The sequence below is a fragment of the Eptesicus fuscus genome, chromosome 6 (assembly GCF_027574615.1).
Source record: "Eptesicus fuscus isolate TK198812 chromosome 6, DD_ASM_mEF_20220401, whole genome shotgun sequence".
Taxonomy (NCBI): domain Eukaryota; kingdom Metazoa; phylum Chordata; class Mammalia; order Chiroptera; family Vespertilionidae; genus Eptesicus; species Eptesicus fuscus.
The window spans coordinates 41,864,284-41,922,231 of NC_072478.1; the positions used below are offsets into that span (position 1 = coordinate 41,864,284).

At 38.0% G+C, this 57,948-nt stretch overlaps 1 protein-coding gene across 1 annotated transcript; it reads right to left on the minus strand.

Annotated features, from left to right (window-relative positions):
- Positions 1 to 1,264: 1,264 nt before the first annotated feature.
- ASIC5 (acid sensing ion channel subunit family member 5) lies at positions 1,265 to 29,415 on the minus strand. Its single transcript, XM_008144584.2, has 10 exons — positions 29,358 to 29,415; positions 26,783 to 27,089; positions 19,602 to 19,839; positions 17,880 to 18,005; positions 14,930 to 15,079; positions 13,789 to 13,936; positions 11,277 to 11,333; positions 8,944 to 9,112; positions 2,918 to 3,009; positions 1,265 to 1,455 (listed from the first exon to the last, which is right to left on the minus strand). The coding sequence occupies exons 1-10, from the start codon at positions 29,395 to 29,397 to the stop codon at positions 1,265 to 1,267; spliced, it is 1,518 nt and encodes a 505-aa protein (XP_008142806.2). The 5' UTR covers positions 29,398 to 29,415.
- Between the last annotated feature and the right edge of the window lie 28,533 nt (positions 29,416 to 57,948).

Consider the following 57,948-nt stretch of genomic DNA (forward strand, 5'->3'; position numbering starts at 1 on the left):
ACTCATTTGTGGAATATAATGAACAACATAAACTGATGAACAAGAACAGATCCAGAGACAGAGAAACATCAATCAGAACGTCAAACATCAGGGAAGGTAGGGGACAGTGGGGGTAAGTGGGAGAGATCAACCAAAGGACTTATATGCATGCATATAAGCCTAATCAATGGACACAGACAACAGGGGGGTGGGGGCATGAATGGGAGGTGGGGGGGTAATGGGGGAAGAAGGACACATATGTAATACTTTAATCAATAAAGAAATAAAAAGAAGAAAAAAGAAAAAAAAGAAAAGGTGTTTCCTCTGTAGTTCACACCGATCGCCTCCAATCATGGGCTCCGCCCCTGCCAAGGTCTAAAGCCTCAGGACCTGGGCAGGGGCCCCCCAGCTCCCTCTGATCACCAGCTCCGCTCCTGCCCAGGCCCACCAGCTCCCTCCGATTGCCGGCTCCACACCTGCCCAGGCCCAAAGCCTCTGGCCGAAGCTTGGGGCCTGGGCAGGGGACTCCCAGCTCCCTCCCATCCCTGGCTTCGCCCCTGCCCAGGAGCGCCCTGGCTCAGGCCCTTCCCAGGTTGCTTAGGACCCATGCGGGGCCTACCTCGGAGTGACCTGGGTGCCGAGAAAGTTCCCGGGACCCAGGCTACTGGGCGCCTACATATGCAAATTAACCGCCATCTTTGTTGGGTTAATTTGCATACTCACTCTGATTGGCTGTGGGTGTAGTGGAGGTACAGTCAATTTACATGTTTATCTATTATGAGGTATTACTAGAGGTCCAGCACGCAATTGAAATCGCATAAGGAGGTGCCCCGCCTCCAGCCATGCAAAGAGGCACCCAGCAGGCCACCACAGGAGTCAGGCTTGACTGGCACTGCGGGCGGCCGGGACCCACCCCAGGCCCTCCCTGCCACCCTGCCTGTGTCCACTCCAGGCTGCCAGAGCCACCACGCTGGCTTGGGCAGGGCCCCCCGACACCCCGTCTCTGTCTCCGTTGCTGCTCCTGGCCTTACCTGTGCGCATAACCTCCTCCTGTCTGGTTGTGACCCGTTACGGCATCCCAGCCTAATTTACATATTACCTCTTTATATATATAGATATACATACATACATACAGAGATAAAAATATGTGTAAAGAGATAGACATTTACAATGAGTTTTATTTAGTCCACAAAACTATAATAAGGTTACATAACAATGAGTTAGTCATGCATAAATCTGAAAATATTACGAAGAAGAAAGCAAAAGTTTTTGTCCTAAGTGAACATCAGCATTCTTCTATGTTATTTTTATTCCCCAGGTGATTCTGAGGTGGATGAGGCCCTGGGGTCATTTCAGGTATCTTCAGCAAAAACAAAAGGCATATCCAGTAGAAATTGGTGAATATATATTCAATAATTTCTATAATTGTAATCATACTGGCCCCACAAAATAGGCCCAGTTGGCCACCAACATCTGCTGTAATAAAACCAATAAATTGAACCAGTCATGTTTTATTTTTAATAAAAATGAAATTAAGCATCATTAGAATTTAAATTTTTGAGGCTAATAAATTAATCATAATTATTATTGATATATGAAGATGAGTTAATTGTATTATTTTAAGTTTTGGTATAAATAAAGTCATAGCAATTAATAGTTTAGAGATTTGAATAAAATAATATTCATATAAATCTTTTCAAAAAGGAGAGAGGAAAAGCAAACATAAACCCTGTATCCAAAATATAACTCAAAGACTTTGAAGGATATTAATACAAACATAAAATATTCTCAACAATTACAAATTTATCTCCATGTGTTGAATGAAAAGCAGAAATGAGACATTCAGATGGCATTATTGGGCAATGATGTTTTCCATCAACATAAATTTCTACACAATTTGTGACTTCAAATATCCAAATTATTTTTAAGCATTAATGATATTTATTTACACTAAAATATATTAACACAGCACTGCCATTTTATTAAAAATATTATAAATCCATGTTTGTCTTTATTCTATGTGCTTTTTTTATTGTGATAAAACCTACATTTTAATAGCACAAATTTTACTATTTTAACCATTTTTAAGTGTACAGTTCTGTGGCATTAAGTACATTCACATTGTGCCACCATCATCACCATCCATCTCCAGAACTCTTCCATCTGCTCAACTGAAACTCTGTACCGCTTAAACAATAAACTCTTCATCCCAATTTTGTCTCTATGAATTTGACTTCTCTTTCCTTTTCAAATAAATTACGCCATTCATCTTTTCCTCATGGCCTGGGCCATTCTTAGGCTCATGCAATGTTTGTAAAGTGTGATAATGAAGTAAGCGTAGGCTCGCCCAGGAGCTTTGAGGGATTTCCTCCCTATTCAGGGGCTCTGCTGCCAGTGACTGACTGCTGTCATTTGACCTGACTCCCATAGCCTCTTTTTTCTCGTACTGACTTCCCTCTAATAGGCAGCAAGATCTAGGAAATCAGCAATTCCGTTTGTTAAGGACTGTATGATGAAGCAGAGTGAGCAGACAGTGGTGGCAACTTAAATGTTAAATTTTGCTAGCGCGGGATCTTTTCAACTCACTCTGGGTAGGGTTCTCTATGGAGGTGTGAGCTGCCTGACATTCTACCCTGATATTGGATGCTGGACACTCTACACTAGTCACTTGCTGAGGAGAGGGTGGGAGGTCTGAAGGGAAAGAAAGATGCTGTGTGTGACTATGGGGTAATGAACACCAGCCTTTTCTCTGTGAAAGCCCGGGTGAGGTTTGCAGGAGGTGTGTCCTGGGAGTGGAAAAGTGTCGGGTTTAAATGGTAGATGAATGACAAGCACTACGGGTTTTTCTCCCATTGATAAGCTAAACCTTAAATACAAAAGAAAAAAATACTGATTAAAAAATTTTTTTTTAATTGAGGAGCAATTAAATAACACTTACCAAGTAATTCAGATACACTCACTGCTTTTTGTTGCTGGGTTATCTTATAATTTAGGTCACTATAGTTTATTTCAATGTTGACAAGATTCTCCCTGGGGATACAAACAGAGTTAAGCTAGCTCAAGATTGTCAACATTTATGTTAATTCCTATTTGACAAAAGGAATAACCTTTTTGGTTCAGATGCTATTTAATGTGGAATTAGACACACCATCATGGCATTTAATACTAATCATAAGACCTTCATTTGGAGACCACTCTTGTCAAGCTTGGTACTTAGGGGAAGCATTTTCCCCCAGACCCAATAGTTTTTTATGCTTCATTCCTGAGAAATTGGAAAAATACATTAAATGTAAATATTTACCAACATTTAAGTGTGTGTCTAATTTTAATTCAAATTTTGGTTCTGTCCTATGTTACTTATGTGATTCTAGAGAAACTGCATGGTTTTCCTGAGTCTTGGCTTCCTCATCTGTAGCCAAGATTTTAGGGTCAGGATTTTAGCATTATGGAGAAGTGCAATTAAACACTGTAATGTAGTAAAGAATTGACATACAGTATATTGGGTATATAGTGAATGGTAGTCATTTATCTCATTAATATGTTAGGGCAGAGACTGTAGGTTTTTGCTTTTTTTTTCTCTGTGTGTCATGGATGGACACTAAATCGAAATAAATTAGTAGGAGATAGACAAATACCCATATGATCACACTCATATGTGGAAACTAAAGAACAGTATAAATGAACAAACAAGGCAAGAACAGACTCATAGACACAGAGAACAGACTGATAGTTGCCAGAGGGTAGAGGGGTTAGGGGACCAGATGAAAAAGATGAAAGAATTAAGAAGTACATATTTAGTTACAAAATAGTCACTGGGATATAAAGTACAGCATAGGGAATACAGTCAATAACATTCTAATAGCAATGTATGATGCCAGGTAGTTACTGGAAATATCAGGGGAAACACTTTGCAAGTATAAAATTGTCTAACCACTATGCTGTACACCTGAAACTAATACAAAATAACATTGAATATAAACTGTAATTAAAAAATAAAAAAATTTATATGTGACCAGACTATCTGAACACTATTTTAAAATATCACTTTATGTAATCTTAGATACTGTCACACTCTCAATCTCCAGACAAGACTTCTATTTTGAACTTCAATATGTCCAACTGCCTCTTAGTATTTCTATGTGGATGTTCAACTGGTGTTTTATGTTCAACATATTCCAAGTCAAACCCTTGATTTTTCCCTATTTATAATTTAATAACACTGAAAACCAATCCAACAGTGAATTTGTTTTACCTTTAACATATATTGAGAATACAATCACCTCTTACTCTGCTTCCTGCCATACCAACCTCCATTCTATTCTCTCCATACACAAGCATGCTGTTGGCTTAGAATTTTTTCCTTTGCATTTGGTTTTCCCTTCTTCCAGAATGTTCTTCTTTCATAGAATATCAATACTAGCTCACCCTGGCAGGTGTGGCTCAGTTGGTTAGGCATTACCCCAGCTCTGAAAGGTCAAAGGTTTAATTCCTGGTCAGGTTGTGGGCTTGATCCCCAATAGGGGGCATGTAGAAGGCAGCCAATCAATGTTGTGACCTCACATCAATGTTTCTGTATCTCTCTAAAAATCAATAAAAATTAAAAAAAAAATAAGACTAGCTTTTGTATCTCCTTGAGGTCAGCAGTTTTCAAAGTGTGGTCACAGACCCATAGGGGTCCCCAATATCTTTTTTGGAGCTTCATGAGGCCAAAATTATTTTCATAGTATGTTAACATATTATTTGACATTTTCACTCTGTTATTTCAAGAGAACTACAGTAGCCAGTTTATACATGAAACATCATTTTTATTTTAAAAAATTACTGATACACTATTCAGACTATGATATTTCACAGGCATTTTCACAAAAATGAACAAAATGAGCCTTTCTCTTCAGGAAAAATAATTTAAGAAGATCTGCAGGCAATAATACATTTTAAGCTTTACTTTTATGCTAAAGTTAAAATTTTGAAAAAATTATGTCTGCTATGATGAGCTTGTCAACTTCATTTTTTAAAGATTTTTCTGATGAGATAAGTAATAACATTAAAATTAAATGTATATTATATAATAAAATAAATCAATATTTGGAAGATCTGCATAACTCAGAGAATTTTCCTAATGACCAATAAGTGATGTTCAAAATCATGCATGGGTAAAAATATCAGTTCAAATCATAGGTATACAGTTGATAGATAGTAATATAATTGAGTATGAAAAATTCATTGACATGTTTTGATGTTGCACTGCTGATAGCTTTCAAATGTCACCATTCCCTCTTCTTGTCCCAGGAGAGCTAAGCTAATTAATTAGAAAGCCCATGCATTCCTTCCAATGGCACCTGGGAAGGTTAAACCACGTGAACCCTGGCCCACTTTTGGGATCTCATCCTAGTCCTACCTCCTAACCACAATGAAAGGCAAAGTCAGTTCTTTTTATAAGCGCAAACAGACTTGAGACCAAGAAGTTTGAGAAGCACTGCTTTGCTCAACTTTCACTTTCCCAGGAAGATCTTATTTGATCACAGTCCTCAACCCTAAGAACAATCTTTCCTGACTCTGGCTTTCCAAGCCCCCTTTGCTGCTTCCTTTTCCTCCACAGCACAGCATCATCTGAGATGAATATTTGTATTTATTGTCCATCTCCACCTCAATGGAAATAAATGCACCAATGCGGGGATTTTGTCTTTTGTACATAGGGTATCCCTAATATCTAGAACACCCCTGACACTCTATAGGTGTTCATTAAATGGACAAATAAGGAGACAAATTAAAAAAGAAACCAATGAATGGATAAATATTAACCTGTCTGTCTTATAAGATAAGGTGGAAACCAACCACCTGGTGATTATCAGTTGGCAATAATAATTGTCATTAGGAATGGATTCTATTAGCGTTGCTTCCTGGGATTATATGGTGTTCTTTAATATATCTAAGAAAGATAACTATAAATTACTCTCCCTATTGTGTACAGTTTTAGAAATCAATGTTCACAAATATACTTAATTCAAAATATATCACTAATATGTTTACTTAATTTCCATTGGTTTAGCCCTGGGTAACTGGACAATGCACTATGTTTAAATCAATAATCAGGGATATTGTAATATTTACAAATAATAAAATAATTTTCAAATTGAAGGAAATAGTAAAGTTGTCTTGGAAGTCTAGAAATTTTAGTAATATTGCAATTGTTTTGTCCTCTATTGTGCTCCTAATTTGCATGTACACTGATAATAATGTTTAATTTCCCAAGCACAAGACTTGTAACCATTTCCAAACATTATTCATTCTGTGCTTTGAGAGAAGATAAATTCATTCCCTTGAAAAATATTGTGATATTTACTCAACTTCACTCAGGTAGGTGAGTTGCCCAGTAATTTGATTCTCTTTGAACTTATGTCACATGATGATCATAAAATTGTTTGGGATTTAAGTCTAGGAATATTTGTTTATGTCACTAGATGCATGATTATAAAACAAAATCTGGATTTTAATAAGAATGAGGAAATCAAGAAAATTTGAGGATTTCTATTTAAAAAGCACTAAAGAATGCTTCCAGGTACTTAAGTATGAGTACTGTAGTAAGGGGAATAAAATGGTTTTGAACAAAGCAAACTATTTTATACAATATTTCCTTAAAAAGCTGTTAAACTAAAAAGTTAAATTACAAAGTTCACTTGTTTTACTAACAGAATTGGCCTAAATTCAGCCATAATATACCCTTATATTCACGTCCACATTTCAGTCAGGATCAGCTTTTTATTATCTTCTCAATAGGGTTCATCAACTGCCACAGGAGGCCCATGGATGGGTCCGAGGCTGGGATTGGGTTTTGCCCCAAGCGGAAGCATTTACAGGGTTCATGATTAAGTCAGGGCTTGCTATTTTCTTCTCCTTCTCTTCCTCCTCCTCCTCCTCCTCCTCCTCCTCCTCCTCCTCCTCCTCCTTCTCCTCCTCCTCTTCCTCCTCCTCCTCCTCCTCCTCATCCTCCCCTTCCTCCTCCTCTTCCTCCTTCTCCTCCTCCTCCTCCTCCTCCTCTCTTTCTCCTTCTTCTCTCTCTTTTTTTAAAAATATTGCTGCTAAGGTTTCACATCTGCTCTCCTAACAAACTGCATTTCTGTATTCTGATGTATTACTCTTTGATTTCTGGTACCTGTTCACAAACCAATTTCTTTTATATGTGACTTCTAACCACCAACTCTAGAATTTGGATACCCAAGTTCAGCTGCATTTGTTCAGCTACTTGCCTTAGTCTTCGTGGTAATGGCCTCCGATATTGACAACAATGTAAGGTCCTTACATGTCAATTATGTGATCAGATTAATTGTAGAACTACTTGTAATGAAGGGGAGCAGAACATGCCCCCCAAATATGCCATTTCAGCATATTGATTACTTTGAATTAAAGTTACTAAAGAAGGAGCCAGTGCAGGAGAACAGTCTGACCTTTATTTGACCCCTTGAAAGCAAAAAATAAACGTTTCCTATGAAAGGTACCCTCCCTGTAACAGGAGGGTAAAAGGCCTCCTTATCAGAGATAGGGAATTTAGGGTAAGAAGATGGTATAAACAAACCTTATTACTTCTTCACTACTACTACTCCAAGCTCAAATCCCCTTGTCTTGTCAATTTTCACAAATGTATTATTTCTTTATCTAAAAGGTATAGAAGCTGCCTGCATTGGTCACTTCTTTGAGTCTTATATTTTCATGGGCCCCCAAGTGTATAAAATTGAATTATTTTTCTTCTTTTAATCTGTGTTATATCAATTTAAAGTTAGACTAGCCAAATAACCTAGAAGGGAAGAAGGGGAACGTTTTTTTTTTTTTTTTTCCCGCCTACAACAATAATGTAATATATAATGTGATAATTTAGACAAAACAAAACATGCCCTGTAGGATCATCTTGTTGATCCATGGGCTTCTTTTCTGATTCACCAATGTGTCTCCAAAGTCATGCCTACATTCTCTGTATATTAAATAATTTTGAAACTCAGATCTCTATCAGCCCAAAGTGCTCCTTTCAGTCATGTTTAAGTATACAAGAGGAATAATACTGAGTAAGTCAGTTTCCCATATTAAAATGGCATAGAGACATCTTTAGGAGACAGAAGTGCTAAAAATATAGTTGCAAATTTCTAGCTTTTCATTTATTTCTCTGCTAAATGTTTGAAGTCATACCTTGCCAACCCTGTCTTGATGAAAATACTACTTCTGCCTGATTTGCAAAGATCACTTGATTATCTAGGCATTTACATGGGTAGAGCTTTTCTTATTATTCAAGCTAAAACTAGAATTTAAGAATGCTTTCAAAGTTTGGTACTTGGCTGTGCAAGAGTAAATCAACTTTTAAGTAGTTAATATGTTTTTATTATAAAAATGTAAATATAAATACCAATGAACTATATTGCCATTTCAGGTCATCTGTTTATAAATATAAACAAAAGCAAAGACAAATGGAATGCTATATCTCTGTGGAAAAATATATAGAGACCAAAACCATAGGTCTTCGGCGTAATTCCTTTCTGTACCATTGAAAGAAATTTCTTTCAGAGGACAGTTACCTGAAATACAGTGCTTCAGTTTCCTCATTGATAAGATAAGAATAATGACTTGTGCTCCATATACTTTATATAGTTATTAGAAGAATCAAACTATTTAATATACAGGTAAAGGATTTCTATATCTTAAAGCATTAACTGATATGATTAACGGATATGAAAGCATTATTATTTTTCCAAGTTGGGCCAATAACAGTAAGGTCATGAGCAGATTAGTTAAGCAGGCCAAATTTTACTTTTCGTACAATTAAATGAAGGAATTTAAATTCTAGTGTGTCATGGTTAATTCAGTGATGGAAGCCATTACCTCCGATTGATCAGAATTTCACTTCCAGAGTCTTTGAAAGTTATGAGAAAAGAAAATATTCATGTTAATAACAAATCCTTTATAAGACTAAAATATTACCTGATATATTTTTGGCTTTGGTTCAACTTCTTGGAAAGATGTTTCAAAGCTTTTCGACTTGGAAAAGTGGAATAAGAAATAGTAGCAGGGTATTCTGTTTCTTCACAAGGAACAGGGCAGCTAGAATTATGTGTCCCCATTGTACATAATCCCTTCACTTCGATGTGGTCTGAAACAAAAATCAGGACAGGGCATTCAGAAAAGAGGACAGAGCTTTAAAAAAATTATCATTTTACTTTTAATGCTTAAAAAAATGGTTTACAAGTCCTATCACTACTTTCTTTTTTGTTGTTAATCCTTACCAGAGGATATTTTTCCATTGATTTTTAGGAGGGGGAGCGACAAAGAGAGAGAAACATTGATGTGAGAAAGACACATCGATTGGTTGCCCTCTGCACCCCTGACCAGGACCAGGGATCAAGCCTGCAACCTAGGTACGTGCCCTTGACCTGAATCAAACTCAGGACACTTAAGTCTGTGGGCCAATGCCCTATCCACTGAGCCAAACTGGCTAGGGCTATCTACTTTCTTAACAAAGCTATTTATATTTTATTTATTTTTTTTCGTATAAATAAAGCAAAGGACACAAGATATAAAACATAGAAGTTGTTACCCTTGAGTTAATTGAATAACTAAATTCAGATATGTTTTAGGAAAAAAATAACTTATTTCCAGAAAGTCTCTGGGCTTTTTTTAATAAAATATCAGACATCTGGACAGGAGAAAAATAGAAAAGGTGTTACTGTCACCTTGTGTCACTATTAGAGGAACTTTCCAATGTAATCCTAAAAATCTGGTTAACTCTAAAATTATCCTTGGGCTTGTCGCAGCTTTGTGAAATATGCTGCCAGGTATTGAGACTCTTATGTCCGTGGACCCAGTGAGTTCTGAATTAGCCACTGAGCTCCTCTGCCTTCTGCCCCAATAGAGCATCTGGTCTCCAGGCATGTGTGCTGGACAAAGCCCCGCAGGAAGTGGTGGGTACCTCTCTTCAGTTTTCTTTTGGACAACCTCCCAGTGCCCAGTCTCACTGCTACTCACTCTTGGTAGATATTCCAGTTGTTGTTTTTCCTGTGGTTTTGTTATTGAAACTCTCTCTCCCGTTTATTTTTATTTTTAGGAATGCTTTGTTCCCAAGACCTCTTGATTAATGACCAACTTTTGGCTTGTTTTCCAGACTCTAACTTTGATACTCCTTTATGGTATGATTTCATTTGCATCGTCTATTTTTTTAAAGAATACTAGCAATAACCACCATTTTTTCTCTATAGTCACCCAAATACATGCAGCCTCCCCACCCCAACCCCTCTCGATATTATCCCACAACACTCCCACAACTTATTAGCCCACAGAACTGCATGTACAATTTGTTGCCCCAAGCTTTCCCTCCAGCTTTTACTAGGGTCAGGATGTCACAAGAAATTAGGCAACTTAACTTCAACTCCATTGGTCCCTTCTACCCATACCCATTCCATGAAATATTTTACAACCATTAAAAAGAACATGCTAATCTATTCCTGTTGTTCTGGATATGTTTTTCCACAATGGATTAGAAAAGCAAGTTACATAAACAGAAGGGTATGTAATGTGATTTCACTTATTAATAAAACAATCAATGACTTAAAGACATTAATATGAAGCTATATATGTGAAGAAAATTATGGTGGAATATACTAGAGTGTTAACATTGGTTGGGGGTTAAGATAAGAAATATGTAAGCAAAAGTTTTGCTGTTTAATGAGAAATTGTCCTCAATAAATATCACATGTATGGTTGTGATTACATTTAGATAGAAATTTAACCCATGCATTTATATATAATGAAGTTAATAAATGAAAGGATGGTCACCTGCATTATGATGATGATTTTCAGAGTGCTGCAACTTCTACTAATATTGACATGGTTTTTTTTTTCCTATTCTATAATGTTTGAACGAGTCCAAACAAGTATGCTTTCTTTATGTAATGAGAAAAAAACAAATTTATTTTGATTATAAGGAAATATAAAATTTAAAAACATGCAAATTTAGGAATAACAATCAGAATCCTCTTACTGTTATTTTGTCACTGCATCTGTAATTCAGATGTATCTTGAAATCAGAGGATTTTTTGTTTTGTTTTACTATGTCTGTGTAAGCTAGTAATGTTCATTTTAAGAACATTAAGAGTTCCCTTTTATAGTCTCTCTTGTTTCACTTATGGACTATTAATAGTATAATTTAAAGTTTGTGTTACTTTATGTACAACTTTTATATATATTTAAAGTTTTGTGTTACTTTTATGTACAACTTTTATATAAATCATGAAAATGAGAGAATATATTAAGCCACTTACCAAGTGTAGGAGAAACACAATTGTAAAACTTTTGTAGGTCACACTCTATCCCTTTTCCTTAAAAAGAATAAATATAAATATAGAGACTTTATATTTTATACAATAAATGACATAACAAAACTATCTTTTTTCCATCTATCCATCAAACAATTTATCCATCTGTCTATACCATTATAAAATTAGTTAAATGAATAATAATTTTAAAATTGCTATCACATTTATTGTTTCATTTGTTCCAACTCTCCTCCCGTGGGGTGGGAATCATCATTTTACCAATGAAGATATTAAGGTTCAGAATGTATCTTTCGCAAGCAGTTGGTGGGCAGGTCATGACTGGTTCTCTTTACCTTCTGTCCTGCTCTCTTTATCCACTGATTTATATGTGTGTTGTGTGTGTGTGTGTGTGGGGGGGGGTTATGTGTGTGTGATCAAACCAAATATATATGTATATACACAGAGACACACAAACAAATGCCTTACGCTGTCTTTTAAGTATTAGGATGGGACAGATGAGTACCAATATTTGTTAAGTATGTGCTATGGACCTTGAAACAAATGGTGAAATTAGTATGTATCAGAGCTGGGTGTAATCTCAGGCTGATTCTCAAACCTTAATCTTTGCACCTTAGTACAATACTAGAGGCCCAGTGCACAAAATTTGTGCACTCGAGGGGGTCCCTCAGCCTGTCCGGTACCTTCTCACAGTCCAGGAGCTCTCGGGGGATGTCTGACTGACAGCGTAGGCCCGCTATCCATGGGCCTAACATCCTTAGCACTGCTGTGGAGGTGGGAAAGGCTCCCACCACCACTGCTGTCCTTGCCAGCTGTGAGCCTGGCTTCTGGCTGAGCGGCATTCCCCCGTGGGAGCGCACTGACCACCAGGTGGGCAGCTCCTGCGTTGAGCATCTGCCCCCGGTGGTCAGTGTGTGTCATAGCGACCAGTCATTCTGCGGTTCGGTTGATTTGCATATTAGCCTTTTAATTATATAGGATAGGATTTTTCTATTTGCTAAAACTCATGTGGTCTCTAAGGTTCGCTTTAATGTTTAGTCAGTAGTCCTGAAAATAACCAAAAGAGATTGTACAACTACAATTTGTGGATAAGTTCAGGGCTAACCAAAGTATGCTTTCTGAAGAAACTAAAATAATTTTAAAAAGCTACCTCCAACATTAAGTAAAACACCACTTTCAAAGTATCTTACTTCTTGCAATACTCACATTACAAAGAACAATGAAATTTTAGAAACAACCAATATCTGAAAAGCAGATTTTGAGGACTGTCTGGAAGTACTTTAGCTTATTTCATTTAATGTCTATATATTTTTCCTCATCTATATGTAGACGTGGAGCCTATGTGAAGATCAAACCAAATACAAACATTATCCCCAAAGCACTTGGTATATCCTAAAGTTTGTGCAGATTCATGCTCTGTGTTTTATATTTCACCTTGCCTAGTTTCTGGCTCATATTAGTTATTCAGTTTGTAAGAAGTAATACATTTTAAAATTACAAATATTATTTTTCATTTATCAATTCAGACATTTTCCAGTAACTCTGAAAAGATAATTAGTAATGATAAATCAGAGCCAGAGCTAGAAGTTTTGTAGAACTATTTTTGGAGGGGTCAGAGGCCAGTAATCAGAATTCTAGAAAGAAGGAAGTGATTATTCTCAAAATTACTAAGAAGTAGTTTGCCAAGTAAAGACAATTGTTATAAGAGCAGAGATATATCTCTGTGTGAGAAGTAGAGTGTGTGTGTTTGTGTGCGTGTGTGTGTGCGTGTGATGAGCCATAGTGGCAAACTTATAGAGCTGAAATGGTTTTGCCTTTAATACACCTGACATTTCTTTAAAATATGCTTGGAGAAGGGGGATGAAGGACATCTGAATGAAAATAGCCAACACTTATATAGAATGTATTCGGTGCCACCGACATACTTGTTTCATCCTATTACAAACCTAGAAGGTAGGACACTATTATTCTCAGAAAGGTTAAGTCCAAGGTCACATCGATGAGAGGTTGTGGAGCTGAGAGGAGCAGCCTGGGTCAGAGTCCTGCTCTTATCCACCCTGCTCCTCTCCCTCGTTCAGTGCTTGCCTCAGATATCCATGGCTCTGGAAATGTTTCCAATCGTGTGCAAAGGGAGCATGGAGTTTCCTTTCTAGCTACAAAGGTTTCCCTAGAGTGAAATATTCAGTGTCAGTATATAAATGATCTATTTTTTCTTTGAAATTGAGAAAACTGTAATGAGCAATTTTAGATACATGAGAGAACCCAATTTTATATTTTGAAAATAAGAATTGGTCACTGTCCCTGATAACGCATTTTTTTTTCTTTTTTCCAGAAAACTCTGCTGTGATTCCTTGAGTTAAAATCTGTTCTTTGAGGTTGTATTTGTCAAGTGGATGACTTTCCAGCACAGCATTTTACAAGAATGGAAAGCAATTTTATGACATGTTGATTTCTCATGTTTCAAATTAAGTAAATAAAATCAAATAAGGGAAAATTTTACCGGGAAGAAGAAAAGGTAAACATCCACATTGCTTTTCTATGTGCCGTGCTTTGCATTCCTTTAAGCAACCAGAAGTGCTGTAGGTACTAAAAGTCTGCAGCTTGATGTTAGGGTTGCATTCTCCCCATGGGTATTCTTGGTGAACTGTCTTGAGATAAAATAAATACCTGGTTCAGGAGATTTTCCTGAGCCAGTCCACCCCTTTCTACCCCAACAAGAGAGACTGATATACATTTTTTTACTTTTTACCTTGTTATTGCATTTATTGGGGGTGACACTGGCTAACAAAATCTTTTATTTTTCTTTCATATCTATTTGATTTTTTTAGTTGACTACATTAGCCAATTTTGCCTATTCTATTAACCTGAAAAAATATCTGAAGGTAAGTATAATAGTGGTCCTTTAACAGTATCCCAAATGCTCTGTACCTATGGTGAATTAATAAAATCAGATTCGGACAGTCTGATTGCTCTAAACATTGAGTCACATAAAAATATTATCATTTATGGAAATATATGTTAGCATATTAATCAGCTCACTCACAAAACAGCAACCAAAATCACACCCCAAAAATCTTTTATTGAGCACCGATTATGTACCAGGCAATATGGTAAGTGCTTACTTTAAGTGATTCCACTTAAACTTCATAATAACTGTGAAAAGGAAATGTTATTCACACACATTCCCCCAGTGTACAGAGAGGAGAGGGAAATTCAAGGAGTTGATTAAAGAAGCTACAGAGTAAGTATCTGGCAAGTGGAAACCTGGCAGACATGTCTGACTCCAACATTTTGCTTTGCCCACTTATTTTTCTCCTTCACAGAACGTCCCATTGAGAAAGTGTACAGTTCAGTAACTTAGGTGTCTCCTCATCCTTACTGAGCCTTCCATCTCTAATGAGATTGAAAGTTACCTTGCATTTGCTAGGCTTGCTAGATTTCACTTACATTGTAAATATGAATCCACTGTTTTTCCTATGTGTGTCTACTAGTAAAGGAAAGTATTTGAAATGAAACTGGAATTTACAGGGGTGTTCTAATGTCATGGAAGAAAGGGGTTTTTAGTGAAAAATGTTGTTTATGCATATGTGAATTCACTACCCCCCTGATTCCCTCATGTTACACGTTTTGCCAATATTTACCTTCACTTGGCGGATGGTTACCCGGGCGTGCATTCCCACGGGTGATGACAAGCCTAAACCATCAAACTGTGGCACCTTCTTGGGTGAATGGATGACAAAGATGATTCCAGCATCAGCAAAACCAAGAGTGGGGTCATCAGTGAATTCCTCCTGAAACAAAAATATACCCTCTTCCCAATTACAAATTGATATCAATTCTACATAAGTTTGAGATTTAGTTTTAACATGACAGAATTTGATTTACTTAAAATAAAATATTTCTGAGAAACTCAATATAGACTGATTCATTTGCCTCTCAGCATAACCATTATTGCTTGTCTCATTTTCGGTTCCTATAAGTGTATTCCTAGTATCACATGAGCTCACTGATCTAGGGGAAAAGATGAACAACATAGACTGAAGAACAAGAACAGCATTGATCAGACCGTCAGACCTCAGAGGGAAGGTAGGGGAGGGTGGGGACAAGGGAGATAGATCAACCAAAGGACTTGTGTGCTTGCATATGAGCCTAACCAGTGATCACGGACAACAGGAGGAGGGGGGCATGCGTGTGGGGGGGTTTGGGAAGGGAACGGGGGGAGGGGGTTGATGACAAATATGTGATACCTTAATCAATAAAGTAATTAAAAAATAAATAAAAAGGTGATGGGAAAATAAAATTTAAAAAATAAAATAAATATTAATAGAAAAAAATATTTCTGATCAGTCTTTATTTGTAAGTTATGAAAATTAAACACCTAACACATCCTTTCTAGAGTGGAATCGCATTTCAAGGCTTTGATAGTTTTGTGTGGATCACTTTTCCCTAGGATGAAGGCTATAGACATATTTGAATCATCTAATTTCTGGCTCCCTCTTCACCCAGTGGCCTTTTAGTTGCTTTGTCTTTGGCTGTTCTCTTTGTTTCATTTGTTTTAGAAAATTATTTGGCATTCTTCTTCTTTTTGTAAATAAAATGTCTGGCTTTATTTAAAATTCAAATTCATTTTCCTGTAAGAGTGAAGGCATACTCTTTCTCTAACCCCAGGGCTCTTTTTTTATCAACCTTTATCAGATAAATAAATTTAAGACTACATTTCTGGGAACTTGGCTATTAGTTTCAGGCTACAGGGAGAAGGGATGGACTTGGGAATATAATGATTTTTCTTGTGAATGGGTCAACTATATTATGGAATTACATTTAATAAACATGCTTAATATTTCATTTATAACTCAGAACCCCATTTCTCTGTGGCCTGTTATAACACTGTATGAAACACTTAACTGGCTCATATGAAGAAGTATTTCAGTGTCATTTACTTATGGAATATATATATATATTTTATTTCTTTATTGATTAAGGTGTTACATATGTGTCATATTCCCCCGTCCCCCCCTCCCCCCGCACACACACACACTCATTCCCTCACTCCCCTGTTGTCTATGTCCATTGGTTAGGCTTATATGCATGCATACAAGTCCTTTGGTTGATCTCTCCTCCTTACCCCCACCTTCCCCTACCTTCCCTCTGAGGTTTGATGGTCTGATCTATGTTTCTCTGTCTCTGTTTTGTATTGAATATTCAGATTTTAATTGCATTTTAAAGTAGTTAGGCAATTCTAGCTTGTAAAATTTGTAATACAGAGTTTGAAATGACCATATGGTTTACATTTGAATGACTTGAAAGTATTAATCAGATAGATATACAAGCATGGGTTCATGCATTGAACTGTACAGTACTGTGTTTAAACATAAAAAAATGGGATACAAGAGGAAGTTATTCTATATAATAAAAGGCTAATATGCAAATTGACTGAACAGCAGAATGACTAGTTGCTATGATGTGTACTGACCACCAGGGGGCAGAAGCTCAACGCAGGAGCTGCTCCCTGGTGGTCAGTGTGCTCCACAGGGGGAGTGCCACTCAGTCAGAAGCCCTGAGCCAGGCTCATGGCTAGTAAGAGCAGCGGCAGTAGCGAGAGCCTCTCCCGCCTCCGCGGCAGCACTAAGGATGTCTGGCAGTTGGATATCCCTCTCACAGTCTGGGACCCCTCGCTCCTTACTGCCTGCCTGCTCGCTGCTCCTTACCACTTGGCTCGCTGCTCCTTAGCACTGCCATGGAGGTGGGAGAGGCTCCTGCCACCACTGCTGCGCTCACCAGCAGTGAGCCCAGCTTCTGGCTGAGCGGTGCTCCCCCTGTGGGAGTGCACTGACCACCAGGGGGCAGCTCCTGCATTGAGCGTCTGCTTCCTGGTGGTCAGTGCACATCATAATGACCGGTCATTCTGGTCGTTCTGCTGTAATGGTTGCTTAGGCTTTTATTATATAGATTAGTTGAGCAAGATGGCAGGTGAAGGAATTAACCTTGGGTGAGAGCTCTATCCAGAACTCTCGAAGGTAGCACTACTGCATTTCTAAAGTGATTGGACATTAAAACCTAAATAATTAGAACTGTTTAGACAATTTACACATTTATGGAAATTAGGCTTAGTCAAAGTCCACTTATACAATTTTCTGTATATAGAAATTATTTTTATCACCTTTATAGATCATAGATGCAATGCTTTGTGAAATATCTATATATGGCTTCTTTCTAAAACACATTGCCTTATTTACATGTAAATCTAAAATTTATTTTTTAAATGCTCAGCATCATCTTAAATTGACCATACATCATGAGTTAGAATTGTTTGGTTTTTTTACTTTGTGGCACAACAATTTTCTGGAGTCACAGTAATGGTAGTCAGTGATATAGCTACAAATGTCCAGGTTATTGCCTCTAAAGTTTGTCTTTTAATCTCCAACTCAGTAGTTGCATTCATAGGACTCTAAACTAAATTAACAAAAAATAAAATAATATTCAACTTGTAGGAAGAGTTTGACAGAGCAAAACATTTTGATCAGATCTTATAAAACCCATGCTTATTATTATTAGTCTTAAGCTCTGGCTCAGTTTAAGAAAATGCAATACCTGATTGACATTGAAGAGCAAGCTTAAGCCTCTTCCAGAGACACTCACTTTTTCCCTTGCTTCGATATTTTCACCATGATTAAAAGTAAAACAATTTCCGTATTCAGTGAAGACATGTGCGAAATCCTCCAATATGAAAATGAACAAAAGAAAACAAAATCAGTTGGGTATGTTGGTCATTTCTAAAATTCAAATTGCTATAACATTTTTATCTTAAAATGCAGGTGTCTAAATGAGTATACAGAAAGAATAGACAGTCTAATAATTTATACTTATATTCAATGAGAGTTTTCATTTTTTGGATATGTACTAATCAATGTGTATGTGATTCATTGAGACATTTTCATATGTAATTTAGCATAGTTTAAAAAACATTTAAAAAGTCATTTGTTTTATATTTGCTAAGGATTCATGGATACATATATTTTACTTATGGAGAACTCCCTCAGCATCCTTTTTAAAGAGACAACCCGCCCCCATTGTGCAGGGTCCCAGTGGGGCAGCCATCACACTTGGCTCCTTTGCTCTTCCTCCTCCAACCACCTTTTCTATGGAGATGCATGTGATACTGGCAGGGCCAATCTTAATACCCCACTGGTTTGTATTAGAGATTGTTTCAATAATGGACATGTGTCCTAAGTAGAGCTAATTAGCATCTTCCATAGGATTAGTAAGTGGATATAAGAGTGGATAACAGAGGCAACTATTTTAATATGATGCTAGAGTTGTCAGCAGCCTTCTTGGCTCTGTGTGAGGAGGACTGTTGTAGAAAGAAGCCAACTGGAGTCGTGAGGTGGAAATTGAAACAAAATGTTAATGATGCTCTCAGAGTCCTTTGGCTGAGCTCCCACTTAATTCACTCAATTCATTCCTTTTACTCTTAAGCTTATCAGAGTTGGGTTCTTGTAATTTGTACCTGAAAATGTCTACTACAAAATTCCTTGGTGATAATTTTAAATACGTTTGTAAATAAAAAGCAACATAGAAGAGCTTCTTCTCTAAATTAAGAGTTTAGAGCAGGGCTTCCTCTCTGTCAGATGTCTCTCAGGCACTTCTTTTCTGTTTACTGTGGGCTAAGGAAGGCTACTGAAAAGGTTAGAAATTGTGTCCTAGGATCATGAATTTGTGAATCATCTAGCAACACATGTTACAGAATGGCTGATACAGGAACTAAGGGGTCAAATTGCCTGTATATACTTTTGCTAGCAGATTCCAGATATGTCAACAATTTGATCTTAAATGTAAGTTAATCATATAAATAAAAACAAGATGTTATGAGTGATTAGAAAAATATAAATAATTTTATAGTCAAATGCTGGGCCCTTCTCATTTTCTATAACCTCTGATATAATACCACATGCATAAAAACAGCATAATCTTGCTTAATGATAATAAGATGCTGCATTAGAACATATTATTCACTGATGAGTGGGAAAATTAAAATACCATCTTGTGTTAAATTTGTGTTTCTTTTGGAAGGACTATTATCCTTCAAGAAAGGTAACCAAAGATTTATGTTTTCTACCTTTTCTTATCTAATTACTTGAAAAAGGAAAAATTTCTCTTACGTAACTATACCCTCTGACATCATAAGGCTGAGCTAATGAAACATAATCATTAAGCAAATTTACATTGCCCATGGGAATAAACTTTATCTCAGTGTGAAACAGTATGATAAAGTAGCTTATTATATTGATGATATTCAAAGAAACAAATCATTACCTGTGAGCCACATGGCTTTCCAAAAAAGTCACATTTCAACAAAGTGCTGTTGTTGAGATAAAAGCCATTTTTCTTAACAAACTCTGCAATGCTGAAGTTTTGTTGACTTTCAAGAAAATCAATAGCCTCTTTAAAACCAGTAGAATTGGCACTGATTTCCTGGAGATGGAGGACTTTGGATACAATATTCCATAAGAAAAAAATAACACCAAATTTGGCTACAGCTTCAGTTTGGAACCTATCAGTAGGAATACAGGCATTATTTAGAATAAGGAAACCTTGTTTTCATTTAGAGGACAGAGCCCAAATATCTAGATCATACCAGATTCTCCTGCTTCTCTCCTACACTCCCCCTCATTCATAATACATTCAAGCAAAACTGGACTCCTAAGAGGTCTTTATCACATCCTGCAATTTACCTCGTGTTTGTACATATAGTTTAATTTACCTAGAATACCTTCCAGACCTTGATATGGATACACCCTGGTGGATCTTTCAAGACTCAACATAAAGGGAGAGGTGGAAATGTTTAGCTGTTAGAAATATAGGCTTTGGAGCCAGATTTCCTTTGCCATTGTGGTGGCTTTGTACTGTGTTGGCATGGCTATATTGAAACTGTATTTTTCAACACCCCCTTCCTTCTACGTATCTGGTTACAACCTGAAGCTCATTGTTGGGCAAAAGCTATGGTTACGCACTGTCATTGGGTTCATGACCTGACTCCACTTGTGGTATGGGACAGTAGCCAGGATGACACTTCCTCCAAGTCCTGGCCAATCTCCTCTTTCAGTTTCTTCAAATCCTGGGTCAGTGAGAATACAATCTGGAAAATGTGCCAACTTATGCTGCAGGTCACCATGAAGATGGGTGGTAGTGAAAAAGAGTCACACACCTCCAGCTTGTGTCCATGCCCTTTACTTCATATTGATCTGTCTTTCTGGCTACTGACCTTGCTGCCTTCAGCCCCAGCCCCTGAGATTCAGAGGGAGCTCTATCCCTCTAACATATCCCTTATTTTATATCACTCATGCTGGTTCTGGTTCTGTCATGGACCATGATCGTTACAGCCACGTAAGAGTATGATTTAGCAAATTTCATCTCACTGTGACTGTTTTCTCACTTCTAAAGTTGGTATGTTAATATCACCTATCCCAGACTGTTATTTCTGTGATTGAATTATCTTTTCTAAACCATTGAGAAGAATGCATGAAATGTAGTGAATGCTAGGTAAATATTCATTAAATAAATATTTCATATTACAAAGTGTTTTCCTGGCAATCAAAGCAGAAGTAACCTATTTGATCTCACTACTATAAGTGATTTGCAATTCTCTTATTTTGTTGAGCAATTTCTACCTTGCATTATGTATTGTTCTTTATTTGCATACCTTACATTCCTTTCAAATGTGATTAGTATTTCGATACTATAAATCTTGAAACTGAACCAACTTTCGTTAAATTGACTGCTAGAAAGCATGGAATAAAATGTGTGATCCACTCTTGATATGTGTAAGGGACCATGTGACTTGCGTATAACCTCACTCCTGGGCTTTCTTTATGTCCTAGGTTTTATATTTTATTTTCACTTCCCTTTATATTATTTTTACATATTTTTTTTCTTTCTCACAAGCCACATTAAACCCTTTCTCAGTTAGAATAGGGCATATACAAAACAAAAATTGGGGAAAAAAATCTCAGACGAATATCATATAGTCTTTTAGAGATAAGAAACTGCTTTTATGAGCAGTCTCTAATATAACACCTTACTTAACCAGCTTTGAGTTTTGCAAGGACTATCTTAAAACCAGCAGCCTAAGCCTTGGCCGGTGTGGCTCAGTTGGTTGCACCTTGGTCCATGCATTGAAAGGCCACGAGTTTGATTCCTGGGAGGGCACATACCCGGGATTTTGGGCTCTATTCCCAGTAGAGGGTGTGCAGGAGACAGACAATTGGTGTTTTGCTCTCACATCAATGTTTCTCTCTCCCTCTCCCTTCGTCTCTCTCTCTCTCTCTCTAAAATCAATTTTAAAAATCCCTCACATATTTATTTTACAAACCCCCAACAAAAAACCCAGCAGCCCAGATTCCAAAACCTTATACCTATCCTCTTCTGACTTTGTCTTTTTTTGAATTATGTTTTTATTGATTTCAGAGAGATAGGGAAAGGGAGAGAGAGAATGAATCATTGATCGGCTGCCTCCTTTAGGCTCCACACTGGGGATCAAGCCTGCAATCTGGGCATGTGCCCAACCGGGAATCAAACCTTGACCTCCTGGTTCATAGGTCAATGCTCAACTATTGAGCATAATAGCTGGGCTGACTCTGCCTTTCTTTAGAGACACTCTCAAGCCTCCATCTTAGGGATAGTCTAACTACTGAATATCTAACAACCTTGCTTTTCTTTTCAGAAGTGTTTCTACTCACCCTTTGAGGCATTAAGTCTATATTAGCAACAGATTTGGGGTTGAAGAACAGTGTGAGCCCTAAATTGAGTGATGGGCCTTTAATTTGCTTCAGCTTTCTAACTTTGAATGACTCACAGGATCTGCTCCAAAGTCCTGTGACTTTGGAGTCCCACACAGGCTGAGTCAATACTGCCTCACACAATGTTCACTGAATTCTTTTTAGAATAATTAGGCAGAGAAATGAAGGAATTTCCACACATGTAGGAGGTATGACTACATTAGATTAAAAGGTTAAAGGGGAGGGGGTGCATTTAAAAATATTTTAAAATGTTTTTTTATTATACTAATAATAGTTGAGATCCAGAGGGTAATTTAGGTAGATGAATTAACCTTAATGAATAAAATCTAACCATATTTGGAACAAAGGAAGTAAAAAGCTTTGTAAGGCGTATTCTTCAGCATAAAACCAAAATGTGCTGCTGAATTTATTTTCAACTTCATTTCAAACTTCAAAATTCTTTCAAAAGTATTCTTTTAAAAACCTTGCTTAGTTATAGATTACCTGACTCTTTTATTTAACATACTGGTAAGAAGCTAGTAATGGAAAATAATAATAAAAGTACATTGATTTGTTTGAACAATTTAATAACTGACAACCAATTACTAAAGAAGTCCGTCTTGTGTATATTAATATCTCTAACTACACTTCCCCAAATTATATGACCCAAATGAATGTTTCATCTGGTGTCCAAGTTGATACCTAATTCAGTCCTTCATTGAGCCTCCCTAAAACAAATCTAAATCTACCATGTATTAGCAGGAAGTTAATATTTTATAAGTCATTTTGTGGAGATGAAAAATGTACAAGAATGTCTTCTTTTTGAGCTCTCCTATTAATTAAGTTTAACACGTTAGAGTTCTCTCACTAATTAATAAAATCTTTGACATGTGTTCATTTCATATTTGTATGAAAGTCATGATATTGGTTTTTATGTAAAATGCTTTAACACAATTTTTTGCATTTAAACCTAGATTTGGAATAAAGAAGTACAGTGATTATTGTAAAGATGAAGAAACAGAACTTGAGTTACTTGTTTAAAAACAATGGACAAAATAACTTCACTATTTACTACATCTAGTCATTTTCTCTGATAAAAGAAAATGAGTTTCAGAAGTTATTTTTAGCAAATATAATGGAAATGTATGATACATTTTATGGTCAAGATATTTTAGTGAAAAATTTTAACACAGAAACATTTGAAAATCACTCCACGTGCTAAATGTTTCTTTTCTTTCAATTTTATTTTGAATTGGTAATTTTGCATTACATTTATTAATTTTAACATTTTATTGGCATTAAAACATTAGTTCATTATTATCATTTGTTTATTTTCATGATTGTTACTGGAAAGGATTTTGTTGTATAGAGTAGGGGACTATTAAAACCAATCCACTCTGAGCTGGATAGGTCCCTGGTCCCATGGCAAAAGGTAAACCTTCCTAATATTCAGAAGTCCCTTGGCAAAGTTCCCTCACCTGGGGGATATATTCCTACTGTCAGGCTATATCAGCACAAGTGTTTGATTAGGGATTTGTCAACAGATCTTTTCCAATTTCTGGAATGGTCTTCAAATTGGGATGGGCATGTGCTCAAGGGTACTCATGAATAAATTTCTAGATCCTGTACTCTTAAAAAAGAGCCTGCATTCACAATATTTATTCTGCCATACATGAAAGAAGTTTTACCCTTCAACTATCACAAATCTCAGCATATAATGCCTACTGGTATTTAACAGTCTTAGGGCTCTTAACAGAGGCATAATTAAATTGTAGCTTACTTCAGGGGAACCTTGATTAGTTCTTAGAATTAATTCTAAGGCTCCTTCAACTTTTTCTTAGCCTGTCATGCACATATTTCTGATTCGGGTAAAAGTTAAGGTTAAACACTGGGTATTTGGGCCTTTACTGGGACCCTGTAAATTGAGAAAAGCTTAAGTAGTACAATAAAATTTGTTATTGTAAATATAATTTGGTTATTTTGTTAGTCTTCCAGATTATTGTGATATTTAATTAAAATCTAGATAAAATATACATAATTCATATCAATGTACTTTATTTAATAAAGTAGGTAAAGTTTTATGGACTCATGAAATACAGGGTGTCCCCCAAAAATGTATACACACTTTGAATAATTATTAATTCAAATGAGTTAAATCTGTAAAGAAACATCAATTGAACTACCAGCTGTTAAAGTGTGTATACATTTTTGGGGGGACACCCTGTATTTATTCTCATTACAGTTAATCCTTATCCTATTTTATATCACAAAGTTTATAATATTTTTGTAATCTTAAACTTAAGACATAAACATTTAAACTTTGTGGTTAAAATCAATTTCCAATATGCACATCAAATATATAGTTATTCTAAGTTCCTTTATATGACACATGAGCTAAAAAGTTTGAAGATCATTTGCTTTGAGAACCAGACAGTAGGCAGCTTGAGTTCTTTACCTGATCTGTTAATAATTGGCCAAACAATGTTGTATAAAATCCTCATGAATGAGTATCGGAAGAATCTGTCAAATTAACCTTTGGGAGCTGAGGATGTCTCTTATCCCTATAGTATTGATGATGTCTTAGTTCTTTGCCATCTAAGGAAGAATAAGTCTCCTATAATTAAGAATTTGCCTATTTCACAATTATAGTGCCTAGAATATTGAATCTATTTTTTTCTTTGACTTCCAATATTTCCACAATGATGTTCCTGACTGTCAATCTCTTTGTATTTATTCTATTGAAGTTCATTGAACTTTTTGGCTGTGTAGATTAATGCTTTTCTGCGAACTTGGGGAGTTTGGGGCTCAAGTTTTCTGCTAACTTCTGGCGTTTGGGACTCAATGTTTGAAAAATATTTTTCTACTCTGTTCACTCGCTTTTTCTTCTTTACTCCCATTTTGCATGTGTTTTTATATTTAATACTAGAGGCCTGGTGCATGAAATTCCTGCACGGGGACCTGGGGGTGGGGGGGTTCCCTCAGCCCGGCCTATACCCTCTTGCAATCTGCGACTGCTGGCTCTAATCTACTTGCCTGTCTAATCACCCCTAACCACTCATCTGCCTGCCTGATCTTCCTTAATCACTCTCCTGCCTGCCTGATCACCCCTAATCACTCTCCTGCCTGCCTGATTGCCCCTAACCAGGCGAGTGGTTAGGCCCAGTCCGCAATGACATCAGGAAGGTCATTTGTCCAGTCTAATTAGCCTATTATGCTTTTATTATTATAGATTGTTCTTCATTTTTCTGAGATTCTGTTACTTTTTATTCATTAGTTTTTCTCTTTGTTCTTTGGATTGCATGCTCTATCAGTCTATCTTCAAGTTTACTGAATTTTTCCTTTGGCCAGTTCAAGTCCATCCTGGAACCTCTTTAATGAATCTAGTAAATTTTCCATCTCAGTAATTGTACATATATGTTCATTCCAAGAGATGTGAATTGATATCTTATTGGGTATTAATTTGCCTTCCCTTGATAACATATCATGTAGAGCAGTTTTTCACATATTTATTTGCCATCTGTATATTTTCTTTGGTGAGAGTGTTTAAGGTTTTTGGCTCTTTTTTTAACCAGGTTGTTTAGTTCCTAATTTTTAAGTTTTAATAGTTCTTTGTATATCTGGGTAACAATCTTGTATCAGATATCTCTTTTGCCTTGTCTTTTCATTTTCTTAAGCTCTATTGTTTTTAATAATACACCAAGGTAGCCCTAGCCAGTTTTGCTCAATGGTTAGATCATTGGCCTGAGGTCTGAAGGGTCCTGGGTTTGATTCCGGTCAAGGGCATGTACTCAATTGCAGGCTCCATTCCAGCCTGGTCAGGATACGTGTGGGAGGCAACCAATTGATGTGTCTCTCACATAGAAGTTTATCTTTCCCTGTCTCTTCCCCACCCTACCACTCTCTAAAAATCAATGGGGAAAAAAAATCCTTGAATGAGGATTAACAACAACAACAATAACAAAATAATAATACACCAGGGTACAAATTGCTCCACAGTCTGACCCAATTAAATCTGGCCACTTAAGAATTAATTTTGAGGTCAGTAGAGAGTACTTCTGACCCCAGGACTCTTCTTGTGTTTGTCTCTCTCCTGGATTTTCATTAGAAAAGTAGCTGGCCTACCAGATCTACTAGCCTTGTATTAACTGTCTTAATTGCTTATCACCAAAATCTGTTTTGTTTCTGAAAGTTGCTTTAGTCTTCAACTTCACCACACAATTATAAGCAGAGTTCCCTTGGGGAGAGTTTCAGAGTCTTGTCCTCAGTGCCTGCCTCTTCCACCGGGCAAAGTCTTTACAAGCAGGGTTCTGGGCAGGCAGTGGTTTCTAGTCTTCTGACCTTGTCTCAATGTGGAACCTCCACCCTATGAGCAGCTGGGGTGAGGGTGGTTGAGTATCGCAGTCTAATATGCCTGGGGTAGAGCTTTCTCTCTTTGTAACTTTGAAAGTGCAAGGATCAAGACTTTTACACCCGTTTTATGACAGGGTTGGGTGCAATGCCTTACAAATAATTACAGAAGGTAGAAAGGAAAAAAGAAAAATAAGTGAGAGAAGAAATCAATAAGCTTTTTTGCTCCCTAAATGAGTGTGTGTAAGTACAACTGAAGAACTTAGGTTGTTTCCCATGAGTTAAATAATGCATAATAAAACTCGATTTCAGTCATCCAAGCAAGGTTATGCTACCAACGTTACAGAGACCTATTAAGAGAGTAATCGTTACCTGTTCAAATTACAAAACGTCACCGCCGGGAACTCTATCTTTTCCACATACTGAACCTCAACAGACGTTGTGGTCGGCCATGTGAAGTAGTTGACCAAGCGACTGTAGATCTGCCATGCCACCAGTGAGACTGAGCCCAAGACCACCACCAACCAGATCACCTTGCGGATTTTGCTCCGGTTCCGAACAATGTTATGTAGCCCGTGAAAGGAAGTGGAGATGGCAAAGTCATGGTCAAACTTCTTTCGGTCAGTGGGAGAGGGCAGTGGTTTCTTTGAGAGCCAGAGCTTTATCTTTTCCAAGAGTCCTGAAGGTTTTGCCCATGCAATGATTAACAAAAAATAAAAAAAAAGGAATGAGGTGGGAAACCTTGATGTTATCTGTAAAAAATACAACTTACATAAATGTAAACAGGTTACTCTTACGATGTGTGATACATACAATTTCTTCTTGAATTGCATGGTCCATTCAGAAATCAAGAAGTAGCAGTGTTGGCTACATGTGTCTAAGGAGAATATGCTAAAGCAATTCCTAGAATGCTTCTTGTGAAAGCAAACGCTCACGTGCCATTTATATGTGGTTGCTTCCAATTTCAAAATCAACTCACTTTGACTAGGTTGCTTACAACACATAATCTTTAACAACGTGTCACTAATTTTTAAAATACTTCGCTGAAGAATCACAAAGTCTCTTAGATGCCATAAACAAAATCAGGCTGATTCTTCTGCGAGTCGTAAGTGTGGCTCTGCTGGGGTATTGTAGGTTCATAGGCTCTGATACACCACTACTTTATTTCAGTTGGTTACTTAGTTAAAATGTGCAATGTTGCCTTGTTGGTTAATATATTTTCTACCTCCTTAGAAAGGGAATTCATGTTTTTAAGATGATCAATAATCAATCAAATCATGTTTATTGATATTGATTACTAAGGACCCAGTAAAGGTGGCCCTAAAATATTTATGGTAACATATAACACATTCAAAATTCCCCTTTGGTTTAATTTGTTTTTAACTTTCTGTAAAAGATGTAGAGACTTCTTTTGCTGAGAGAAAGCTTCCATATAATTAGGAGGATGAGATGGCCTTTGGAATGGAAAGATCTGGTTTCTGGGCCAGATCTCACTCTCTTCATCTGTGCGACTTTGGCCAAATTTCTTAATCTGATACTTTGTTCCTGGGCTGTCACGTGGGAGCAACAGTCTCTGCCACATGAGTTCGTTGTGAGTATTAAATAAGAACAGCTTGACACATGACCTGGACCATGATAATGTTAGCTATTTTTGTTATTCTGTAAATTTAGTGGTGCTGTGGTAAATGAGAACATTTTCATTTAAGAAAGGACTTCTTAATGGTCATAAATGCTTATAAGTAGGTCGACTTAATTTTTATATGTTTTGCTTTAATTGAGGAAGTATTTTTTTGTAAACTGATTAGCATTCATATACTTCTAAAGGTTTTAAGTGTTAAAATTAAATTATTATATAATACTTCATAACTCTCCAATCAATTACCTAAGATTAAGTCATGAATATATGATAATACATAGCTGAACATTTTCTAAGGGACTCAAATTGATTGCAAAATGTTAGGACACATTACAAAATATATTATGATTATTTTACAGAGACCATACACTGAGCAGCTTGAATTTTGACTAAAACTTAGAAGTAGCCTCACTTACTGTTCTTAATATCAAATTAGGTTATATATGTATGTATTAATTGGCACAGTCGCAAGGAAAAATCAGAAATATGAGAAAACTATTATTATTATTCATTAGCAGAATAAATTGAATAATGCCTTTTGGTGTATTATTTAGCCACTAGTTACAAACACATATGAAGAATCAACTCTGATAGAAGGACAACTATCTCTGGGCACCTAGTCTTCCTACCGCAGGGACCAAAGCTGTTAAAAGGGAAGATTAAGTATCGCTGGGTGCAAGCATTATCTTAAAAAATATGTTTTAACTTTATCTGTCAAAAATTAGCTCATTTACTATAGATCTACTATTGGACATTGGCTTTGGCTATACTGGAGTATTCTGTTCTTTGCTAGGGTTTTAAATGAGCTTTTAAAAGTATTATTTGAGATGAAGAGTGAAGAAACAAGATGATGTGTCACTGTGAGGAAAATCAGAATTGGTTTAGTAAACGGCCCATTAGCCTACAAAGCAGGAACCAGCCTATTTTCCTGACTGAAATACACACTCCGTAATTATGGCGAATGGCCCGTGCAGTGAATACTGTTCTTATGGAAACATTTTGAGGACCATCAAATAAAAATATTTTAAAACTGGTAGACACTTGATAAGTAGAGAAAACAAAACAACAAAAACCAACAAAATAAAACAACAATAAAGGTTCTTTCTAGTATATAATAATATTTTAAAACTATTTTTGACTTCCTCATTCAAAGTATCCCTAAATAGCCCAAACTGTATTGCTTGGATTATATTCAAGTAAATATTGGAAAGCAAATTTCCTAAATGAAAAAAAAAAATTCCCTTTTCCCTTTGCTAATTTCTAGCCTTAAAATGAAAATTAACTTTTCTCACGATTTTACTCTTTACCCACCTTTCTCAGCATAGACTTTTGATTTCTCCGTCTGCTCCATTTCTCATCTCAGTAAGCAGGAATCCGTGGGGTATAGCCAGTTTTCATTAATAACCATGTTCCTTTTGTGGGCTTTATATTAAATACAGCAGTTGAGGTTGTAAAAACCGTGGGAGCAATTTAAATGTTTGTGTTGCTATGTTTTGCCTCAGAAAGCATATAATTTGCAAACCAAAAAATGCTGGCAGAAGCAGCTATGTGCATTTATGGACTGATGAGAAGCTGTCATAGAGTGAAACAAACAAACGAAAAGAATTAGGGAACGAATTTTCCCGTAATTGGAGACAATCTTTACAAACACCTGTGGTTTTAAAATATCCCTGACCGGGCAGCCCCCTTAGCCTTTAGTTCCACCTCTCTGTGTATACGAGTTTGAATCAAAATGCAGTTGGAATTGAAATCTTGGGGGTACAGATGTCTTGGTGAAAGTTTTCTCAGTATCAGATCAAGCAGTTTCAAAACAGAAATAGTAATCAATAAAAATGACAAAATAAAATACCAGAAAACATCTCCACAAGAAGAAATGATTGCTAAAAGCATATAAATTCAATAAAGCACAAAGGCCAATTAGGTGTTCATATTAACACTTTTTAGAAATTATGATAATTTTTATGTTAAATTATCAACTGGAAAATATGCATTATTGTGTATTAACAACTCCATCTCCTGGCCAAACTGAGGAATTGCATGCATTTCTATTTCAGCCTCTTAGAGTTAACCATGGTAGTATTTTATCCACTAACCAGTCATATGACTACCTATAGTTTATGTACATTTCCTTGGAAATTCAGTATTATAAGTTGAAACCAATATTGTAGAGAGGAAAATTAAGGAATTTCAAGGGGTCTAAATGAAAGAATAGCTGAATCCAAACTGTGTTCCTGGCAGATGGAATAAATTAAGGTTACCTGCTTAGGTGGCTTCAGCCTTTTCTTATTAATATTTATAGAGAAGACAATATTATGGAAAGTATGCCTAGTTTGGGGTAAGAGTGCTTCTATAGTTGTTTGTACTTACAACACAGCAACTTGCTTCTATAGTTGTTTGTACTTACAACACAGCAACTTGTTTTAGTCTTAGGAGTTGAGGATAGTAAAGATAGGAGGGCTTTGAATGGCTCTGACAGCTGCATTTCTGGTTTTGCAAAGATTTGAAACATAGGACATAACTCTGAATTCCTCAAATGATATCATACGCTGACCTACCTGTTCAGCTACTTTTATCCCTAATTTGCTTCTTTCCCTCTAGGTACATAGTTTTATTTTAGGTCCCTCTTATTTTCTTATTTTTTTAATAGCTGTTTGCTACAAATCTTTCAATGAAGATATAAAAAATGTATGTTCTTCAGAATATCTAACTGATATTGTTAAAAGAGTGGATATATATGCCTTCTATTTTACAATATTAGGTATGGAGTGTTCCACAGCGAGGCCATTTGCTTCATAGAAAGCCTGTTCAAAGTACACCAATTTGCCGATGAACTTTTACCTTCATTCCAGCAACTCTTCCATTCCTATCTACAGTCTCTGATAGGAATTTATCAACAGGTTTTGGTTTTACAATTTTGGGTAGAAGAATTGTTCTAGGTCCAACATAATATCCATTCTCATAAAACATTCAGGTACACGTAACATAGCCTCTTTACATGAAGCTTGTTCCATATTTGTATCAATCCTTATATGTTTACATATATTTTTCAAGATTGTATCAATCCTTACATATATATATATATTTATATATATATAAATATATATATATATAAAATCTAATTGTCAGGTCTTCACCAATGGGTTTTAGTACCACAGTTCATGGAATTCCCATATCAAAAAGTTCTGGACACTTCTCTTTTTCTATTCGCAGACCCTTTTGCCCCCTCGTGCAAAACAAACACACGAACGAAAAAAGGGGTTTGGCTCTCCAGTGAGGGTTCATCCAGGGACCCAAGCTCTTTGTTAACCTTTAACTTCATAAACTGGCCTGCCCTAAGAGTTTGCTGATCAGGTTTCTCATTGGAATCCCTGCTTTTCAATTTCTCCAGACCAGCCTACGTAGAACAGACTTGTCTGGAACCCTTTAAGGCTGGGGGATCAACAGAGGGTCATTTTGGCCCATCCAGCCTTTGCTAGTGCTATTAAAACGTTTGTTTTAACTGCATCAATGACTGATTTATTTACCACCACCACCCCTTTTTTTAAATAACCATCTAAGGATTTTGACTCTGCTGGGACTTTTCTTTCTGCTTCCTCTTGGTTTCATCCTGTTTAAAAATAAGTATCTGATTCTATTTATTTAATTTGGAAAAACCTTGCTTTTGAGTGAACTTTTATTATATTTTTGTTGTTGCTAATCCTCACCCGAGGATATATTTTTTTATTGCTTTTCAGAGAGAGTGGAAGGGAAGGAGGGAGGGGGAGAGAGACAGAGAAAGAGAGAAACATTGATGACAGATTGATTGCGGGGGAGGGGCAGAAGGAGGTGGGTACAGGAACGAACCCAGGTATGTGCCCTTGACCAGGAATCGAACTACAGATCCTTCAGGTGTTCAGGACGATGCTCTAACTACTGAGAATCACTAGCCAGGGCTTGAGTACACTTTAAATGATTGAATCCTCATAATAGCCATTGTAATGTTAGATTATAATTTCCTTGATGGCTGGCCACATTTTGGTAGGACTTCAGCAGTAAATGGAGTTTAGCCCACATTTCTGTCTGGCGGTATTTTGGAGCGTCCAACCTGATGGTTACCAAGTTGAGTGCTTAGGCGTAACACTTTTAGATTGTCTTTTAGGAAGATTTCACCATTCTTTTTCTTTTTCTCTTTACTTGCAAGACAATTGTACTTCTGATGTCCTGATCTTTTACAAAATCTGCCAATGTTTGAAGAAAAATAAGAAGAAGTCTGAGTGGACTTAGATTTTTGTTCTAATTACTGTCTTTCCACCTTACTAAGGTAATCTAAATGACTAGCCATTATAACAATACCAGTAACCTGGTGCACGGATTCATGCACATTGAAAGGAAATTAATTAGAAGAAAGATTTGTGCAATAATTACGTTATTGCAAAAAATTACATGTCAAAATAGTATATATAATACCTATATATATAAAAGGCCAAGTGACTGACTGTACATCCATCTGACCATCTGACTGACTGACCGGCCGGTACATATGACGCGCACTGGAATTATAAAAAATAGATGTTGACTCGTGCATGCGTGATACATATAAAGCTCTCACTGGCTCCAATTGCAAGCATGTTTTAATTTTATAATACTATATTATATCTCTCATCATTGATGTTTCTATCTCTCTCTCCCCTCTCCCTTCCTCTCTGAAAAAAAAAGAAAGAATGTATTGTCTCTCTTTAATAAGTGACTCAACCCAATAAGCCTTTTTATGACTTAACTTTGGAAGCCAGAGGCATCCCCAAAGGATAGTGCTCAAAGATACAACCTTCACAAGATAAAATTTACTCTGATTTAGAAATTACCAGTGAAAAACATAGGAAAATCACGTGTCCCGCCCTGCCCCCTTTTGAATGGGCTATTTAGATTCCCTAACCTCAAATTTACAACTTATTGGATGCCTACAAGATGCATATGCATCCTCTGACTGGCAGAAAACAAGAATGAGGGTCCTGTTTTTGCCATCTCCAGGAGGAAATGGATAGATACTGAAAACTCCCTTGAGAGTTTGGCACAGGCAGACAGAGACCAAGGTGCCCTGTAAGTGCCCCCTGTGGCTGGTGAAGGCCAGAGAGAAAATATTCTCACTGGTCATGAGGCTAAATTCTTAGGACATATCCTATAAAATAAAAGGCTAATATGCAAATAGACTGAACAGCAGAACAACTGGTCACTATGATGCGCACTGACCACCAGGGGGAAGATGCTCAATGCAGGAGCTGCCCCCTGGTGGTCAGTGCACACCCACAGGGGGAGCGCCGCTCAGCCAGAAGCCAGGCTCACGGCTGGCAAGCACAGCGGCAGTGGTGGGAGCCTCTCTCGCCTCTGCGGCAGCGCTAAGCCGGCAGTCGTACATCCCCCGAAGGCTCCTAGACTGCAAGAGGGTGCAGGCTGGGTTGAGGGACCCCCACCCTGAGTGCACTAATTTTGTGCACCAGACCTCTAGTAACAAGATAAAAGGAGAGACACCAGCAAATAACCCAAAGTTGCTAAGCTCAAGAACATCATTTCATAAATATTTTATTCTTTTAATCTAAATTAAGGAAGAGGGCAGGGGGAAGACTCTCAACACTGTGCTTCCACCAAATTCTGCAGGTAGAGATCTGGGAGTCTGGCTTGGCAAGAATTCTTGCTTTTGCCACCTCATGCTAGAGGTCTCAGGGTCTTTCTACTGTAGCAGCTTTGAGGTGAGCAGTGCCTGGCTGGTAAGATATCCTCCTCACAACAACAACTGTAGGAGTGGAAGACATTCCTCTACCCTCAAGGTTGTCTCAGTTGATCTAATAGTCAAATAGACATGAAACAGATTAACAAGAGAAAATTATCAAATTCAATTACATGCATATGTATGGGAACCCCATATACATGTGATAGTCAGAGTTCCCACATGCATAAGAGATCCAGAGACAGAAAAGGAAAATGAGGTATTGATGACATTCTGAGCTAAGGATGAGGTAAGATGCCTTGGGGCTTCACAGCGGAGGAAGGTCATTTCAAGATAAGGGCAAGGCCCCTAATTTAAATTCTTTAAGGGAGAGGTAGAAGTTTCTCACAAACCCAGGGTATGGATTCCCTCCAGCTCAAAATAATTCACATGCCAAAGTGACACACCGTCTGAACCCCTGTACAGGAAAATGCTGCATATCTGTGACATCATCATTAAGAAATGTTTATTCAATATACATGAATATATCCTAATTACTTGTGTATTCTGAAAAACCATCCCCGGCTCGTGTGCTTTGGACAATCTGCTAATGAGGTTTTTACTCCAATTCTCTGCCACGATCTGTGACTGGCTCAGTCTGTGGGAGGTTTCTGTTTGTCACTCAGCTCCAGTCATGTCATCAGCAAAACACAGTATCGAAACTGTTCCTGACATTGGTAAAGGTAGGGGGAAGGGCTCCACTAATGCTTAACTTGGAGGCACGGAAGGTTACAAAATTATGTGCCCATATAGCACATGACATCATGAGTCAAGGTTACCTGGGCAGGAACACATTATCCAAACATTCCATTTGCAATTTTATGACTGTGTCTGTGTTCTCAACTCAGATCTCTTATCTCTTAGTGCAATAGATCATTTGTGAGAAATTTACCCGCCTTCCAATTACTAAGAACAAAAATATCGATTTGCTATTATCTTCATACATTTGGGGATATTCTATAGGAAGGCTATAACTTAGGTGCTTAGTGCCTCTTACAATAAAGAAAGCAAAAGAAATAAGCAAACAAACAACTCAAAGATAGCAAAATTTCTCTTTAAAAATATTTATAAGATAAATATCCTCTGACTGATAAATATATCTTTTTTTAAAAAATATATTTTTATTTATTTCAGAGAGAGGAAGGGAGAGAGAGAAAGATAGAAACATCAATGATGAGAGAGAATCATTGATTGGGTGCCTCCTGCATGCCCCTTTACTGGGATCAAGTCCGAAACCCAGACATGTGCCCTGACTGAAAATTGAACGGTGACCTCCAGGTTCATAGGTTGATGCTCAACTGCGGAGCCAGGCCATCTAGGCAAAGACAGCAAAATTTCAAATGTGAACATTCGAGACACAAATCATGAGGGGTAATACAATATAATTTATTTTAAAAATTTTCATGTGGATTTTAGACTCTTCAGGGGGATAAAAAGTGTTCTCCAAAATTCATGTCCACTCAGAACCTAAATGTTACCTTATTTAAAAATAGAGTCTTTGGAGGTGTAATTATTTGAGAATCTCAAAATGAAATCAGTCTGGATTTATAAAGACTGCTGTCCTTCTAGAGAAAAGAAAAGGAGATTTGGACACAGACACATTCAGAGAGGAAAGCTGAGTACAGAAGGAGGCAGAGATTGGAGTTACATGTCTACAAACCAAGAAACAGGCACCACCAGAAGCGAGTAGAAGCAAAGAAGAATTCCTCCCTAGAACATTCGGTGGATATGGTCCTGGTAGCACCTTGATTTAAGACTCCTGGAGCACTGTGAGAGAATAAATTTCCGTTGTTTTAAGCCAGCACACTTGCGGTAAGTTGTGATAGCAGTCCTAGGAACCTAGTACACACACTGAAGAAAAACTAGAAGGATTTTAACCGAGGATTCCTAACAAGTTCTGGGGTTCATTGGCAGGTACAACACTTTAAGCCTGGTGATATAGCCCAGCTTTTCTGTGTTTCAAAGGTGACCACTGAGGTTATATGTGAGGTGAAACTCTTTTGCAGCTCTATGGAAAAGCAAATGGAGCAATCCGGATGAATGCCAGGAATATGTAGAATATTTTAAATAAGCATGATTACAATGGCTAGAAATAATTCATCAGCATCTATGTCACAGCACAAGGTCAACATCTTTGTAATGTGTTCAATAAATAAAAACCAACAGGGAATATTTTTTACATTGTACTTGAGTTTTGCATTAAATTGCCAGAAATAATTATTTTTATTCAAAGAAGATAGAATACCTAATGCTGTCCAAATGCTGCTTCCAAATGTGTAAAATGCATCGAGTAAAACAAAGATCCCTATTTTCATGAAACTTCTATTTAGTAGGAGATGACAGTAAACCTAATCAATAAATTACCTAATTCATTAGGAAATAAACTGTGCCAGGGAAAACAAAGGAGTAAAACATGGCAAGAGAGATCAATGATCCTCATTTTGAAGAGATGGCGGGGATTAGGGTAATCAATGGGGTAATCAGTGTAGGCATACTTGGAAAGGTGAAATTTGAGCAACTTTTAAAAAATATATATTTATTTATTTCAGAGAGGAAGGGAGAGGGAGAGAGAGAAACATCACTGATGAGAGAGAATCATGGATTGGCTGCCTCCTGCACATCCCCTATTGGGGATCGAGCCCGCAAACCTGGACATGTGCCCTTGACCGGAATCGAACCTGGGACCCTTCAGTCCGCATGTCAACGCTCTATCCACTGAGCAAAACTGGCTAGGGCATGAGCAAATTTTTGAAAGCAGTGAAGAAATTACTCAAGAGTAATCCTAGGCACTCTGCATAGCTAGAGCCACGGTCCTGAGTGGAAGCCACTTGCTTTGGAGGAGGAACAAAGAATCCAGTGTAGTTGCATTGTAGTAATAGAGAGAGAGTAGAAAAGATCAGAAGGATCATTGGACTTATAATACTGGGCTTTGTAGACCATTGCAAGGATTTTGTCTTTTATCTTAATTAAGTGGACATTTTTTGCATCTTTGTTTAAGAGGAAATGACATGATCTAATTTACTCTTGCTTAAGGTATTGAAAATAATATATGTGTGAGTGTGTGTATGTTTTGGAGGGGATGAGTGGGTGGTGGGAAAGATTGCAAGAAGTTGTTGGATTCTTCTTACATTTTAAAGGCAGATTTCCAAGTGGGTTACATATGGGTTGTGAGAAAGAAAGCAGTCAAGAAAGATTCTAGGAATTTTTACCTGAGCAACCAGATGGATGGAATTGCTATCAAATGAGGTAAAGATGGCTTTCTGTAAAGTAGTAGATTTTGTGGAGGGGGAAAGATTAGCTCAGGTCTACACCTGTCACCTGTCAAGTTTACAATGTTTATTAGCCATCAGATGGAGTTGTTGAGTAGACACCTGGAGATATGAGTCTGGAGTTCAGGAAGGAGGTCTGGGCTGGAGATGAGCATTTGGGAAATAGTGGTAAATTGATTGCATTTAAGACAATTAGAATTATTCAATAAGACATGGAGCATAGCTAGAGAAGATGACAAAAGATTGACCCCTGAATCTTTAATTTTAAAAGCTGTGGTAAAAAATAAAAACGTATGGAATGACCAATAAAAGTGAGATAGAAAAATCAAGAGAGTGAGATATTCTTGACTATAAATGAAGAAAATTAATTATAGAGGAAAAGTGATAAACTGTTAAATATTGCTGAGAAAGAGTGGCGTTCAAGGTTCTCAGAGGAGGAGAGTTCAAAAAATTGAGTAACCAAGTTGTTATTATAATTACATATACATATATTGAAAATTCTAAGAACTAACAAAAGATAAATTCTGAAGAGAATGACAGCAAGCAGGTAGGTACAATTATTTAGGAATATGGGCGGAAAAAGCAAGAATCAGTAGATAACCACAACGAGGATTAATGTTTTTAGGGAAAAAGAAAAAAAAGAATAGTCTAAAAACAAAATTAAGAAGTGAGTAGAATGTCTAACCATACTCATGGTATAAGGGCTGAGGAGGAAAAAGACAACAGTCACTGGAGAGGTCTTTTTTAGGAATCAGCGTCTTTAAAGAAGGCTTTTCTTTCTTTCTTTCTTTCTTTCTTCCTTTCTTTCTTTCTTTCTTTCTTTCTTTCTTTCTTTCTTTCTTTCTTTCTTTCTTTCTTTCTTTCTTTCTTTCTTTCTTTCTTTCTTCTTTCGATCTTTATTGTTGAAAGTATTACTTACATATGTCCCTTTTTTTCTCCCATTGACCCATTACAGCCTGACCCCACCCCAAGCCTTCACCACCTATTGTCTGTGTCCATGGCTTATGCATATACCCATACAAGTTCTTTGGTTGACCTTTTCCCACCCACTAGAGAAGGTTTTCAGTAGAGAAATAATAACTGGCATATGGATTTGCTTACAACTCTTCAGATGAGAATGTCTATGCTGAGGTTGAAGAATTACATAATAAGGATGGTCAAATACATACATATTTACCCTATTCAACATAAGTAAAGAAAACTTTGCCTAAAATTATAATATTAAAACAACTTTTTTTCTAGACATGGGAGATTTTGGGGAGCATATGATTTAAATTAGTGATTTAAAATTTCTGGGAGGTGGAACCCTGGCAACTTTCATTTTTGACTTGGTGTATTTTGTATTGACATTTTGTTATAATATGTATACTTTTGTTTGAATAAAGAAAAATTCTTCACAAATTTATCGATTCTTGGTCAAAAATGTATTGAGGCTTCCTGCTCTGGTCACTTCAGGTCTTCATGTTCTTGTGAAGTCCTTCTCTGTACAGCTACAAATTTAATAAAACTTGTATGCTTTCTCCTGTTCATCTGTCTTTGTCAATTTAATCTTCAGACACAGCCAAGGACCCTAAATGGGTCAAATTAAACATTTTTTTTCTCTTCTACGCTAATAATTCTGACTATTTACTATATACACAGCAAACACCAAACTTCTCCAGGAAAAACAGTTTTTAGACATCAAGGCAGATGGCTGAAGGAAATCTGGGATTCATTGGTGTAAGCATATTTGTAGAGCTGATGCGAAATTGCTATTGATGTGTGAGGTGGATTTAACAATCAATGAGACGCCAATAGTTCTTTCCCTTCTGTAAAATGATATCTGCTGCTTGGTTGGTGACAGCAGGTTTTTTAAAGTCAAAATTGTTTTTAAAAACAGGTTAACATTATAATTCACTTCCAATATCTGAAATGGGATGGATAATTTAAAAAGGAATTGAAAAATGGCATCATTATTCTTCTGCCTTTTACATTCTTCTGAAAATAGCATGTTAAAGGGTTGGAAAAATACCTATTAAAATACATTTTTTTATTCCCATTCAACAGGAATATTTTTGCATTATTTTGTTTTGCAAGTTTCGCTGACTGCATTGCATATACTCATGGCAAGTGTGTTCAACCATTCCTCCCAGTCTTGAGGATGTTTTCTACCAGCCAGAGGAAAGCTCTGGTTGTATTTAATCAGTAACACAAGGAGCTATGTTTATATTAATGTCATAACTCAAAACTTCTGCAACTGTCTCAGGCAAATGGGACAAGAATACAGTTGAGCTTAATAGGTATATGGGTGTTCACACTATGCAAAGCCTGGATGTTCTAACTGTGTTTCCTTAGAACAGGTGTTTTGCAACTCTATAAATAGACAAACATGCTCGGAGAATTGAGGTATCACATGGCCCTGCCCTTGTAGGCAAGCAAAATTCAGAAAGACCTGCATTTTAAAAAAGTGTAAATAGTTATATTGGATGACCACACAGTTTCAACAGACCATTAAATTAGGTTTATGAATTCATGTTTATTAGATATATAGCTTTATTTTTATGTTTTTTTTGTAAATGTGCTTCCAGTTACAATTCTACATAAGGGGCAAATCTCCTTATATCTGATACTAAATTCACCTAAATCTGAATCTGGCCAACTCCTCACTCTTGGGGCTCAGTGAGTGTCATCTTCACAGAGGGGCTTTTCCTTATCAATTGAGCCCTCCCACTCTGTTATTCCCTGTCTCATTATCTCCTTTTATTTTATTCATAGTTCTTATTGTGATCTGAAATCATAATCTTTTTTCTTAATTTGTCATAATTTTTATGGTCATTTCCCTCACCTGGACAACAGCATTATGAAGGAATGGATATTCTCCAACCTGCTCATCAATTTAACTCTAGGGCCTAGAATGCTGCTTTTAAGTCATCATGCTCAGTAGTCTGAGTGAGTGACTGTTTTTAAGTACAAATTTAAATAGCCTTATAATAAATGTAATTTAAATCAACACTTAAGATTGTTTATAATTTGGCACACTATTTTAAAGGGTCTTTATTATTAGGCAGATGATGGAACTAGATGACTTCTAAAACCTAGGCTTTATTTATTTATTGTAATTACCTTTTTATATTAATTGAATTTATTGGGTAGTACCGGTTGGTAAAACCATAAAGGTTTCAAGTGAACAACACAATAAAACATCATCTGTATACCACATTGTGTGCCCATCTCCCAAAGTAAAGTCTCTTTCTACCTCCATTTCTCTTCCTTTGCCCACCTCCACCTAGCTCCCATCCCCCTGTTCCTCTGGCTATCACCACACTGTTGCCCCTTGTCTAATCCCTTCACCTTCTTTCATCCAGTCCCCCAATCCTCTTTCCCTCTAACAGCTGTCACTGTGTTCCATGTATCCATGTCTCTGTTTCTATTTTGTTCATTAGTTTATTTCATTCATTACATTCCACATACTAGTATAAGTGAGATCATTGATAATTGTCTTTCTCTGACTAGCTTATTTCACTTAGCATAATAATCTCCAGGTCCATCTATGCTATCACAAAAGGTAAGATTTTCTTCTCTTTTAACAGCTAAGTAGTATTCCATGGTGTAAATGTACCACAGCTTTTTTATCCGCTCATCTACTGATGGGCACTAGGGCTGTTTCCAGATCTTGGCTATTGTAAATAATTCTGCAATGAATATAGGGGTGCATATATCCTGTCAAGGTGGTGTTCTGGAAATCTTAACATATAATATTCCTAGAATTAGAAGTACTGGGTCAAAAGGCAGTTCCACTTAAAAAATTTTTTTTTTAATTTTTAAAAATTAAAAATACTGTTTTCCACTGTGGCCATACCAGTCTGCATGCCTACCAACAGTGCATGAGTGTTCCCTTTTCTCCACATCCTCCCCAACACTTTTTGTTAGAGGATTTATTGATGGCAGCCTTTCTTTCTTTCTTTTTTTTTTTTTTAATTTCTTTATTGATTAAGGTATCACATATTTGTCCTCATACCCCCATTCCCATCCCACACCCCTCCCCACACATGCCCCCACCCCCGTTGTCCTTAACTGCTGGTTAGGCTCATATGCTTGCACACAAGTCCTTTGGTTGATCTCTCCCCTTTACCCCCACCCTTCCCTACCCTCCCTCTGAGTCCCGACAGTCTGATCCATGCTTCCTTGTTTCTGGGTCTGTTCTTGTTCATCAGTCTATGTTGTTCATTATTTCCCCTAGTAAAGTGATATCTCATTGTGCTTTTTATTTGCTTCTCTCTGATTATTACTGACGTTGATCATTTTTTCATATGTCTGTTAGCCATTTGTATGTCCTCTTTGGAGAAGTGTCTATTCAGGTCTTTTGCCAATTTTTAAAATTGGATTGTTTGTCTTCCTGGTGTTGAGTTATATACGTTTTTTATTTATTTTGAAAATTAACTCCTTATCAGATGTATCATTGGCAAATATGTTCTCCCATATAGTGGGTTTCATTTCATTTTGTTGATGTTTTTCATTGCTGTGCAGTCTTTTTAGTTTGACACCCATTTATTTATTTTTTCCCTTTCCCAATGAGATATATTGACAAAAATATTGCTACAAGAGATGTTTGAGATTTTACTGCCTATGTTTTCTTCTAGGATTTTTATGGTTTTGTGACTTATATTTAAGTGTTTTATCCATTTTGAGGTTATTCTTGTGTATGGTGCAAGTTGGTGATTTAGTTTCATTTTCTTTGCATGTACCTGTCCAATTTTCCCAACACCATTTATTGAAGAGACTGTCTTTTCTCCAATGTATGCTCTTGCCTCCTTTGTAAAATATCAATTGACCATGGAGACATGGGCTGATTTCTGGGCTCTCTGGTCTGTTCCATTGATGTACATGTCTGTTCTTATGTAAGTACCAGGATGTGTTGATTACAATGGCCTTGCAGTATAGTTTGATATCTGGTATTGTGATATCTCCAACTTTGTTCTTTCTCAACATTGCTGTGGCTTCAGGGTCCTTTTCTTGTTTCATATACATTTTTGGAATATTTGTTCTATATCTGTGAAATGCCATTGGTATTTTAATAAGAATTGCATTGAATCTACATATTGCTTTGGGTAGTATGGACATTTTAATGGTGTTAATTCTTCCAATCCATGAACATGGTATATGCTTGCACTTATTTGAATCTTCCTCAATTTCTTTCTTCAGTGTCCTACAGTTTTCCAAGTACAGTTATTTCATTTCCTTGGTTAAATTTTTTTTAGGTGCTTTGTGTTTTTGTTGTTGCAATAATAAATAGGACTGTTTCTTTAATTTCTCTTTCTGATTATTGGTGTATAAAAATGCCACCAATTTCTTGGTATTAATTTTGTATCCTGCCACTTTGCCAAATTCATTTATTAGATCTAGTAGGTTTTTGGTGGAGTCTTTAAGTTTTTCTATGTACAATATCAGGTCATCTGTGAATAATGACTTTTTACTTCCTTCTTTCCAATTTGGATGCCTTTTATTTCTTCCTCTTATCTTGTCCCTGTGGCTAGGGCTTCCAGTACTATATTGAATAAGAGTGGTGAAAGCGGACATCCCTGTCTTATTCCTGATCTAAGGGAAACACTTTTAGTTTTTGCCCATTCAAAAAAATATGAATTTGTATAGGTCTTTATTATGTTGAGGTATGTTATCCCTATTCCCAGTTTGCTGAGAGTTTTCATCATAAATGAGCTATGGATTTTATTGAATGCTTTATCTGCCTCTATTGATATGATCGTGTGATTTTTATCCTTCATTTTGTTTATGTGATGTATCAAAATTTATTTATTTGTGAATATTGTACCAACTTGCATCCATGATATAAATGCCACTTGGTTATGGTATATGACCTTTGTAATGTGTTGCCAGATCAGATTTATTAATATTTTGTTGAGGATCTTAGTATTTATGTTCACCAGGGATATTTGCCTATAATTTTTTTCTCTTTGTAGTGTATTTATATGGTTTTTGGAGTAAGATATGCTGACCTCATAAAAAGAGCTTGGAAGTCCTCCTCCCTCCTCTTGAATTTTTTTGAAAATTTTGAGGAGGATAGGTATTAGTTCTTCTTTGAATGTTGGTAAAATGTGCCTGTGAGGGCATATATCTGGTCCAGGACTTTGGTTTGTTGGGAGTTTCTTTTTTAAATTACTGCTTCAATTTCATTAATTGTTATCAGTCTATTCAGATTTTCTGATTCTTCCTGGTTAAGTTTTGGAAGATTGCATGTTCCTAGAAATGTGTCCATTTCATCCAGGTTGTCCAATTTGTTGGCACATAGTTGTTCATAGTATTTTATTTTTAACAATCCTTTGTATTTTTGTAGAATCAGTTGTTACTTCATTTCGGATTTATTTATTTGGGTCCTCTCTCTTTTTTTCATGATGGGTCTGGTTAAAGTTCATCAACTTTGTTTACCTTTTCAAAGAACTGTGTTTTTTTTTTGTTGTTGTTGTTGTTTGTTTGTTTCATTGATCTTTTTTATTATATTTTAACCTCTATGTCATTTGTTTCCACTCTAATATTTATTATTTCCTTCCTTCTGTTTACTCTGGACTTTGTTGTCCTTTCTCTAGTTCTTTCAGGTGGAGGGTTAGATTGTTTAAGGTTGTTGTTGTTTTTTGACATTGGCCTGTAATGCTATGAACTTCTCTCTCAGGATTGCTTTTGCTGTGTCTTATAGATTTTGAGTTGTGTTTTGAATTGTGTATTCATTTTCATTTGCTTCCAGGTAATTTTTTATTTCTTCCTTGATCTCATTGGTAGCCCATTCATTGTTTAATAATGCTATTTAGCCTCCATGTGTTGGAATGCTTTTGAGTGTTTTTATTATAGTTGATTTCTAGTTTTATGCCATTGTGATCTAAGAAGACACTTGATATGATTTCGGTCTCCTTGAATTTGTTAGGACTTAGTTTGTGTCCCAACACGTGGTCTATCTTTGAGAATGATTTATGTGCACTTGGGAAGAGTGTACCGTATTTGCTGGCGTATAAGACGACTGGGCGTATAGAAGATTTTCCTGGGTTAAAAAGTCGTCTTATATGCCGGAAAATATGGTATATTCTTTTGCTTTGTTTGGATGAAGTATTCTATATATATCAATTATATCCATCTGATCTAATGTGCCATTTAAGATCGCTGTTTCTTTATTGATTTTTTTGTCTGAAAGACTTGTCCACTGATGACAGTGGCGTGTTAAATTTCCTTACTATGACAGTATTTCTGTTGATCTCTCCCTTAAAGTCCAACGAGAGTTTTAAATATATATTTAGTTGTTCCTATATTGGGTACATGTATATTTACATGGGTTATTTCTTGTTGGATCAGTTCCTGTAGTATTATGCAGTGACCGTTTTTATCTTTTCTTATGGCCTATGTTTTGAAATCTATTTTTTCAAAGATATGTGCTGCTACCCTAGATGTTTTTGTTGTTGTTTCCATTTGCATGGAGTTTTTTTTTTTCTTCCCTTCACTTTCAGCCTGTGTGAATCTTTTGTTCCAAAGTGGGTCTCTTATAGATAGCATATACAGTGTGTGTGTGTGTATGTGTGTATATATATATATATATATATATATATATATATATATATATATGATGTTTTCTTATCCATTCAGCTGCCCTATTTCTTTGGATTAGAACATTTAATTTATTTACATTTAATATTGTTATTGATAGGTACTTATTTTTTGCCATTTTTTTCTTTATACCTTTGTTTCTCTCTGTCTCTCAATTTCTTCCTCTTCTTAAATCAGACCCTTTCCCTAACCCAGTATGGGCCAAAGGCTCCAGTCCTGAGCTGTTCCCCTGAGCCAGTATAACCAGTAGGATGGGGCAGGTCAAACAGATCAATAAGTATGGAAGGGGCACTAATCATGCACTTGAGGTGGGAGAGACCATTTTTCCCCAACAAGCCACTCATTGACTGGGTCTTTGCCCAAAGCCTTTCCAGAGAAGAGAGGACCCTTCACCATCATTGCTGGATGTAGCCAGCAGATCCTACCACAGGACCAGTGTATGGCAGAGTGAGCTCTCCAGCAGTCAGAGAATGAAGCAAGCTCTCCAGTCTGTTGCTGTGACAATGGAAGCTCTTCTTCCCTGGGATGGTTCTGTTACAGTCTCCCAGGCAGGATCCGCACTGATTCCCATTGCCCAATGCTACATGGGCTCCTCTTCCAGGCTCTGTTCCTCTGGGTTGGAGATGTCTGCATGGGATTGAGGGGGAGGAACTTTTGCAGCTGCAATATTCTTCAAGCTTCTCAGCTGCCCCGATGAGGGGGCTCTCCATTTCTGTATCTCCACCCCTCTGCTCCTTGGTTATAATATTTTGGATCAGCCATACTTCAATTTGTTTTTTAAGTTGATTGTTCTGTAATTTAGCTGTTAAATCTGTTTTGAACCTGGGAGCAAGTAGAGGCAGCTTCCAGCCACTCTGCAGCCATCTTGCAACCTATGCTTCCACTCTTTTGTATCTTCCTCCAGTTCTTTCTTCAATGTCCTATAATTCCTGAGTACAGGTCTTTTACCTCCTTAGTTAAATTTATTCCTTGTTTTTTTATCATAGTTAATGGAATTATTTTTGTAATTTCTTTTTCTGATAGTTCATTGTTGGTGTATAAAAATGTCAGCAACTTCTGAATAGTAATTTTGTTTCCTGCTACTTTGCCAAATTCATTTATTAGATATAGTAGCTTTTTGGTGGAGTCTCTAGGATTTTCTATGTACAATATCACGTTATCTGTGAATAATTACAGTTTTACTTCCTCCTTTTCAATTTGATGCCATTTATTATTTCTTCCTGTCTAATCCTTGTGGCTAGGATTTCCATTGCTATGTTGATTAAGAGTGGGGAAAGCAGATATCCCTGTGGTGTTCCTGATCTTAAGGGAAATGCTTTTAGTTTTTGTCCATTGAGTATGATGTTGACTATACATTTTTCATATATGGCCTTTATTTTGTTGAGGTATGTTCCCACTTTGCTGAGAATTTTTAGCAGTAATGCATGCTAAATTTTATCAAATGCTTTTGCTGTATCTATTGATATGATCATGTAATTTTTAACCTTATTTTGTTTATATTATGTATCATATTTATTGATTTGCCAATAATGTACCAACCTTGTATCCCCAGAATAAATCCAATTTGATCATGGTATATGATCTTTTTAATGTATTGCTGATCTGGTTTGCTGATAACCTAGGCTGGATTTAAAGTATGTTGTATATTATGAAATAAAAAATGCTATGTAGAAAATGCTAAACCCTTGTTCTTATACCAGAGATATGAATTTCAGGGTTCTTCTTGATACTGTATCCTATTAACTTTGGATACATTTTCTCACATTTGTCTATTTAAACACACCTAAACCTTTAAGCAAATTGGGAGCTTTCCAGTCCCTTACAAGTGCCTTACTTCCTGGAGACACTGGTGTATTTGCCATATGGGTCCGTTTCTGGATATTGTAACTTTGTCATGCAATAAAATAAAAGTTATATTTAAAGTCAATTTAACAAATCATCATTATAAAAATCAATTTCTTTATTGCATAAGGTAATTAAAGGTATTCCTGAATTTACAGCAATTCAAAACTTGAACCTTAGTCCTTGTACAGAGGAGAATCAGTAAAGGTATGCAAAAAGGAAAAAACTCAATTTTTTACCTATTGTGTCACTTTTAGTTGTACACAGAACACCTTACTTCTAGTTACCAAATGCATTGAGTTTTCCCCTACACCAAGCGATACTCTCTCTCTTTTTCAGAATTACTGATAACTGTCATTAAAATCCCACCTCCAGGTAAAATCCCACCTCCAGGTGAGTAAGCAGCAAATTAACCTGCAACCCAGCCAGCATGGCTCAGTGGTTGAGAGTTGACGTATGAACCAGGAGGTCATGGTTCGATTCCCAATCAGGGCACATGCCCTGGTTGTGGGCTCGATCCCCAGTGTGGGGGGTGTAGGAGGCAGCTGATCAATGATTATCTCTCATCATTAATGTTTCTTTCTCTCTCTCCCTCTTCCTTAACTTCTGAAACCAATAAAATATATTTAAAAAAATAATCTGCAGATAAAGCAGATGGGAGGCTGACAAGTCTGTGGCCACTCATGTTTCCACCAGACAATGGCTGCTGGAAGGGGAAAAAATTGGCCCCCACAGACAGGGACTCTGCCCCAGAGCAACAGGGTACAGAGGCCACCAAGCACTCCCAACCAAACATATGGGAGTGTCAAGAACATAAAACATCCAAAAGGAAGGAGAAAGAAAGCTGGACACAAACTGGGTTTCCTATAATTGAACTCAATTCTGACATAATCCATCTGGTGTCAGTCCCACATGCTTGTTCCCACCGCACTTCAGATGTCAGTCTTGAGTAGGGTTTACCCACAAGTTATGTCCAGTTTGATTACAAATCACAGGTTCTCACAACCCCCTCCTCAAGTTAGATCCATTTTCTAGAATGGCTCACAAAACTCTGAGAAACGCTTATATTTATCCATCTATTAAAAGATATGATAAAGGATACAGATGAACAATCAGACGAAGGGATGCTTAGGTTAAGGTGTGTAGGGAGGCTAGTGGAGCTTCCAGGACCTCGCTGGGTGTACTCCTCGCCCCCCACCTCCATCTGATCGCTAACTTGGAACCTCTCTGAAATCCAGTAAGTGTTGGGATTTTTATGGAGGCTTCATCCAACAGGTGTGATCAGTCACTAGCTCCATTTCCAGCCCTTCTACCTTCTCAAGAGAAGGGAGGGGGCCCTAAAAATTCTAAGCTACTAATCATGGCTTGTTTTTTCCAGTATCCACCTTTTATCTGGGAGTCATACAGGAGTCCACCCAAAGTTGCCTAATTAGAACAAAAGACACCCCTAGCACCTAGGAAATTACAAGGGTTTCAGGAGCTCTGTGTCAAGAACTGGGGACAGGTATATTTTCTATTATCTTACAGTATGCTATTGAAGTCTCACAGTTGGGAATTATAAGGCAGCCTGTGTAGGAGAAAGAGCAAGGACTTCCAAATGAAAGTCCTTGGTTTATATTCTGGCCCTGTCAATTACCAGTATTGGTGCCCAAGGCAGGCAACCCCAAGATCTCCCACAATGGCATATTGATGATTTGGAATTAAAATCACTTGAGAAGCAGCAGGAGTGGGATGAAATCTCTGACTCTCCTCTCTCTCTCTAAATGCAGGAAATAAATCTTTATGTGGTAGATGCCTTCCCTGCTCCTGAGGGCCAAGAGACAACCTTATCAGGAGAGTTATAAAATCCAGAGTTGAAAAGTCTGTATAAACAAACTTTGTAATGCCTTTACTAATTTATTACCCAAGCCCAAACCTTGCTTAGATGCCTATCTCATGAGCATTAACTTTCTTTGTTTTGTCAAATTTTCACAAACATATTCTTTGTCTGAAAAGTGTAAAAATATGCCTAGATTGATCATATTTTTAGCTCATTTTATGATCTGAGAATCATATTGTGATTCTCCAATGTGCCTGTGTTACATTTTTTTCTCTTGTTAATCTAGTCTGTGTCACTTTTATTATTTTACAAGAGGCCCGATACACAAAATTTGTGTGCGGGTACAGTCCCTAGGCCTGGCCTGCGATCAGGACCATCTTCCCCACCTGCCCACAGTCAGCCCCATCCCCCGTCGCCAACCACCCGCAATTCCCCCTTAGCCATTGGGTGATCGGTGCCTGATGTCTGGGGGGAAGGGACTGAGAGGTTGGCTATTCCCGCCCGCTTGCCGGCTCTGCCCCTGCCGCAAGTGGCCATCAGGCAAGCAATTGGAGCCTGCGGGCCTGGGGAAGGGACCAAGAGGTGGTCAGTGCTCCTCATAGTGACTGGTCCAGTGGTTGTTCTGGTCATTCTGCCATTAGGGTCAATTTGCATATTACCCTTTTATTATATAGGATTATTGGTCCAGACATAAGAATTAATGAAGGGTAGGGGGGCATTCTCTCCCTCCCAACACCAGCAGACTTAGTTGCTTCATTTCTCAGAGCACCCAATGCACAAACATGGAAACAGCCTTAGTTAGCATAGTGTCTGACATGTAGTAGGCATTACAAAAAGGTAGTGTTTTTTTCCCCCTCCTTCTCTCTATTGAATTTTCTCCTTCCATTTGTGCAAATCATTTCACACACATTGTTCAATTATTTGGAAGTGATCAATGGTAATCTTAAACTCATGGGAATTCAAAATGCAGAAGATAGCTAACTGCACCAGAACAACCATCACTGAGAAGCTGACTTGCCTGTGTGTACAGATCAGGTATAAAGATACAATCCACAGTACCTGCAGTCCTAATTTTCAAACAACGCTCAATGACTTTCTGCATGGGGTGTTCAGGTTCATTCCTTCCCATTTTCCTAAATACTATCAATCTGCTATGTCTCTGCCAGAAACCTAAACATTCACATTTATCTGACTTGGTTGAACAAAGGGTGACAGAAAGGTGAGGTTCACCTTTGTTGAAAATTGTTTCTTTTGTCCTTATTTAACTAGTTTGATGATAAGTGGGAAGGATTCATGTGTTAAGAACTTAAATTAAAAGCCTTGTAAAACCACCAAAGAGGAAGAAAGGCCTCCAGCTGAAGGTACATAGAAAGCACGCCAGAGAGGAAGTGCTGATTGAAATGTGTGTTAAAGAAGGAGTGCACTGTGGTTTTATTCATAGAGTATCTGGTTCCTGGAATTTTCTTTTCTTTTAAATATATTTTATTGATTTCCACAGAGAGGAAGGGAGAGGGACAGAGAGCTAGAAACATCGATGAGAGAGAAACATTGACCAGCTGCCTCCTGCACACCCCCTACCGGGGATGTGTCTGCAACCAAGGTACATGCCCTTGACCGGAATCGAACCTGGGACCTTTCAGTCCGCAGACCGACGCTCTATCCATTGAGCCAAACCGGTTTTGGCATGGTTCCTGAAATTTTCATAATATAGTTCCCACATTGGAACTATAGCTCCTTTTCTTATGAGAGAGAGAGAGAGAGAGAGAGAGAGAGAGAGAGAGAGAGAGAGAGAAAGAAAGAGAAAGAAAGAAAGAAAGAAAGAAAGAAAGAAAGAAAGAAAGAAAGAAAGAAAGAAAGAAAGAAAGAAAGGTAGTAGGTGGGAGGTAGGGAGATCATTGTAAGCACATGAGAATTTAGGAGATCCCAGCTCTTAGTCTTGATGCTCTGGATTTATTACATGATGTTTGGTAGAAAATGATGAGAAATATGAAACATGAAATTTACACAATCTATTGTAAGAGCGTGAAGTCTTGCGTTCCTAGTAATAAGTTCAGGCATTACTCAGATTTGGTTGATATTTAAAGGTATGCACTTATCTTGGTAAGCGGCAGAGTTTGTGTCCTTATTCCTTCCTAAAGAACAGGCTTGTCTATTTGAACATTTTGTAAACTTTCCTGACTGGAAAGCCCCTTTAATAGGATGTTTTGTTTGGCACTATTACTTTAATAGTCATAAGATGGGCCACATGAAATTGCTGATATTCAACCATTCTGACTTATAAAAGCAATAATTTCACAGTCAAGGGTTCTTCATTTGCCAGAGGAAGGCTGTGGTCCGGAGACTAGGATCCTGACTCCAGGTGAAGGATGCCAAAGGCATTTTCATTTCATGAGGAAGCCCCAGGGCGTGACAAGGTAGGTGGAAACCAGGAAGGAATACAGTACTCTGTTCTCCCTCTCCTGCCCATGGGCTTGGCTGCAGGTCTGTAGCCACAAACCAGGAAGTGAGAGGCACCACAGTCCTCTCTGGCCCCTGGGATCTGTAGGCCCTTTTCTGGTCCACCTGGCACCTATCTCAAAGGCAATGATCAGTTCTAAACATTTCCACTTTTTTTCTCCCCAGGGAGAAAAGTAAACCTCAAGAGGAAAAGGGGAGATAGAAAAACAACTATACAGAGATGCAGATGATTTAGACTCAGAAATGACTGAGCCTGCGATGCATGTCTCTGTCCTACCTCGCCGGCTTGTGCAGAATGGTAAAGAAAATGAAATAAGAAAATGCATATAAAATAGCTGGTACAGTGTCTGGCATATAGTATAGGCTTAATAAGGGGCAACTATTATTATTATTCCCAAGTGGATTTAAAGTGAGAACGTTTAAAAGCAATGCATACACCTATTAGGCTAAAATAAAATAAAAATAGTGACATTTCTGCATGTTGGCAAGGATGCAAATTATTCATACATTGCTGGTAGAAATATAAAAGAGTACAGTCATTCTGGAAAAGCTTGGCAGTTTCTTATGACACTAAACATGCAAATACCATACAATCCAGTGATCAATTGTAGCATTGGGAATTTATTTCAGAGAAATGGAAACTTAAATTTGCCCAAAAACTTGTTCAGGAGTGTTTATAGTGGCTTTATTCTTAATTGCCAACCACTGGAAGCAACCCAGATATTTTTCAATGAGTGAATAGTTAAAACAAACTGTGGTACATCTACACAATGGAATGCTATTAAACAATGAAAAAAGAAAAAAGCTATTGATATATGAAGTAACCTGGATGGCTTCTTAAAGGGATTATGCTGATTTTTAAAAAGCCAGTTCCAAAAAGTATAATATACACTATGTTCTATTTATATAACATGTTGAAATGACAAAAGTATAAACTATTGATATGGAATTTTTGGACTGGAACCTGGATTCTTTGTCCGCCGGAATCGAAGAATGAATACACGGACAGAAAGTGGTATAGCAAAGGTGGAGATTTATTGAAGAACAAGTACAGACTCTCACGTGGGAAGAGGGAAAGAGACCCACAGAATGGACTCCCACTTGGGGAAGGGGATAGGGTCCCACTGGGTTCCTCTTCCCAAAAGCTTATATAGGCTGCAGATCCTGGTGCCTTGATACCCCCTCTGATGGGTCACTATTCCCCTAGACTGGGTACTATAGTAACTCCTGGGCTCAAAGGTCAAACCTCACATGGCACATGTGAGGTTCTTCCTGCTCCTTCCTTATTGTTTCTCTATTCCCTTTGGGCTTTCTTCTTCTCCTTCTGAATGAAGGGCTTCCTGCTCTTTATTTTGCAAATATAGACCTTTCTTGGCTACTTTCAGTTCCCTTGTCTTATGTAAATACTAGAGGCCCATTCCACAAAATTTGTGCAAGAGTAGGCCTTCCTTCCCCTGGCTGCCAGCACCTGTTTCCCTCTGGCCACCTGTTTCCCTCTGGCCACCGGCAGGCACCTGGGACCCAGGTTTCCCTCCCAGCCCCGGCTTTGTCTGGAAGGATGTCTGGTCTAACTAGCATATTATGCTTTTATTATTATAGATACCTGTTGCTGCCTCCTTGTCTTATGGAATGTAACTGCACTTGGCTTCCTTGCATTATGGAAATGTACCTTCTCCCAGTTTGTGGTCCTGTGTTTTTTTCCATGGATCCCAATTCTAAAAAATCCCTAAACCTGCCTATATTCCCCCCAAATTCCAGCTTCAGTCCCCCCTCCAATTAGGAAAACCCAACTGCCGTTGAGGACAGGGGAAGCTACGCCTTTCTGGCTATTTCTTGCTGGCAAAGGGGTCATAGTTGGGGGCAGCAGTCAGGGTCCCATCAGAAGTGGGCTACTAAGGGTCCACAGAAGATGGATGTAGTGGCCTTCGTTTGCTGTTTCATGCGGAGAACCAGTTGCTTTAGGGCTTCTAAATGGGAGAATATGAAAAATAACAAGCAATGGTTAAAGATGAGCAATAATGAAACACTATAAACCAAGGCCTGAGGAAGTGGTTTTGGTTGGTGGTAGTGGTAGCATAGGTTGTCCTATAAATCAAGATTTAACACATTTTAATCTGAATTGGGCTGCTTATAATATACTTAGTAGTTAGGGATTTGGGGAGCCTGTATGGCTTAAGAAATTTACTGTACCAGGGTTACAGAGAGGGGCTATAAGTAGGAGTATCTTAGCCTTCAAATTCCTTTTCAATGACCTTCACAAGTGCATAACCACACCTTAAACCTTTTTTAAGTATTTCCACTCTCAGATTCTCTCTTGCTGTCATTAACCTGCACAGAGCTTCAGCAACTTACAAGGACCTTCTTTTTTCTTCAAACACACTTTGGTTTCAAAATAACAGAGTAAAAAGACATTTCACAGTTCCAGATTCATTTCACAGAGATCACAACAAAGAAGCGACCTAGCAATCAACGGGCTAACACAACTGTAGTGCTGGATTCTCTGAAAGGTTAAAACTTCTACAGGGGTAGAAAACAATTAGCTGGCTCTTCCATTCTTAACTCTTCCCTAGAACTTTTCTCCGGGAACCTTACTATAAAGGCCCGCACAAATGGAGGCTTAGGATTTTAAGCTTAGTGGGTCCTGGACCGTGGAGGCAGCGGTCTTGGCTGGATACTATTTGACCTGACTGAGAAAGAAAGCAGAAGAAAAGGAAGATGGTTCTCCAATTAAAACCTTCTTAGGATCTGGGCCAGGGGAGTGGATGTATGTAGTGGGTCAGAGATGTGCTGTTCTTGGAACCGTGTCTCCGTTTCTCTCCGAGATGTCTAAGACAACTGCGAGGACCCGGGATGCTGGGTGACCAACCCTTGTATGCATCCCCTGGACGGGTCAGAATTTAATTACATGTGTTGTTAAAACCCTAATGAGGCGGTCTACATGCCATGGAGAGATTCTCTCCCAGCACCTCTGCTGTGGCTCTTACTCATGTAAGAACATCCAAGAATCCCGGACCGGAGGGAGAATTGCCTCTTTGGTCTTCGGAGCTGGGCAGGGACCCAAGCACTCATTTAGTCGATGGCTGGGCTTTGACTAGCAACTGGTGGAAGCCTAATGCTCTAACCCGACCCAGCACCAGTTTATCCTTCCATGGGAGACTTTCTTCTAGGGGCAGTCGCCCTAGTGGCTTTTACTTGACTGACACATGCTCGCTTTGGTTTTGGCCCTGGAGAATACATCCAGAAAGGAGCAGTGAAAAAGAGAGAGAGAGAGAGAGAGATGCCCGCTTTTTAGATGGCGGCAGCCAAGTTTAAGTGACTGGCGGGTGGCCGTCTGCCTCCAAAATCATACAAGAGCCAGAAAAGAGACAGAATCTGTGGCTACTCACCATTTGAAGTCAAGAGGATTGCATTGACTGACTTATGGAGAAATTCCTGGCCAATGCACCATCTGATACCAAATTTTTGGACTGGAACCCGGATTCTTTTTCTGCTGGAATTGAAGAATGAATCCATGGACAGAAAGTGGTATAGCAAAGGTGGAGATTTATTGAAGAACAAGTACAGACTCTCATGTGGGGAGAGGCTAAGAGTCCCACAGAATGGACTCCCACGTAGGGAGAGGGAAAAGAGTCCCACAGAATGGACTCCCATGTGGGGAAGGGGAAAGGGTCCCACAGAATAAACTCCCATGTGGGGAGGGGAAAAGGGTCCCACTGATTTCTCTTCCCAAAGGCTTATATAGGCTGCAAATCCTGGTGCCTTGATATCCCCTCTGATTGGTCACTATTCCCTTAGACTGGTTACTATAGTAACTCCTGGGCTCAAAGGTCAAACCTCATATGGCACATGTGAGTTTCTCCCCCCTCCTCCCTTATGGTTTTCCTATTCCCTTTGGGCTTTCTTCTTCTCCTTATGGATGAAGGGCTTCCTTCTCTTTATTTTTGTAAATATAGATCTTTCTTGGCTACTTCCAGTTCCCTTGTCTTATGGAAATATACCTGTTGCTGCCTCCTTGTCTTATGGAGATGTAACTGCACCTGGCTTCCTTGTGTTATGGAAACGTACCTTCTCTCAGTCTGCAGCCCCATGCTTTTCCATGGACCTCAATTCTAAAAAAAATCTCTAAGCCTGCCTCCATTCCCCCAAAATTCCTGCTTCACTATGAGAACAGATGGCCAAAAGTAGCCCAATAGTGAAGAGCACTTCTTAGCCAAAAAGTTTTAAGAGAGTAGAATAAATTATTTAGCTACATTCGTTGTAAAAATAGCTTAGTTGGACAACCAAGTGGAGAAAAAAAGGACAATTAAACATTCTCTGCTTTCCAAACACCTCAGACCAGGGCATTAGTAAAAATATTTTTTCCTCTCCTGCAGACAAACACCTATCCAGTGTGTAATGTTGGGTAAAGCCCCCACAGTCGCAATTGGTTTGGAAGAACTGACACATAACCTTCTTTAAATCTTTAAGAGCTTTAATAGAAGCATAGGCGCAGGCAAAGGTGCTGCCTCCCATGGTGGTGGGCCAGGAAGAACCCACAGCCCGCCCAGGTCAGAGGTCCTTTTTAAAGGGGGTTAAGAGCAGGAGTGAATGGCAAAACTAAATGGTGGCTAGCGACATAGACCTCTTGAGAAAAGAAAAGTTAGAAGGTAACATTAGGCAATTACTGCATTTTCTATATTCATTAACTTCCTTCCTGGGAATAGGACAGTTATTTTTAGGAGGCATTTTGGTTTTCTCGGTAGTCAGCCAAGAGCGAGGTTACAGGGAGCTAAAAAGTCACAAAATGTTCAACAATCACAGAGAGTTCCTCTCTCCCTAACACCTTTGTTTTTGGAGCCATATTGCATCTCTAAAGTTAGTTTCCCTATACTCCACCCAGATGTACTATTAGTCCTTCTATTTTGTGCAATATTTTTTTTTTGGCAATTTTTCGGACGCTTTGTACCGTAATGGTTTGGAGTCTGAGGGTACAGCAACAGTATACTCTTGAGATGCCTAGCATAATGAACAAACAGAAAATAATCATGCTCAATAGAACTCCTTTTCAAGGTAGTGATAAAGACCGAAACCAAGTGGACAGAGGGTTACTTTCTAACTTCTGAGTGGTTGACTTTGATTAGTCATTTGGGTCAGAGTGAGGGATATATTATGATGACAATCAGGAATATATGTACAATAGTCACTATGTATAAGGGTGCAAGTTCCTCCTTGGGCGGCTGTAAATATATATCTTCTGTGGGAGTCCATCAATGGCAGAAGGGGTTCTTCCCCCCTCCCACCCCCGCCCCCCGCCAGACCCAGCAGTTGCTCTTATTTTGGAGTGCTGCCAACATGTGAACCCAGGTGGCCAATAGTTTATCTTGCTTGCTATGGCCGAAAAGACAAAGTTACAGGCGCAAGCAATGATAAATCATAAGCTTAAATCAAAATACAGGCTGCTTTGTCATCTGTACTGAGAACCAAAGTTGAGAGTGGTTTCTGTCCCAGTTTGCAATACCACATCGAGTTCCCAGCTGGGGATGAGGCAACTGGGGGCACTAACCTAACGAGAGGAATGATAATACTCCAAATTGCCAGGAAGGGTGTGCTTAGTCAGTATTTTGTCTGATAAGTTCTGCACCACCAGCTGCTGCGGGGGGCAGGGGGGTGGGGTGGGGGTGGGAGTGGGGGCGGGTTGGAAGCAACCAAGGAGTTATCTGCAAGATAAGATTTTGACCCGCTCCATAGGCTCCAATGAGTGCAAACCATCTGTGGAGAGTCTGCCATACCCAAGGTACTTGCAGGTGACCAGTCCTTGGTCCTAGGTCATGTTGAGTTGTCAATAATATGGAAGTATGTGGTCCCAGTTGTGGAGTCCATTCAGCAATCCAGTGCTCCAGCTGAATCCTCATCGCTGTCAGTGGTCCGCTGGTTAAGAGATGATATGCACAGAACATGCTTGTCTGGCGTAGTTGTTGAGCTCCATCTGAACTTCTGGCAACCTATGTGTCCACCCCTTTAAAGAGTGGGTTTTTCATTGCAGTCTCTGTTTTAATGGTTTGTTTAGCTTTTTAATCACTCTAGTAGCTTTAGGATGATAGCGCAGCAGGCAGTGTCATATTACATTGTCGTCATTGTCCCATTCCTGCACCTAGTGACCAGTGAAATGGGTCCCTTGGTCACTGTTGATGTCCCTGGGTCGTTCGTGCATAGCACACAATTGCCTAAGTCCCTGTATGGTAGCCTTCTGGGTTGCTTTCTTGCTAGGTTATGCTTGCAACAGGCCAGTGGCTGTGTTGATACTTGTCAAAGTATATTTACAGTTCTGAGACAGCTGGGAAGGCTTGATGTAATCCACCTGCCATCTCATGGCCAATGCTTTGGCTCTTGCTATTTGTTCTAAATGTCATGGTAACTTCTGTGTGTGTGTGTGTGTGTGTGTGTGTGTGTGTGTGTGTGTTCCACAGAACAAGGAGTACACTCCTGGCTTATCCTCTTAGTATGGGTGAGGTTCATGCACAACTATTTGGCAATTTCCCAAAGGGTATGTACCCCTTTGTGCCAAGTCTTTATGAAAAATATATATTTTTATTGATTTCAGAGAGGAAGAGAGAGAGAGAAAGAAACATCAATGATGAGAGAGAATCATTGATTGGCTACCTTTTGCAAGCCCCTTACGGGGATTCGAGATTGCAACTCTGGCATGTGCCCCAACCAGGAATCTAACCATGACTTCCCTGGTCATAGGTCAACGCTCAACCACTGAGCCATGCCAGCCAGGCTGTGCCAGTCTTTTTATGTAACCAATGGGGCAGCTCTTGAAGGTCACTGTTTTTCTCTATCTTTTGGACCTGAGCTAACTGATCCATTTTCTGATTTCCCTGAGGTTGACTCAACACTGTGGGCCATCTTTTTTTTATGGCAGCATAGTATTCCATTGTGTAGATGTACCACGGTTTTCTGATCCAGTCATCTGCTGACGGGCACCTAGGCTGTTTCCAAATCTTAGCTATGGTGAATTGTGCTGCTATGAACATAGGGGTGCATATATCCTTTCTGATTGGTGTTTCTAGTTTCTTCGGATATATTCCCAGGAGTGGGATTACTGGGTCAAATGGGAGTTCCATTTTCAGTTTTTTGAGGAAACTCCATACTGTTCTCCACAGTGGCTGCACCAGTCTGCATTCCCACCAGCAGTGCACGAGGGTTCCTTTT

What these genes read in the sequence shown, in the direction of transcription:
- ASIC5 (XM_008144584.2), bottom strand. Translation starts at nt 29,397, where the DNA reads ATGGAGCAGACGGAGAAATCAAAAGTCTATGCTGAGAAAG. An exon ending in TTGTGTTTCTCCTACACTTG is followed by an intron (nt 9,113 to 11,276) that starts GTAAGTGGCTTA and finishes TTTTTGTTTCAG; the next exon opens with ACCACATCGAAGTGAAGGGA. An exon ending in CAAAGCCAAAAATATATCAG is followed by an intron (nt 3,010 to 8,943) that starts GTAATATTTTAG and finishes TTGTATCCCCAG; the next exon opens with GGAGAATCTTGTCAACATTG.